This window comes from Urtica dioica, chromosome 2 (assembly GCF_054948205.1).
Source record: "Urtica dioica subsp. dioica isolate 48M chromosome 2, U.dioica_male_clone48M_v1_H2, whole genome shotgun sequence".
Classification (NCBI taxonomy): domain Eukaryota; kingdom Viridiplantae; phylum Streptophyta; class Magnoliopsida; order Rosales; family Urticaceae; genus Urtica; species Urtica dioica.
Window position 1 is genome coordinate 45,150,062 of NC_142757.1, and position 72,089 is coordinate 45,222,150.

General features: G+C 36.6%; 4 protein-coding genes and 4 non-coding genes across 10 annotated transcripts in view; 4 read left to right on the forward strand and 4 right to left on the reverse strand.

The window, feature by feature from the left end:
• The first annotated feature begins 1,968 nt into the window (after positions 1-1,968).
• On the forward strand, positions 1,969-2,161 carry LOC149404961 (U2 spliceosomal RNA). Its single transcript, XR_016295671.1, has one exon. It is a non-coding gene; the product is annotated as a U2 spliceosomal RNA (small nuclear RNA).
• A 926-nt stretch (positions 2,162-3,087) lies between these two features.
• Positions 3,088-3,280, forward strand: LOC149404962 (U2 spliceosomal RNA). Its single transcript, XR_016295674.1, has one exon. It is a non-coding gene; the product is annotated as a U2 spliceosomal RNA (small nuclear RNA).
• A 2,817-nt stretch (positions 3,281-6,097) lies between these two features.
• Positions 6,098-9,281, reverse strand: LOC149404963 (phenylacetaldehyde reductase-like). Its single transcript, XM_089602726.1, has 6 exons — positions 9,066-9,281; positions 8,634-8,803; positions 7,174-7,365; positions 6,834-6,996; positions 6,559-6,748; positions 6,098-6,491 (listed from the first exon to the last, which is right to left on the reverse strand). Exons 1-6 carry the CDS (start codon positions 9,190-9,192, stop codon positions 6,347-6,349), a joined length of 987 nt encoding a protein of 328 aa, XP_089458852.1. The 5' UTR covers positions 9,193-9,281; the 3' UTR covers positions 6,098-6,346.
• Positions 9,282-11,248: 1,967 nt separating this feature from the next.
• LOC149404964 (U2 spliceosomal RNA) lies at positions 11,249-11,446 on the forward strand. The gene has a single exon (XR_016295675.1). It is a non-coding gene; the product is annotated as a U2 spliceosomal RNA (small nuclear RNA).
• An 8,310-nt stretch (positions 11,447-19,756) lies between these two features.
• Positions 19,757-19,949, forward strand: LOC149404965 (U2 spliceosomal RNA). The gene has a single exon (XR_016295669.1). It is a non-coding gene; the product is annotated as a U2 spliceosomal RNA (small nuclear RNA).
• Positions 19,950-24,047: 4,098 nt separating this feature from the next.
• Positions 24,048-30,141, reverse strand: LOC149404966 (glutamate receptor 3.6-like). Of its 3 annotated transcripts, none has more exons than XM_089606704.1 (7): positions 29,943-30,141; positions 29,015-29,299; positions 27,236-28,587; positions 26,883-27,160; positions 26,753-26,784; positions 25,664-26,070; positions 24,048-24,712 (listed from the first exon to the last, which is right to left on the reverse strand). In XM_089606704.1, exons 2-7 carry the CDS (start codon positions 29,280-29,282, stop codon positions 24,221-24,223), a joined length of 2,829 nt encoding a protein of 942 aa, XP_089462830.1. In that variant the 5' UTR covers positions 29,283-29,299; positions 29,943-30,141; the 3' UTR covers positions 24,048-24,220. The 3 variants fall into 3 exon arrangements, with proteins under 3 accessions (XP_089462830.1, XP_089462827.1, XP_089462829.1); XM_089606701.1 differs by having other exon boundaries at positions 29,015-29,403; XM_089606703.1 differs by lacking the exon at positions 29,943-30,141 and having other exon boundaries at positions 29,015-29,577.
• Positions 30,142-61,511: 31,370 nt separating this feature from the next.
• Positions 61,512-63,683, reverse strand: EMB1025 (Pentatricopeptide repeat (PPR) superfamily protein). Its single transcript, XM_089607207.1, has one exon. The coding sequence runs from the start codon at positions 63,620-63,622 to the stop codon at positions 61,619-61,621; it is 2,004 nt and encodes a 667-aa protein (XP_089463333.1). The 5' UTR covers positions 63,623-63,683; the 3' UTR covers positions 61,512-61,618.
• Positions 63,684-68,946: 5,263 nt separating this feature from the next.
• The window catches only part of LOC149404968 (ras-related protein RABH1b), a 3,827-nt gene continuing 684 nt past the window's right edge, over positions 68,947-72,089 (reverse strand). The window contains exons 2-6 of the mRNA XM_089606705.1: positions 71,308-71,378; positions 71,024-71,112; positions 70,575-70,686; positions 70,175-70,265; positions 68,947-69,522 (exon numbers count right to left, since the gene is read on the reverse strand). Coding sequence (XP_089462831.1) covers positions 69,376-69,522; positions 70,175-70,265; positions 70,575-70,686; positions 71,024-71,112; positions 71,308-71,378 — 510 coding nt within the window. The 3' untranslated portion in view covers positions 68,947-69,375. The remainder of the gene's footprint in view (positions 69,523-70,174; positions 70,266-70,574; positions 70,687-71,023; positions 71,113-71,307; positions 71,379-72,089) is intronic.

The window sequence follows — 72,089 nt, forward strand, 5'->3', positions numbered from 1 at the left end:
CCTTTCGATCTTCGACTTTTCTACCCCCATTCTTATTAATGTATCTTTGAAGATAAGATCCACAAAACTCCCTCTGTCGATCAGGACTCTGGCGATTTCACAATTGGACACGTCGATCGTGATAACGAGCACGTCGTCATGTGGGTCAGTTGTTCCGGAGGCTTCGCTTTCTGAGAACGAGATTTGGAAATCTTGTTCTACTCCGACTAATTATTAGTCTCGAGTAGTATACACAACCAAATCAGTCTTGAATACTATCAGATACAATCAAATCAGTCCCAGATGCCAACTATCAGAGACTAAAAATTGGTCTCCTAAGATTTGCGCCATTTTTCATTTTGGAGGGAATACATCTGTGATAGAAAATTAGTCTCTCCTGAAATTATGACCGGTGAAATATATATTTGTGACTAAATATTAGTCTCGAATAGTATACGCATGAAAATCAATCTCCAATAGTATCAGTGACAGCATGATCAATCTTTGATGCCCACTATCAAAGACTAATAAATCAGTCTTTGATACCCTGTTTTCTTGTAGTGTCAATGCGTAGGCGAACCACCAATTCTTAAGACTCATCTCCTTTCACTTATGCTTAAGATAGTTCTTGAAGTCTTTCCAATCTGAAGGTAGTTTCTCGATGAAGGAGTCAACTTGAAAAAACTCGCTAATCAGATTAACTTTCATAGTAAATCAGATGAACTTTAATCAGATTCACGACAAACTTCGAAGCACGTCGTTGCAAGGCATCACCATCGCCGAAAATTGAAGATTCGTTCACTAGCAACATTGTGGATTATGCTGCCGCGGTTCTGATCGACATCTTGCGGATTTGACGCCACCTCCGACACACGTGCCACGTCGACAGTACCGACTCCAACGCACGCGCCATGTAAATGTTGCCTCCAATGCATGCATCGTGGATCGCACTGCAGCGATCATTGGCTTCCTACCACAGAGGACGACGGGAATCTAAATATACTCAGGTCGTTCACGAAGAATCGCCGGAGAAGGATTAACGTTTTTTCTTGGTTGGAATCTTCGTTCGTGGGTTTGGGGGTTTCTGGTGATTTCGTTTAGTGTGAGCTGATAGAGAAAAAAGAAGTGGGAATCTGTATTTGCAGAGTGAGAGAGGGAAATTGTGGAACTCTCATTAGTATTTGGCTATTTCCCTAAATAAGTTTATAATTTGGCTATTATTTTAATCTATCCTCTCTTTACTACCAAATCACTTTTTTTTTTCTTTTTCTTTTCCCATGCAAACCGATGAACTTGAATCACGTGGCTCATGATCTTTGTGCATAGGCTTCGGGCACTCAAGTTTCAGGGAATTTTAACGTCGGGATGTCTCGTCCCTTGTGTGGAGGCTCTTTTGGTTTGAGTTTTGAACGACAGTAATTTAAAAATAAACTTGAGTGACCTTGTTATTTTCCAACTATATCAACATCAATGACAATGTCATTTTTTTCTCAACCAACACGGGAAAATGATCACAGCAGCAGTAGGATCACGAACAAAGAGTCTTTTCTGCCCATTTATAAGCCTTCTGACTCTGAGTAGAAACTCAAACTTAAAAAAAAAAATAAAATAAAAAAAAAAAAAAAACAGTAAAACATGATATTATAAAAAAAAAACATAAATTTTCTTCTTAAGCACCCAAAAGCTTCGGCAATAGTATTCTCTTTGTCACACTTCCATAATAAACACAATGGATCTCTCGCATCAGACTGAATCCAGATTTCCGAGCCTTTCTCTTGATATTTTTTTTCCAGCAGTATAATGCTAATGGAAAGATAAATTCTGTAACATAGTCTTGTGGGGACACAAGCATGATTATTAAAATACTTGAGCATACCCTTAAATACATAGACATATAACGTAAATGAACACAGTCCCACATTGGCTGCAAAGAGAACTAACTTGAGTACTAACAGCTTATAAAACACAACTTACAACACTTAGTAAAGCATACCTTTCTCGGCCTTTTGGCTAAGATCAAGTGTAGTATCTGTTCTTATCAGTTTAATATCTGATATGTGGGTCATAGACTCACACGATATTAAATTAATTTTTTCAGGGGAGTTTCCATAATAATAGCTTGCTATTAGGTTCCTCGGCGTCGCCAATGTTTTGCACTACTGCATTGGTTGGTGCAACCCTACAAATATTAGTGAAAGATTTTTCCATATTCCCAATTAAATGTATACGGAATTTATTTTTTTCCAGAATACTCTAGTATTTGTAGACATTTCATCTCCCTCGGAAAGTGACTTAGTCCCTCGTTCAACTTGACAACTCATGAATGATTCACGGGTCGATCATTGAAAATTTAAATGATATGAATACGACCGGATTCAGATTTTTTTTCTTGACACATCCGTACTAATATATTTCGGTAAGATTCAAATAGTGAAACAGCTCTTATTAATTTTTTTTTTGTATATGTGCAAAATATTTTTATTTCACCTAAAGCCTGAACTACAGAAGAATCTCTAGACATGTGTGTGTTTGCTTTGCGAGCTCAATGGAGCTTAAAAAATGGCAGATTTGTAACAAACAAGATTTCTATACGTCATTCATAGTATTTGCAAGCCAGAAGTCTGTAACAAATTTCCTGTATAGTAATTAATTACAACCTCAACTTTTTTGTTTCCTCTTCTTTAAGCAATGGAGAATTCTGGAATTTGGTCAATTGGAGTCACAAATCTTAGAAAACCCATAGGATAAACATGAAGTAGAAATAAATAGATTATAAACACATTATTGGTGTGATAATTAAAAGATTTATATTTTTTTCTTCTTTCAAAACAGACGTTTTGGTGTAAGAATCTATTTTTATAGTGCACATTTAGAGGGTGATTTAGATCATAGACCATGGTTTATAGTCCATGTTTATATGTCCAAGTACCAACATGATAAAAAAAAATGGTGCTTTTTTTTACTTTTGAATTAATTAATTAAGCTCCCACTTTGTTTAAGAGCAAACCAAATGTGTTAATGACCCATGCCAGTCCCACATTGGCTGCAAATGAAATTATTAGCTTAAGTAACAGCCTATAAAAGACAACTTAAAACACATGATTAGGCATACCTTTCTCGGCCTTTTGGCTAAGATCAAGTGTAGTATCTGTTCTTATCAGTTTAATATCTGATATGTGGGTCATAGATTCACACGATATTAAATTAATTTTTTCAGGGGAGTTTCCATAATAATAGCTTGCTATTAGGTTCCTCGGCGTCGCCAATGCTTTGCACTACAGCATTGGTTGGTGCAACCCTACAACTATTAGTAAAAACTTATTCCATTTTCCCAATAATAACTTGAAACACTTAACAAAGCACACTAGGGGAGGTTCCATAATAATAGCTTGCTATTAGGTTCCTTGGCGTTGCCAATGTTTTGCACTACAGCATTGGTTAGTTGGTGAACCCTACAAAATTTATAGTAAAATCATAAGCAACTGTCACAATTAAATATTGTTGGAATTTATTTTTCTAGGATACACTTGTCTTTTATTTGACAACTTATCTCCCTCCGAAAGTAACATTCATTTCTCAGCGGAGTTAGCCCTTCGTTCCACCTATACATCTCATGAAAAACTTTCAAATTCGATACATTATTTATGGAGGTGAAACCAAATTAGGCTTTTGTAAATGATTTGATACGTGGGCCAATGACTCGCATGATATCAATTTTTTTTAGTAGAGGTTCCAATAATAGCTTGCTATTTAGTTCCTCGGCAGCGCGGCTAATGCTATGTACTTCAATATTGGATCCGCCAAACCCTACATATAATAGCAAATTATCATTTCATTGTCAATTATTATATAAAACTTTGTAATATTCATGGATAATAAATAATAAAAGAAATGACAACATAAATACCTAATATTTTATTTAACATACACTTTAATATCTATTCTTTTTTTTTTTCACGACAAAAATATCTAATGTTGAATTTTAATTACACTGTCAAATAAAATCAGCTTGAAATTATTTAACGTGATTAAGTTGGTTATTCAACAAATGAGTGTAACAACTTGTTGAACAACTGATAGTTTTTAAGCAGTGTTAATCAATGTGATAAACAAGCAAATAATCAAACAAAAGCGAGTAAATGACACAAAACAATTGGACTAAAATCAGTCCACATTAAGGTAAGCCACATCTTTCGCTCCCAGCCCCAACAGGTTTCCATACTTCTGGCTTCTTGCTTGGAGGTGTAAGCCATTACCCTGAGAACCACAAACTTCGGCCTGGAGGAAGTAAAATTAAAGCCCATAAATCTCGCCGGAGCCCTCACCACCCCTCATCCCTCGCCCTCGCCGGCCTCGCTCTCGCCGGTCTCAGCCCTCACTGTAATTTGTAAAAAAAAATTAATTAAAATAATGTATTAGGTGCGACATGTCGCACCTAACACTCGTCTTCCCTCTATTTTCGAGATTTTCTGTAGCCAAATGAGGTGCGACTTTGGGTGCGACATGAATGTCGCACCTAATATCGACACTTTTAGGTGCGACGTGTCGCACCCAAAGCCATTAGCGACGGACTTTTGGGTGCGACAATGTCCCACCTGAACAACTTTCGGGTGCAATATTTTGGCATTAGGTGTGACATTTCGTCGCACCTAATGCCTATGCATGTAGTGGTGAGAGCTTAGGTCAAACCTTTCTCCAACATGGAGGCGGGAGAAGAGCGGAGGAGGTGAGGAATGGCAAGAAAATGGGTCCCAAATCTGAATTAAAACCCACTGAAGTTCCAATTTCATATTTCAAAGATGTTTCTAAAGATTTCCAACTAAACTTCGAAAACAATTCTTGATTAAAAAAACCCAAATTTTGAATTCTTAGCTTTAGGGTAAGTGGTTCAGAGCTCACCGAAAATTTTCTCCGTTCATGGATGAGGTAGGACTCGCCGGTGAAGGAAATGTAGATGAATATGAGGATGGTGTATGAGTTCAAATAGCTCAAATCAAAACTTAGACCCTATAAATTCCTATATGAAATCCGAAGAGAAGAAGAAGATAAGGATTTAATTTCCTTTTCCTCACCTTGGACGAGCGTCGGCCGTCGTCCTCACTTTCTTCTTCTTCTCTGCCAAAATCTGCTCGTGCGCACACCATCTTTTCTCCTTCTTCATCATCTTTTTCTCTGCGGTGTGTGTTTTGAGTGGCACAAATTGCATTTTTGCCAGGCTAGGGTTTCGTCAACTTCTCTCATATAGATTTGTATATTGTGGGATTTGGAGATCTGTATATTTCTAAGTTAAGATTTGGAGGAGTGAGTAACTATTTGAGACGGGGAGGTCAGAGGTGAGGGATTGTAGTTCAGTAGAGCTGGGGTTATACGAAGAGAGATAAGTGAAGAGAGAGAGAGAGAGAGAGAGAGAGAGAGAGAGAGAGAGAGAGAGAAATAAACAAAGATGAAAGAGAGATTATGTATTTTCTATACTTAGTTGATTTTAGAGTTTTCAATATACTGCCTAAAACGAAATCCTTACTGGAAAATTTCCTTCCCATTCTAACGTAGTAAAAATTTTGTTGATTTTTTTATGTTTTTGATATTTACACTACTTTTTTATACTTAATGTAGTGAAAACAAAGCTAATCACTATAATTTTATATTTGAATGGAGTCTAATAAACCCTCATAAATTGATGACCATAGTCTATTTTAACAAACTTTATTTTTGGGCCAAAACGTAATCTTCTTTAAAAAATGACTGTACTTGATAAACAGTTTTATGGTAGTAATTATATATGCCTTGGGCTTCAAAATTGTCTTGCTTTCATCATTGGGTGCATAGATGATTCCACCCAGTAAGTACAGCTCTCCAAGTTTTTTTTTATCGAGAGCTCTCTTCATCCAAGCTTTCTAGTAAAATTAATTTCCACCATCACTGGAGACATCAAAATCATTATACTATGACGAAGAATCAGAGACCTCGACATTCTTTGATTGTTTCGCGGCCTACTCCGCCTATATATGTGCCTCATAGAGAGAGAGAGAGAGAGAGAGAGAGAGAGAGTTATGGGAAAGAAAAATAAAAACTAAATAAAAGGGTAATATAGATATTTCACCCAAGCTTAACTACCACAAGTGCCCCTATACTTTGTTTTATGTTAATAAAGAAGCATCATTTTTACGAGTATTAGTCCAATTCCCTTAACTCCCTCACTCACAAAGTCACAATATTGATTTGAAAAACAACTTCAACACACTAACAAAAATTATCCATACGAAGCCGCTTCACATAATTAAAAATATGCATAATAATGTCTTAGTAGTGATAACATTATCTAGTTTTTATATTTGCATGGCATTCAAAGCTCGCCCAACGGTGTAATCTAGACTCTAAGAAACCCCTTCTCCTTCAAGCTCTCAATGGTGTCCTTCAAAGTCACTTCCAACGGAGTGTAAACGATCCCCAGTCTCTTTGCTTTATCTTTCGACACTTGGTACACCTTTGCAAGTGGCATCTCATCTTCACATCTACAATTCCAAAAAAATTATTCGGGCCATGGTATTCAGTACAAAATAGAAAAATGTGACAACTTACCGTTCGGGGATATTCAAATCGGGATAGAGCTTGTGTAGAAATCTAGCGATGTCACCATAGTGGTGAACAGAACCAACTAAACAATGTCTTCCATTAGCCGACGGAATTTCAAACCCTAGAATATGTGCTAATGCAACGTCTCTAACGTCGACACACGGGTATGCCATATTCATATAAGTACTTTTGGACCCTGCACATACACAAAAGGAAAAACAACATATGAATGAGCGAGTCAATGATTGTTAGTTATATGGTGTTTTAGTGAATTGATTTACCATTCGTTAGATTGAGTATCATCTCGGTAGTGGCATTAAGAGTTGCTTGTAACATAGGACCTATCACGATGCCAGGATTCACAGTAACTAAGTCGATCCCGTTTTCTTTCGCAAATCTCAAACTGACCTCTTCTGCTAAGATTTTCGAAACGCGATACCAAGCCTATAATGAATTAATTAAATTCAATATAGTCTCAAAGAGATAGAAAGAAAAAAAAAATTATAATCAGAAACAACTAAAAATTATTTTGCTGGTAGAATGAAATATTATATTTTTAAGATCAAAGAAGTTGCAATTTGATGAATAAATAAATAAAGAATAAAATAGGTGGAAGCACACATTTGCCTCCAAACATAAATCATGATCGGAAAACCACGTCTCGTCAACCGTTACTTCCGGGGACAAAGGTCTTTGGTTGAAGGAGATCGAAGCCATGGAAGACGTTGTGACCACTCTCTTTAAACAACCGCTCTTCGCACATGACTTCAGAACATTAAGTGTTCCTTTCACCGCCGGGTCTATAAGTTCTGTCTGAAATATATTATAATTATTTACGTTTGTATTAACTTAAGATAAAATTATATAAATAGTTATTTGAAATTAATTGATTAGTAAAATAGCTCAACTTTAAAGTTTTCAGCAAAATTGTCAAAATTATGTTGTCAATATTTTTTTTTACATAGATTTAATTTTTTGACGAATTTATATAAAAAATTAATCACTTTAAAAAAAATTAGGTAACTAACCAACTAAAACGTTTGGGATTGCTATATAGCCTACATTTCATAGATCTTAAATAAATAGCCATAAAAATGACGTGACATTTCTAATGTGCTCTTTCATTGAAATGAAATGGTGTGATATTTACGTCAATTTACGCGTGTAAATACATGAACGTCTCTATGTACTTAAGATTTACGAAACGTTGGTTATATAGCAATATGAAACCGTAAATATATATGACTATATACCTAATGGACCCTTAAAAAGGGAAATGGTCTCAATTAGTAGCAATTTTGATACTTTTGACTAAAATAGTAGTAATTATGTTTTTTGACACTTTTACTAGTAACTGTAGATTTATATCTACAATTGTTGTTAATTGTAAACTTATAAGTCTACAGTTTATGACAACTGTATATTTTCATGTCTACAATTATTAATAAAAGTGTCCAAAAACATAGTTGCTACTATTTTAGTCCAAATTATCAAAATTGTTACTAGTTGAGACCATTTCCCAAAATGCAATCACATGGTCAAAAATATTATTGGAACATGATACTAGCACATTTTAGTTATTTCCCTATTTTAAACAAATCTTGGCTTTCTACAAATTCATTCGTTTCAATTGACTAATCAGCTATAAGAACTATACTTCAATTAATTTTCTATTTTATCAATTAATGTTATATATACTATTTAGTCTTTGTGCACTCTAGTCAACTAGCAATTTTGAAAAGTTGTAATTTCAATATAGCCAACGTTTTGAAAAGTTTTAATCAAATAGCCAATACATGTTAATCTATTACCTAAATGCCTTCAAGTATTTATTTTCATAACTTAAAAAAAAATAATTACAATCCCACAAATTAACGAATCAGCTTGATAAAAGCAATTAAATATTTTCTTAAAAAAAACGCAAAACTCTGAGACGACAATTAAAATAAATCGCAAAAAACCAATTTTTTTTCTAAATATAAAATAATCAAAATGTCTAGTTGGTTAGAGTGCTTTTAGTTTTGGCATATTGCTACGAAAACCACCATAATTTCAACAATAGAGTAAAGTATCGATTGAACCTGTGGGTCGGCGAAGGTTGACAAAAGCGGGGACGCGGTGTGAAAAACACCTTCGCAGCCATCAACAAGAGCGTCAAAAGAACCTTCTTCTAATAAGTTTGCTTTGAACAAACAGAGTCTTTCTTTAGCTCCTTCAAGAGACAGCAAGTGTTGGGTTTGCTTTGGATCGCCTATAATTTTAATACACACAAAACAAACCCAGCTCAGGAAATTCTTTCACTAAACTCTATTGTATATAACACTACTAAGATAAGCAGGATTAATACTGCTTGATTAATATATATACACATACATAACATATGCATATCATATATGGGTTATAGGATTTCGATCCACATAAACAAAAAGTCTTCAAAGAACAAGCTATATATCACCCTATAATAACGTAAAGAGTGATCTTAATAAATAATAATAATAAATAAAAGAACTAACTTAGATCAAGAACTGAGGCTTTAACTGTGTAACCACGCTGAAGCAAAAGCTTGACAATCCATGAGGCAATGAAGCCTGAACCACCGGTCACACACACCAATCGCTGTCCATCTTCACCGCTCATCATCTCCTCTTCGAAATATTCAATTATCTGTCTATTGTGGAATTCGTAAACTTTGATTTTGCGGATCTCGATCGTAGACTTCGTGATATTTTATAATGTTAACATACTATATAAAGTCAACTACCATTGCTTTAACATAAATCGTAAAATAGGGCGGAACTACATGTACCCCACATTTTCACAAATAAGATTCTTTTTACTGATGTAAAATTAAAACTAAATAGTTATTGACTACAAATTATGTGATATATATATATATATATATATATATATATTTATATAAATATATAAAAAAAAATTCTGTTGATTTTTTTTTTCTCCATTTCCTTTTTGTTTTATTTGTGTGGGTTGCTATTGAATATCTCTCACTAAAGTGTAATATAACATTCAGTGCCACCTAACTTCAAGATCAGAATGACCTTTTTTCTTTTAGCTTGTTAGATGTAATCTATCATGTATTTGGAGCATCATTTATATTGATAGTTCTTGTACTTATAAATATATGGAGATTTTTTTTCGGCAAAAAAAATAAAATTTAATGTTTATTATTATGTTGATGTTAATGAGTAATGAAAATAGATATTTAGATACACGCCTTCCCTTTGTCACTCTCACACACACCAATCGCTGGCCATCTTCACTGCTCATTTTCTCCTCTCCGAAGTATTCAATTATCTGTCTTTGGTTTTGTGGATCTCGGTGATACTTTAGAATATATATACACACATATATTAAATTTACTATTCAAAGTCAACGACTAGAAAGGACGTTTTATTTGTATTTTTTTATATATATATAATATGCTTAAACGGACTTTCTAGTCGCCCCCATATTTTCACCTATTTATGATTCTTTTCACTGATATAAAATTAAAATAAATAGTTACAATGCAATATATAGTTAGACTACAGATTATGTAATATATTTTTTGCTTTTGATTTTTTTCTCCATTTCCTTTATGTTTTTTTTTTTTGCCGCTAACTAAACCCACCACGAGTCTTGCCGCCAATCCCACTTACCACAAGACAAAACTCGCGTCCAATCTCTCTTGTCTTTTGAGGAAAAGGGCACGGAATCATTTATTAGAATATGGGTATAACACTCACATATACAACTGTAGACTTTCTTGATCTAAAGAAAAAAAGAGACATAGATCGGAAAAGATCGACCGCTAACGCTAACGCCAAATACAAGTAAAATATAAGATTCAAAGTAAGAATAGTGCGAACATCAAGCTCTTTCAAATATTCTTTTATGGATGATGGAGAGATCCAACCAACTGTAGTCCATTGATTAGGAAGAAGTCAAATCTTCAGTCTGCATAAACAAAAGTCTAACAGAATTCTCCGAGCGGGAAGTTGGAAGATAACTAACCCATCTTCAAACCAAAACGTAATACAACACCAACAGTTATCCAACGATCTAAAAAATCATAAACGAAAAAAACAGAAAAAAAAATGGATATAGTCATTAGTATCACATCTTAATGTGGAGAGAACGAGAGAGGATGACAGGATAATAAAAAATATGACAATTTTCTAAAGCACCCAAAAGCCTCGGCTATAGTATTTGATTAAATCCAGATCTCCCAGTCTTTTTCTTGTTTTCTTTCTGACCAGTATCTACTAAAGAAAAGACAAATTCTGGGACTTGGTCTTTGCGGAGACACAGTTCTTATAAAAATCAAAATTGATATGGCCAGATTTCGATTTTTGCCTTCGATAAGAGTTGTTTATGAAACAATCCTTATGTTTTTGTCTATGTAGCCAAATGTTTCAATTTCAGATAAAGCCTGGATTAATAAACTTCTAAACATGTTTATGGGTTTATGCTTTACAAATTCTGGAACTTGATCTTGTGGGGACACAGTTCTTGTAAATCTCAAAATGGATAATCATGATTTATATATATAGACGTATAAATATGATTATAAAAATACTTAACCATATTTTTTATACATAGTCATATATATAGATGGACACAGAGTCCCACATCGACTGCAAAGAGAATTAGCTCAACTAACAACCTATAAAAGACAGCTTAGAGCACGTGATTAAGCATACCTTTCTCGGCCTTTTGGCTAAGATCAAGTGTAGTATCTGTTCTTATCAGTTTAATATCTGATATGTGGGTCATAGACTCACACGATATTAAATTAATTTTTTCAGGGGAGTTTCCATAATAATAGCTTGCTATTAGGTTACTCGGCGTCGCCAATGTTTTGCACTACAGCATTACAAATATTAGTGAAAGATTGTTCAATATTGACCTAATTATTTATATTTTGAATATAAGATAAGATAATCCATGTGTTCAGACAATTAATCTGCGCTCGTCAAGTGACCCTCGTTTTCGACAGAGTTAGCTGCTCATTTCACTTTGACAACTCATACAACAAGTTTCAAACTTTACAGTAGTCATGGAGGTGAAACCAAAATAATCTTTTGTTAAATTTTTGTTCATACATGACACTACTTTTTTATTCACCAGCTCGGTTTTGTCCAATTTTTTTTATTTATTATTTTCTCTCTTTTTTGTAAACAAATAACTATATACTTCAGCTGTTAGGATTCCCAATAGACCACCACCACATTATTTTTGTATAGTTAAATTTTCGTGTTCAATTTACACCCAAAACATATATAGGAAATTCTAGATGATTTTCATGTTCAATCCCACCGACAGCAAATGTCCTTCAAAACATAAAATTATAGGTGGTAATCCGAACAGAAACATAACAAATAATTTGACTACGGTTTATCAAGACTATTACTGACTAAGGTTATCAAGATAAAATAGTAAGGTTGATCAAGAATAGACTATATTTGTAAAATTATAACTTCTTTTTAATTCTTTTGTGATACAATTATGTTGGCTCCTCTGTGACATGGTTTGATTTGGTAAAACAATTTTGTTAAGTTGTTCGAGCAAAACTGCAAGAAAATGTTCAAGACCCGGGTTACTTGTCTACTTGTCATTCCGCGTGAATAAAATTGGAAACTTCCTAGTTTTCAGTTGAGAATATATTGGATATATATACTATCATATAAATGGTTTCTCTTTCTTTCTTGGAGATCTTCATCGAGAACTACTTATTGGTGCTTGCAATTTTCTGATCACTACCTTGATCTGAATTTGTAAGTGCGTGTGTTTGCATTGACGTGCTTAATAATCTTCGAGAGAAGATTGGGTGAAACATAGAGAGCGAGTCTCGGATCTGGGGAGAGCTCGGATTCTTCATCCACTAGAGAGAGTCAAAGACGAAGGTGTTTGTGGGGGAGTCATCAAACTTAATATTTCTATTCATTTGACTGATTGATATATTGGTTTGGTTTATCCGGACGTATCAGTCCCCCTGAATATGTTGATTTTATCCGAACAGGGTCACCAATTATCTTTTGTCATTTACTTGTTTTTGTTTGATTGTTTGCTTGTTTATCACCATGATTAAAACCGTTTAAAAACAATCAGTTGTTCCAACCACTAGTTGAATAACCATCTTAATCACGTTAAGTAATTTCAATTTGGTATCAGAGCGGGTCACTCTATCTTACTAAGTGTGATCTAACCTGATTATTTATGTGTTTATTGTGTTAAGAGGAACATGAAATAGGGACACAATATAGGTCGACCACCACTCTTGGAAGGTCCGAATCATGGATACTTGAACGCGTGGATGAAGATTTTTCTGAAGGCTTTTGATGAGAAAGCCTAGCTGGCAATTGAAAAAGGATGGAAGGCTCTTTCAGTTACCGACGCTGAAGGAAAGACCACACTTATCTCTGGAGAAAAGTGGAATGGGGAGCAACACAGAGTTGCCAATGGATATTCCAAAGCCATGAACACCATATTCTCTGACGTAGATAAAAATATATTCAAGCTGATTTCGAACTGTGAGATTGCTAAGGAAGATTGGGATATTCTATGAGTGGCACATGAGGGAACTAACAAAGTCAGAACTCAACGTCTTCGGATGCTTACTACCAGGTTTGAGAATATCATGATGAAAGAAGATGAGTCTATTTCTGATTACAGTGCTAGAATCTATGATATCTCTAATGATCCTTTACATTGGGAGAACCTATTGCTAATGCTGAACTAGTAAGCAAAGTCTTGAGAACTCTTCCAGATCGATTTTCCATGAAGGTGCAGATATAGAAGAAACTCATGATCTGGAGGAGATGAGGTGTGATGAGTTTTTAGGATCTCTGAAAACTTTTGAGATGAACCTCAAGGAGAAGGAGACACATAAGAAAATCCAGGGTGTGGGTGTGGCCTTGAAAGTAGAAGCTCCCAGTGAGGCATATGAAGATCAAGACTTTAATGAACAGATAGCCATACTTGCCAAGAACTTTGGCAAATTCATGAGTAAGGTCAATCGAAAAAGTGGAGATCAAGGGCAAAAATCCATTCCTAATGCTCTGTACAAGAGAGGTAACAATTTTCAGAGGAAGAACAGATTTGGTGATAACAATCAAGAGAATCGTGGAGGCAGATCTAAAGAAATCCAATGCAAATAATACGAAGGATTTGGTCATATATATCCAGGCTGAATATGTTAATACTCTGAAGAAGAACAAGTCTTATGTCGCAAACTGGAGTGATGAAGACTCAAATGGCAGTAGACCTGATGAAGAAACCTCCAACTACCTGGCCTTCGATGTTGTGACAAATACTGAGCAAGACTTGGGAACATCTTCCTGATGACTCAAGAAGTGATGAAGAAGCTGAAGTAACTGAAGAAGATATCATCAAGAACTACTCTTTGTTGCATGTCAAGAGCATCATAGTTATTGATAACAACAAAAAACTAAATCAGAATGTTGATGATCTCAAGCTTGAGAAGAACTCCATCGAGAAAAAGGTTGTTGGTCTGATTTCTGAGAAAAACTAAGCTCATGGAGTTTGTTGCTGAGCTGGAGTAGTGGTGAAAAGTGTTAGGCAAGCTTACTTCGAGGCCTCCGATGAATTGAGCCAACTAAAAAAAATGTGAAGATGCTCAACTCAAGCTCCAACAATCTTGACACTATCCTTGCATCACAGAGAAGAAACGGAAGCAACAGAGGGCTATGTTTTCATGGTAAGTCCTCACACAGTCAGACAAGTTTGTGAAAGATAAAGATCACATGAAGAAAGAAGTGTCTAAGAAGATGTTTAAGCAATTTCAACAACACATCACTCCCACAACTGGAAGACAAATAAAGAAGTGGGTGTGTCATTACTGTAGTAAAGTTGGTCACATTAAACCTTGCTGCTTCGAGTATCTTGCAGATCTTAGAATGAATAGAGTTAGGAAGATAACCTGTTAGGAAAGAATAGAAAGTAAAGCGACATAATTTTTTTGTTGCTTACAGCTCCTCTACAGAGGCTCACGAGGGTAGTTGGTACTTTTACAGTGGGTACTCTGGTCGCATGACCGGTGACACAATATGAGAGAGCAGTACTCAGTCTGTTACTTTTGGAGATGGAGTGAAAGGAAGAGTTGTTTGTAAGGGAACTCTCAACACGAAAATGTTCTCCTAGTTAATGGTCTGAAGGCTAATCTTCTGACAAATATCATCATGTGGAGTTCACTCGAGAAGGATGTCAGGTATTTGACAAAGGCAACATGTATGTCATGGAAGGAAGAAGATCTTCAAACAACTGCTACCTGCTAGGAGTTGGTCAACCTACTTCTCGAACTACTTGTATGATAAAAAAAAAGTATGATGAGATGAATCTGTGGCACAAGAGGATGGGTCATCTGAACTTCAAAGCCATGAAGAAAATCACCACCGGTGATCTTGTTAGAGGGATTTCTGAACTCAAAGTGGATCTCAACATTGTGTGTGGTGAGTGTCAGATTGGAAAATAGACGAAGACTGTTCACAAAAACACTTCTCAGATCAACTCTAAGAGCCCTCTCGAGTTACTTCACATGGACACTGATGGGTCACACACAGATATTACTGGGCGGACATACTTTCATCCATGTATAGAAGTACCAATGGATAAGAAAAAGTATTTGAAATTCTCATCATCATCGGTTTCAGTAAGCGTGTATGTTCCTGTTACACGTGGGTAATAACTGTTATTAATACATTAAGATAATAAAAAGTAATAAAAAAAAACAATCATTCAAAACCTTCAGGTAATAAAAAGTAATAACTATTATACCTGGATTTTTCTCCTGAATCATCGATCCCACAGTAGGTAAATGTGAATATGACTTCTCAAAATCACACCGAAGATCATTCAAAATTTTCGCACGCGCCTTCCATGCCTTGAAATAAGTAATCTCCACTTTGAATCGGGTACGCATACGCCACACCCTGTGGTGTAATCATGTCCGTCATACAACCCGAAAAATCAGGTTTGAGACACTTATTGATCAGGGACGCTGAAGCTTGTTTGTGACGATGAATAATGTTCTTCCCAAATCAATAATGCACTTTCACAAAAGTCCCAATAACCCATAATTTAGAATCCGAACAAACAATAGCATTCAACTTCCAAGAATAGTCGGAATTAATATATGTGACACTATACCGTGTCTTGCTCAATCTCCCGACTCTAAACTGAAAATTGTTTCTCATCGCCAACATACTAACCGCCATAACCAAAATATTTTTACTCATAAACAGATTATTGACATTAAAATCAACGTTCATGGGTAAATTTTTTAAAGTCTTGTCATCAACAAAAACAATATCACCGTGAATTTCATCATGATCAGAGGATAATGAATTGGCTTTAGACAAACACTGACGATCAAACATCTTCACTGCAAAAAACATGTAACACAAACAACAAACGTTAATAAAAAAAGCCTTAACTGATATACGTCACAACCGAAAAAATAGGATCACGTAACAAAAAAAAAAACAGACCTGACTCGATAAATGAACTACTTGAACCATCCATCGTGAAAAAAACTTAGATCACCTTACTGTTGTGTTTGGCCTTGATTTTTTTTAACGGAAAAAAGTAAATTTCTGCGCCGAGTTTACGGCTAGTGCTAGTGTGAAATTAACAAAATTAAACATTCAAAATCTAACTTTTGCGATTATAAAGGAAGAATTCAAAAAGGAAACACATAAATAACTTGTTAGCTGAACGTGTGTGTAAAAAAGAAACTGAATCTCTTTTAAAAAAAAAGGAAAAAATCAATCAAATAACCACGTAATACATTTTCATAAAATCTTAAACGCATTTTAAAATCAGTCAAATATACACGTAATACTTTTTCATAAAATCTTAAAACAATTTTCAAAAAATTTCAAATAAAAATCGTTTAAACCAGGAAGGATATAATTGATATTTCAATCTACCAAAATCAATTACACGTCAGCGAAATGGCTATTTTTCAAAAAAAACTCAAACGTGTGATAGTTTGAAATTGATAAGTTTTAACTGGCTTAGTATGTTAGAAATCTCTTATTTTATTTATTTATTTATTTATTTGATGGTCTTTATTTTGTTGTTTATCTAATAAAATTAGAGATTGATCCTTGTAAATATTTTACAATCCAGAAACATACTAAAATTTTACATTAAAAAATAAACTTTTAAAATATGGATTACATTCATCTTTGTCCCGTGAATTATTTTATAGCAGTTGTAACAACTTCTATCTTACCTTTTTTTTTTTCCTGACAATCGTTCCCCTCAAACTTTTTTGCTTGTTTGAAACAAGTCCTCCGTCAAATATTTAACACATTTTAAGGGTAAAATCATTTTTTTATATATATATATCATTATTCCTATTAAAAATAAATATTTGAATCATATTTTCTTTTTTTAATCATTATTCCTATTACAAATAAATATTTGAATCATATTTTCATTTTTTTTAATTATTTTTAATATTAAAAATAAATATTTAACATAATTTACTCTTTTTTTTTAAAACACAAGCTGACAAACATTATAAATTTTAAAAGGTAATTAAAAAAAAGGGAGTCATTAATTCGAAGTGTTAAAGTTGTTTGATTTTTTTTTTTTTTATATACAAATTTTTGTCTTTGTTTGTGTGTGTGAGAGAGAGAGAGAGAGAGAGAGAGAGAGAATATTTTAAATTTTTATTAATCAAGATATATATATAATAATAGCATTTTGATTAAAAAAATGGTATTAATTACATATATTAAGGGTATATTGGTAAATTCTATTTCAAACTCATTTATATGCTGACACGTGTTTAACTATGTTAAAAAAATAGGCAGAATGAGCAAAGTTAAAACGTTTGTAAAGTTCGAGGTAAACGCTTGTAAGAAAAAAAAAAAGTAGAATTGGGATTGTCACATGTGCTATAATTCAGGAGGCAAAAATGAAACTTATCATTAAAATATTTTAAGATCCTTTTTTTCTCTCTCCTATTTCTTATAATTTACAAAAAATTAGCAAAATAGCCAAGGTTTTGTAAATATTAAGTAAATAGCCACTCGGATGACGTGGCCCAATTAGATGTTTTTTCAATTCCGAAATCTGTCCTTTTAGAGTTTTGAATTCTGAAAATATTTGAAATTTGAATTTTTTAGGCTTTCTAGAATTTTAAATTTGAACTGGCCGAATTTATGTGTGTACACGATTTAGATGTTTAATTATTTCCTTATATGTAGCAACTGAATTAATGTGGCTGTGCATTGTTATTTTGTTTCCTTATATATTTGATTTTTATTCCTTATTTACTATTTTGATTATTTCTTTACTTTTTAGTTTGATTTTCCTTAATAGTCGTTATATTGATCTTCCTTATTTACTCTAAATGAATCAGGTCTGTATTTTTTTTTTTTTTGGAATTTTAGGTTATTTTCGCACAGGTTTTCATTAAATTACCATTGTATTTACGTATATTTACTATCACTGTTATGTTACAGTTAAGCCTTTTGAACGTCAATGGGTGGAAAACCATAATCCATTGTCAGGTGATGTAAATACAGAATGTAATCAACATGATTTACAAACTGTTTTCGGTAGACGGCGTTATTGTGATCGTCTTATTTCTTACGGCAATTATTTTTGTTCTCGCCATCGTGGTTGAGTCATATTAACCCTGTTTGCAGTAAATACGCGTTAATATTCCAATTTCATTAGATATAACAAATTCATAACTCGACATATTCAGCAGTAAATACATGGAAATATCTTTGTCACAACTTTTTAATTGACATTTTCGACAGTAAATACACGTTTTAACAAAGAAACAATAACATCTAAAATACCTAGACATCGTATTCTTTTTCAACAACATCACACCTAAGTCATTAACATCTACATGCACACATTTTTTCCTTTTAATTAGACCACAAGCCATGTATAACTCATCCACTAGTAAATACACACAAGTCATTGACATATTATGCAGTAAATATATGAATCTTTATCCCAAAGGAAGATGACTAACACAAAATCCATGTTTTAAAATTGAACCCAAAAACCCAGATTTATCTTTTCATTATGTGTAAATCTTTGTCGGAAATTAGTAAAACCCCTTTATTTCATAACCGCTACAAAAAAATAATGTTTTCCTTATTTTATTGTGTAAATCGATGAAGAAAAATTGTAAATACGAGTTACAATAGGAAGAAATCTATACATGTATAACAGATTGAGATTTAATGGCCGAAATTGCTCGTCGGGGAAGATGAATAGAGTTCGTCGGGGAAGAGTGAAGCGTTTTTGGAAAACTTTTGGGAGAATTTTTTTTTTTTTTTTTATGATCGAGAGATATGCGGTTATGAAGGTGAACGGTTTCAAATAAATGTGATTAATGTCCTCGATTCTCGGAAATCTCGATATCAATTTAATTTTTTTTTTTTAGTAAGCAGGTTTGACGATTGGGCGGGAAAATATTTGGGTATTTCTGTAATTTTGGACATGTAGTTAATGACAAATAGCTATTTACTTAATATTTACAAAACCTTGACTATTTAGCAATTTATAAGGTTTGAGTTGGCTATTTTGCTAAATTACCCTATAATTTATCTACAAATATTCAGTTTTCGGCTTCGCTCCTACCTGGATTTTTTGCCTTGACACATTCGTATTATATGTTTCGATCTCACCTAAAGCCTGCACTAAAGATAAACTTCTGATCATGTGTGCTTGTCTGCTTTGTGGGCTCAATGGAGTACAGAAGTCTACGAGTACAGAAATTCATCATAATTTTCCTTACAGCTAAAGCAGTATATCGAAAACTCAGAAACGTCGACTTTTGGAGATTGATATTGTTGGGACACAACTCTTAGAAAACTCAGAAATGATTATCATGAAAAAATATAGAGAGTATATGTTTTTCCTATTTATTTTGAAAATATGTTTTCGTGTTAGAATCTAATTTCATAGTGTACAACTAGTTAGCTTGATTTAGATCATAGAGCATGATTATTATAATTCATGTTTATTTGTCCAATACCAATATGATAATAGCATAGTGCTTTTATTTTAATTGAATTAAGCTCCCGCTTTGTCTGAAGTTTGAAGAGCAAAGCATATATGGGTAAATATAACCTGTCCCACATTGACTGCAAATGGGATTAGCTCAAGTTCGAACCTATAAAACACAGCTTAAGGCACAAAATTAAGCATACCTTTCTCGGCCTTTTGGCTAAGATCAAGTGTAGTATCTGTTCTTATCAGTTTAATATCTGATATGTGGGTCATAGACTCACACGATATTAAATTAATTTTTTTAGGGGAGGATCCATAATAATAGCTTGCTATTAGGTTCCTCGGTGTCGCCAATGTTTTGCACTACAGCATTGGTTGGTGCAACCCTACAAATATTAGTCAAACATATTTGGACACTTTTACTATAATTAACAATGGTAGATTTGTAATTTTATAGTTTATGATAACTGTACACTTTCATGTCTTACTAGTAAAAGTATCTAAAAATATAGTTATTACTATTTTGATCCAAATTATTAAAATTGCTCCTAATTGAGATTGTTACCTATTTTTTTTAGGTTTATGGACACTCTAGTGGCTAAGTTTGAAATAGGGGCCCGCTAGATCGGGCTTTCCAAGGGCCCTCATAAAGTCAAGGCCCGGATAAAATCGTGGCACAACCTTTATAAAATATTATGAAAAACTTTTCAAATATTATCTTTTATTATATAAAACTCTATATTATATGATAAAATCTTTTCTTCGTACTTAAATTAGTTTTTTTTATATATAAATTTATGCCAATTCTTTTTTGCTTCGTTATCATCATACTATATAAAGTGTATAAATAAATATATATATATATATATATATATATATATATATATATATATATTACACATATAGCATTGTTCAATCGACTCATTTAAAAATATGTTTTTAAAGATATTTTTATTTTTTTAACTTTGTATTTTGTTTTCTAATTTATTCATTAGTCTGCAGAAACAATTTTACAGTTTGCTCTTTAATTTCAAGAACTTTTCTATGTATATTTTGTAGAAATATTGGCTGTGTACACAAATATAAATTTCCATACACGATAAAAACACACACACACACACACACACACACACACACACACACACACACACACACACAAAAAAAACGGACCACCGATGGGCATAGAGAAAATTAAATTGTTTTTATATTTGTTTCCACATTTAAATTTTATTTATTTTTAGTTAAAAATATAATTATCAAAAGCCTTGAATCGAAGAAGAAAAAACAAAGTGAATTCAAGAGTTTGCAAAGTGCTCTCTAGATTTTGAAAGTTATTTTGTGTGATCAATTAGATTTTAGAAGTTAAGCGGAAGAAAAATTATTTGACTTGCTTGCGAAAACCAATCCGAACCAAGGATTGAAATTCCGCTAAAACCGGAAAGAAACGTAACGGAAACCGAAGTTTTGGAGAGTTCCAGCACCGAATTTTACGAAACCGAATTTTTTTTTTTGAATTCTTTGAGAAACCTGGACGGTAACTAGAACGGAAACTGATTCGTGAAAACTGGGTTGGTTCAGTGGTTTTTTCTCAAAAAAAAAAAAAAAAAAACCATGGTATTAAAGAGGAAACTGAGACCAAAATTCGAATTCTTTCTTTTTCCTGCAGTCTGAAGGCGACTCTTTCTTACTCCCGACAAAAAGCGAGCGTAGAGACTAGTAAGTGTTCAAATCTTGACGAACTTCAAAGTTCAAACCTTGATGAAATATAGTGTTTTTTTTTATGAAATTTCTTATGACTTTTTATAATTAATTTCAATTTCTTAGTTTCTAACTTGATTATTGGTATCATCTGAGTTTGTTATCAAATGTTTTCAATTTTGGGTTTTGATTTGAATTTTTTTTTTTTTTTTTTTTTTTTTTTTTTTTAAAAGTAGTTGTGGAATATGAATGTTTATGTATAATTAGTTGGTTCTTAACATGAATATTATCATGATTTTGATTTTGTATTCAAATTTGTTTAATTTGTTTTGTTAAATCCGAATTTAATGTAATTTTAAATAAATGTTGTGTTGTTAATCTTTGGTTCTAGTGTTGTTATTCGATTTATTATTATGTTAAACTATTTGAATTATGGCTTGTAATGTAATGAAGATATTGTCGACTATCCTCATTTTTATCCTATGTTATGTATGATTTTATATAAATATTTGTTCATTGAATTCCCCTCGATAAATACGGTATTTGACGGTATTTTTCAATGGTAACGGTAACTTCAACTTTCTTTTTCTTTATTCCACGGTATAACACTAACCATAGGTATCAGTAAAATTTGAGTCCCGAAACAGTAACAATAACGATATTTTGATCCTTGATCCGAATAAGTTTCTGAAAGCTAATCGACACCGATAAGAGTAAAAAGGGTGTATAAGAAAAAGATGAATGCCAAAGAGGAGAGATAGGTGTAAGGCAACTCTAATCACAAAGGAGTATATAGGCAAAATATGGGAATAGACTATGATGCTGCAAGAATGGAAACAATTCAACTTCTTATATCTCAAGCGGCCCAATTTAATCGGTCGATCTATCAAATGTATGAAAAATTGGCATTTTAAATTGTGCTATTGAAGAGAAAATATATTTTGAGGAATCACATAGGTACATGAAAGTCGACAACAAATTCGCAATTGAGTTGACAAAGAATCCGATCCACCATGAGAGGAGCATGCACATGGATATTCGTTTTCATTTTATTCGAGAATATGCGAAAGAATGTGATGTGTGAATGAGTCATGTCCTATGTCGCGAGTCGTGATCAAGCGGCATATATTTTCACAACAAATAATTGGCTGCGTAAGCCACTCAATGTCTAGCAATTTAAAATTGGCCAACGTTTTGTTAATAATCCGTAAATAGCCTAGATGATGACGTGGCAACTCATTTAATAAGGTTTTTTTACTTATTTGCCCTTGTTTGACCGATTTTGGAAGTTTTTTTTGTAGGCAGTTTTTTTGTTTGAATTTTGAAAATAATTCGGCAAGTTTTAATTATTCAATATTCAAAATGGCAAGTTTTAATTTCAGCAAGGTTTAATTATTCAATATTTCAAAATTTCGGCAAGTTTTTAGGAAGTTTTTTTGTTTGAATTTTGAAAAAAATTTCGGCAAGTTTTAATTATTCAATATTCAAAAATGGCGAAATTATTGAAGAAGTGGATGCAGTTCAATATTCATATTTTCCAGAATTTTCGTGCTCAAAATATTTCCAGAATTTTTATTTCAGTTCAAATATACTGTAAATATACTGTAAATAAGCTTCTTATTTACAATGAATATACTGTAAATATGCTTTGTTTTTACAATGAATATACTGTAAATATGCTTCTTATTTACACGAATATACTGTAAATATGTTTTCTATGAACAGCAACCAAAAAAGAAAAAAACTGTTCTTCTTATTTAATCATGTCTGTCTCTTCCTACGCGGACCTCGGAGGTCACCGGCAGTGATGGTGACGTGACCGCCATCAAAATGGACCGGCGATGGTGACTCGTTCGCGGCTTGGATCTTGGATCGGCTCGTGGTCGCTCAACAACGCTCGTGGACGCTCGGATATGCGCTTCACAGCCGTCGCCGGTCGCGATCTCCTTCGCGCGTCGCTCGCGGCTTGGATCTTGGATCGGCTCGTGGTTGCTCAACAACGCTCCTGGACACTCGGATCTGCGATCCCCAGCCATCGCCGGTCGCGATCTCCTTCGCGCGCGCTCTCCGATGGTCCGACGCGACTCGATCTCGATCCGCCGTCGTCGGTCGCGGCTTCCCTCGCGTGCGTCGCCAGCCACTGCATCTTGACCCGGTTGAGGATCTCCTTCTCAGGCGCGACTCGACATCTTCGAGGTCTGCAGAAATCGCTGCAACAAATCTCTCTTTTTTTTTTTTTTTTTTTCTTTTTTTTTTTTTTTTTTTTTCTGAAGAGCAGTAAAAATAACGTCCAAATATGTGGTTTGGATGTTTAAATTCGTTTGTTAATGCATTTATGGAGTTTTAAATGCTCCCTTGATTTTTGCAAGGTAGTTATGGTCGAATTTTTTCTTTCCATTTTAATTATTTCGCTGAAAATAATGGGCGTGAATAAGAAAGGGCAATCCCGTCCAAATTTGACTGTTAATAAATGACACTGGCTATTTACAGCTTATTTACAGAACGTTGGCTAAAAATAAATTGGCTATTTTCAGGAGGCTACTTAGCTTAATTACCCTTTTCACAAAGGGTAGAAGAGCTTTGAGTTTGAATTTCAGAGAGCAATTTGTTACAATAAACTATGATCGATAAATTAGGCATACAAAATACCGTTTGGAGGTCCTAATGGCTGGCGTAGGTTTCAGACCATTTTTCTACAATAAGTTATAGCCATTTTAGTTTCAGCTTTAAGTTTGTTTATTCCTCTTCCATCAAACACCTTAAAATTCACGGTAATCATTTTCCCGTGGTGAATTTTAGGATTCCTCGTGAATGCATAAAAGACCTAGTAAGATATATATCCCTCCATTGTAAGATTTGACAAGAACCAAGTAATGTAGACACGACGATGACGATAACGAGAATAGTAATAATCAAGATATATGTGGTTTATCTTTTTTTCTATGTGGGTCTAGAAAATGAATCAGACTCGATCAGCTCTCGGAGATGCTTCCGCGTACGCTGCTTCTCGGGAGCCGTTGACGGACTTATTAGAATCCCGAGGCTCGACGCGGTCGAGGCTGGAGTCGGCGGAGTGCCTCCCCCTGGAGCGGCCGGCGGAGGCGGAGGGGGGCTGGCGGTCGTCCCTGTCGTCGACGAAGGAGAGGAACTTCTGGAGGCGGCCGGAGCGGAGGGCGGGGCCCACGGAGGGCTGGAGGGCGTGGAGGCGGGCGAACTGGCGGACGATCTGGACGAGGTAGATGAGGAGCGCGGCGAGGCAGGCGGCACCGCAGATGACGAAGAGGCCCCAGAAGCTCTTGAGCTGGAGCCGGTCCGTCTCCAGCTTCGTGGCCTGGGAAGTGCAGGCGCTCCTCATCAGCCACTTGTCGTGGATCCGCTGCAGGTCGCCCGTCTCCGACAGCTTCAGGATCGCCGTCGACATGTCCACCGCCAGCGGCGAGTCCCGCTGAAACGCCTGACGCGAGGTCGCAAACGAAAGATCGTGCAGTGTAAGTGTTTGGCGGGAAAATAATAAAGGATTAGTCGGAATGATTTTTTTTTTTTTTTTTTATATATATCAAAGACTCTTCGTTCAGAATGTGATCAAGACCCTGAATACTCCATTACCCCCGAAATAAGAAAATACAAGATAGCTACAAGCTTTCGTGAGGCTTGTTAGAAAGGACATTTTTGTTATCGCTTCGGTTCTACATAAATTACTGATTATAGACTTTTTCATTGAGAATGTGATCACAAAGAGTAGTTTAAGAGGCTTGGTTTTGGCGGGAAAATAATTCGTTCGAAAATAATAAAGGTTAGTTTTCTCTTAAACACTGCTTATCTTTTTCCTTTCACTATCCTCTTATTTAAACCAACTAACTAGCTACTTTATCCTAATTACTACACACTACCCACACAATGGGTAAATCCTATTTTCCTTTCCAGTTCACTTGCATTTTATAAAATAAACCATAAAAGTTGTCGGGATGAAATTTTTTCACTTCAATTCTACATATATAAATCACTGAATTAAGACTCTTCATTGAGAATGTTATCACAACGGGTACTACAAAATTCTATTTTCTTCTGCGGTTCACTTAAATTAAAATAAAAGGAAAAAAAAAAAAAAAAAAAAGGCTTTTTAAGCAGTCTTATCTGGGTCCCTAGACCAAGTTTTTGCGCAAAATAATCTGCAAACTTGATTTTATAGAATTTTACTCATTATCTAAGGATATTAATTATTTTCAATGAAATTCAACCCTAAACAGCTTAAACATATTTTACAAATTTAAATAACTTGTTTATCACGTTCCAGGCCTATGTGTCGACTGGTTTAGGTTCAAAGTACACATCCTTATTTTTTTTCCCGTAACGTATGTAAAGTATCTATCTACGTGAGAAAGAGAAATGAAAGGAGAAGACTTACGAATCCCCAGCCGGCCTTGGTGAACTCTTGGCCGACGATGCTGAAGTCGCAGTTGGTGGAGAGGAAGAGCTCGATGTAGGCCCTCTCGTCGACGATGGCGGAGACCCCTCCGTGGTGGGGCCCGGCGCGCAGGGCCTTGGCGTAGTCGGCGGCGGAGATGAGAGGGACGAGCCGCGATTCGGCGATGTCGAGCTCTTCGATGAGGTAGTTTCGGGCGAAGGAGCCTTGCTGGTATCCGATGGGCAAGTCGGAGTTGAGGAGGGACTCGATCCCTTTGATGGGAGACCACAGCTTCTCAACAGTCAGGATCGAAGTCAGGCTCGCCGTGTAGCTCGATGTTATTATCAGCACCACGAATAGCCATATGATCACGACTAGTCGACCCAGAGTGCTCACCGTGTTCTCTCCTGCACCGCCACAAAAAGTCAACTTTTATTCCGTATGGCTAAAGGTGGGACCTTTAACCATTTTTTTTTATTTTATTTTGTAACCATAAACTTTAACAGCTCAAATTAAGGTTGTGATCAAACGTAAGATCTTTCGTATGCTAAAGATGGGATCTTTCACCGTTCTTAATTTTGGAACCGGACACCAAAAAAAAAAAATAGTTACTGGTAATGGCGATTTATGGGACATTGTCGGGGCCACGAGGATATTCTCCCAGTCAATAATGTCAGGGCTTCGTGAATTTTAGTCGGGTCTAACCCGGACACCACGGTTATAAAAAAAACAAAAAAAAAATGAAGGGATTTTAGTTTAAGGTAAAACTTAACCAAAACTTCAAGGTTAAGGTTAACAGAGGCTATTCGAAATCCCATCTGTAGGCGACCTGAGATAATTAAGAAACAACAAAGTCCTTTTATTGAAAAACTTGGTTTGTTGTCCGGGAAGTGAACCATTCCCTCCGGATAGACTACTCTACCACTAAGGAAACTAAAATAATGATAAATTGACAACTCTTCACAGGACACCTTAATTTTTATTTCTATTGGTAGGATCATATGTATCTATTATATCTACACGTAGTATGTAGTGCTATGCTATCATAGGTGTGTATGGATGGGTGTTAAAGATTGTCAATTTACTTACTGTGGGAGAAGAACAAAGTCGAAAAGCTGAACCTGCAGAAATAGAATCAACACAGCAATAATCAATTAAACCACCAAAAGTATCATGAAAATCACCGGAAAAGTGAGCTATTTTTGAGCTATCGTCGTACCAGAGAATGGTGATGAACTGTTTCTTGGGAGGGCCACGGAAATCGTCGTTAAGCCTGTGCTCGAGAATCCAAACAACCGCCCCGATGATTATGAAGAATATGCCGGTGGTGATCCACATCTCCCGACTAAACGGCTTCAGAAACGCCCACGGGTTCGAATTGCTCTTTGTCACGGGCACCACGACAACCAGCCCCGATTCGATGTACGGCTGAGTGAAATCGGCCATTCTCGTCCGGTTCGTGATGATCGCAATGTCCCCTATCGCCGCGTCGTAAAGCTGCAACCGAAAACAAACTGGAATAGCCTAAGAACACCGTAATATGGCGATGGTGATAGTGATAGTGACACTCACTCCCGTGGTGATCAAACGGATGAGCTCGGTGGAGCTTGGGTTCGTGCGACCGTCCCCGAAAGGAATCAGCTTGTACGGCACGGCATAGGGCAACTGGTTGAGCGCGGAAGTGAAGACGTCGATGCAATACCCGGTGAACGAATCAGAATTGGCTTCGTGGGCGATGAACTCTCGGAAGCTCGCCCTCACCGGGACCCCGATCCGCAAATGCTGTCCGTTGTTCGGGAAGACCCACCCGCGGGGCTTCTGGACCGTCATCCCGGGCCAAATCGCATCGTGGAGCTTCTGGTTCGAGCTCGACCGGTTCGGGCTCTTTGAGTAAAATTCCTCCGGGGGCGAAACCGTCAGCCCGGAATAGTTTGACCAGTAACCGAGAAGCCTCATCCCGGTCCCGGCCACGTTGAGGATCTCGTACGCGGGCCGAAAGAGGTCTCTATCTGGAGTGAAACTAAACGGCCCGGTCACACCTGTCATGTTGACCCTCAGTATACTGTCGAGCATGGCATGGCCTTGGTCGAACACGCTCATCGCGTCGAGGTTCATGTTGCTGTCGCGGAGCTGCTTCAACCTCGGGTCGTTCGAGAACGAGATCGTCCCTCCTTGCTCGAAAAACGAGTCGATCGCTCGAGCGACGAGCCACACGGTGTCGTATGCGTTCATGGCGAAAGTAGTCAGACCCAGAGGACCGTCGGCGGTTTTTCCTCTAGTCAAGTTGCTCCAACGGGCCACGAACTCTTTCTTCCGAGCCGTGTTCGGCGTGTAGACCCGAAGCGTGAGAACTCCGTCCATGTCGGCCATGACCTCCGGGGAGAGCGGAGAGTTCACGTCCATGAGAGTCGTGAGCCAATTCGTGGCGATCCAGACGTAACCCGAGCCCATCATCCCCAGATACTTGGCCACGGAGAAGATCTGGGTCCCGAAACCCGGTTGGCCGTGGACCACGATGATCCGAGACTCGGTCAACGCCACTTTGACCAGCACGTCCGTGATCTCGTCCTTGCTCGGCCTGTTGGTCAGAGGTGCCTTGTAGGATATCTTGCAGCGCCTCTCGGCGAGCTTGTCGCCCAAAGCGGTCATTCCGTTCCGGCCGTGATCGTCGTCCACGTAAATCGCGATCACTTCTCTCCAGTCGTAGTACTCGACCGCCTCGGCTATGGCCGCCATCAGGTAGATGTCGTTCTGGGTCGTCCTGAAGAAGTACGGAAACTGGAGAGGTGTCATGGTCGGGTCTGAGACCGTGAACGACAGCATCGGAGTCTTGAGCTCGTTCGCGATGTGAGACACCACGTGGGCCGTTACCGCGCTCTGAGGCCCGATTATCGCCACCGTGTCTTTCTCCATGAAACGTAACGCTGCAAAACACGACGCATTAAAAAAAAACATGTCAAGGACGTTTACAGATCGGCTCAACAAGGTCTATGAGATCACCCGAGTTACTTTATATGGTAACTTGGCAACTAAAAGACATACTCTCTCTCTCTCTCAGTCTCTCCAAACTCTAATCTTTCTTCGTTCTTACGAACAAAGATTGGTCGGAGATAATGGTAATCTATTAGTTAACGCATTAAAACATGTCAAGGACATGACACGTTGGCTCAACAAGGTTTACACACGACTATGGTATCAGAGCCCACAGAGCTCCATTTAGTCCTCAGTCCAAAGTAGTCCGAAAAATTGAATGGCAAATGATATAATTATGATGAAACTCTCAATATTGCACTTTCCATCACTCAATATGATATGATGATGATCAGTACTTGTGGGACAAAAATGAAATACCTTCGACGATGCCGAGAAACCCGCTGTAGTTCGAGTCTTGCATTTGGAGCACGAGGTCTGTTCCGGCGAGGACGGTTGGGTCGGAATTCACATCATCGACCGCAACTTCGACGGCAATTTTGGCGACTTTACCGACAACGGAAGCGAAAGAGAAGATTGACCCAATGTGTACTTGACTTGGCCTTTTGGATTTGGAGTTGACTCCATTCAAGGACAGCCCATAAAAGAGAGCTAATAATAGCACAGCTTGAGATACAAACCTCATCATATGATATTAACACCTTGCTATATACACACACACACCCAAAAAAAGGCCTTGTTTTTAAGCTTTCTTTATAAAGAACAACCCGGAAAATGACAGACACTTTATTTGAATCTCTGAGAAAGACCTGAAATTTAGATTACAACAGAAATGGAATTAATTAAAATATATAAAACTAGTGGTACAACAAAGTCGTGAAGACCCAAAGGCAAACTAGCCATAAATTCCATGTGGGTAAAATTGATGTATCACTAACTTCCAGATGTTATCAATAATAAAGCAGGCAAAGTCTAGGATCATTAAAAGACAGGAAACAATTTTAGAAAAAGTGAAAAAAAAAAAAAAAAATTGAAAAGAACACGTCCTAGTCTATACACTGATAGTGAGAAAACCCATTTCAGTTCCAAAAAGAAATATTTTGCTAAAATTATGCAATACAAAGCATGAACTTTAGTATGCTACTAAACGGGCAAAAAATAAATGCTTCAAGTTTTATACTTTAAAAAATTAAAAAAAAAAAATCTGAGCTGAATACAGCAACATGCGTAGAACATTTCTAAAGTGCGAAGAATGACAGCATGCACTAATACAGGCTTTAATGGAAGCACAAAAAAAAAAAAAAAAAAGGCAGGTATAGAAGACAACTTTTCCATAAAGTAAGCTCACCCGAAAGTTGGATAATGGGAACTGATAATGGGAAGATAATGATTCAAGGATTGAGAAGAAGAAGAAGAAGAAGAAGAAGAAGAAGAGGAAGACAAATATGTGAGGTACAGAGAAAGCGACATGATTGGTTATAACTTATAATTATAAGTAGCTCAATGAAATGGGTGTCTACACGAAGGTAGAAGAAATAGATTGAAAGGAATGAGAAAGTGACAAAAGCAATTTGGGTGTGGCATTATTATATATTTATTACAAAACAATTTTGATTGCTTATTTGTGGTGGACCCAAACCCAAGACAAAGGGGTCGGATTGACGACATCCGCTAATAAACGTGCATAAATTCTTATTTGCTTATTAAAGAAAACACGGCCTTCTATTTGCTAACGGAGCGCCGTTTTAATAGTAATCTCTAATGGTGTTCTAATTAATTAGTGTTCTAACTAACGAGGAAAAAAGAAAACAGAACAATATCTGAGGGGAATAATATATATGTATTTATTGATTATTTAAATAGTAGCTCCACGAGGAAAAAGAGGAAACAGAATAATCTATTGGTGTGAATGTATTTGTTGTTCTATGATCTATCATAAGTGCGGACGAGCTTTTTTGCATTACCGCGCGAAGATTCTATTATATATTTTTATATTATATTGTGATATTATTTCACTTACTTTATTTTAAAGTGATAAATATTTTATAAGAACGGGACCCACGTTTCAGGAGCTAGCATCTAGATGATTGAAAAATGTCTTTAATGCTTAGCTTAAGATTTTAAAGCACATTTGAGATTTTATAATAAAGCAAACTATATTATATGATATTATATAATATAAAGTAGAAAAAAGATTTCCACTCACAAAAAATAGTTAAATGTAAAGTTTTTTTTTAAATAAGAGATTGGAACCTAATCACAAATAATGTTCATTCGTACGGATTTTTTTATCAGAAATATAAAATGTCTTAAAAAAAAACTTTAAATACATTTTTTTCAAACCTAAATATTTTTTGACATATCTCTATATATTTTTTCTTCCAGCAGTGATTTGTGATTTTTTTTTTCAATTTTTTTTTAGAAAAACTTTCTTTTTTTTAGAAAAACTAACAAATTGAACCTTAAACACAATTAATGTTCATTCGTAAAAATATTTTCAGAAAGATAAAAATGTTTTCGAAAACTTTAAATATATTTTTTCAAACCTAAATATTTTTTAACATGTCTCGAAATATTTTTCCTCCAGACTAAAATATATTAATTATTCCGCAGCAATGCGTGGGCATATTGTTTGTTATATATATAAAGTAAAGGAATCTCTTCTACTCACAAAAACATTGTTCAATGAACAGCTTTTTTGTTTTTCTTATTTTATTTTTTTTGCAAAACTCTTTTATTTTTAAGAAAAACTTCTTCATTTTTTTTAGAAAAAATAAAAGATTGGATCCTAAACACAAGTAGTGCTCATTCGTACCGATTTTTTTCAAACCTAAATATTTCTGTACATGTCTCTATTTATTTTTTTCCTCCAAACTAAAATATAATAATTATTTCGTAGCAACGCACGGGGCATACTGCTTGTTGGATAGGTGGCACTACCGTCGGTGTCTGTGAAGTCTCCTCCTGCATGAGAACATAAGTTTAATCCCTCAAGACAGTGATTTATGTTTATTATATAATCTTTACAAGAGTTTTTTGTAATATGAGATGTTTCATGTAGTCCAATATATAAATTGTGTGAATTAAAAATTGTCAAAAAAAAAATAGATATAACTACATTGGCTGAAAAATAGATATTGACAGTAATATTATCATTTGTGAGTCACTTACCAAAACTCAACTCAAAATCAAAATTTGACAAAATTATTGCTAAATGAATGTGAAAAAACTGTAATATCCATAATTAAATTGTAATGAGAATTTCGTGACACCAATCGGTCACGAAATTCAAGATTTTATGATAAATTTGTCACAAAATTTCAAAATTTCGTGATAGATTGGTCACGGAATTGGAGTATTTTGTGACTGATTGGTCTTGAATTTTCAAAAAAAAGAGTCGTCATTGAATTTTTTTAATATTTGTTTTTCATTACTATTATCCTAATGCCGACTCATTGATCTTTAATTAGCAAGAAAAACTAACAATCCTTAACACACATTACCCGCAAGGACAACAACAAGCGGAGTTTCATATTTGTTCAACAACGACAATATGGCAACAAAATCTTTTAAATAACCAACTCTCAAGCCAATAATTCATCAAGCACAATAGATAATAAATATAAACACTTCAACATATCACGTTAAGCTCAAAACAAAAACTTACACAAACTGTTCCATAACATAAACTACAAAAATTAGATCAAATCACCACCAAAGCAACTAAAAAAACACTTCAGTTCAATAGCTCTTCCCATTTAGAAGCTGTGAGTGACCATCACTAATGAATCGTGAACAAGCCAAAATATAATAAAAATAAAAAATAAAAATAAAAAATAAAAAAAAACAGATGTAATTGCACATAATACAAATCCCACAACTTTAGGTTTTTCTCTGAGCTTGTTTGTGTATTTGTTTATTGTTCTTTGTATCAGTTACGACTCCTGAAAATATTTCTGACATCATCAATTCAATTCCTTTGTTGAATGGCTCCAACTTCAAGTCATGGAAGGAGAACTTGCTGATTGTTCTCGAGGTCATGGATCTTGAACTGGAGATACGAACTGAAGCTCCTCCGGTACTTACGGACAAGAGTACCTCTGATGACAAAAAAGAGATGGAAAAGTGGGAGAGATCGAATCGCATGTGCATGATGATCATGAAGAAAGCCATTCCAGAAGCATTCAGGGGCACTATGTTTGATTCTATTACTATGGCTATGGAATTCCTTGCTGATATTGAGAAAATATTTGTGAAGAACGAAAAGTTTGAAATTAGCACGCTCTTGACAAGTCTGATTTCAATGAAATATAATGGTAAAGGCATATTAGGAAATACATATTAGAGATGTCTCATCTTGCTTCAAAGCTGAAATCACTTAAGCTTGAACTCTCTGATGACTTGCTAGTGCATCTAGTTCTGATATCTCTTCCAACACAGTTTAGCCAATTTAAGGTGAGCTACAATTGTCAGAAAGAGACTTGGTCTCTTAATGACATCATCTCATAATGTGTTCATGAAGAGGAAAGGTTGCAGCATGATAAGACAGAAAGTACTCACCTGGCATCAACCTCTAAGAGCGGGGACAAGGGAAAGAAAAGAAAGAATGAAAAAAAAGCTGCAAGTACAGCATCTCAGAAGAAACATCAAAAGCAACCAGATAACCCTGAGGAGATTGGTTATTTCTTATGTCGAGCTGAAGGGCATGTAAAGAAGCATTGTGCTAATTATCACGCTTGGCATGCAAAGAAAGGTATGCTTCTTAATTTGATTTTCTTTGAGGTTAATATAACTTCGGTATATAAGGACACCTGGTGGATGGATTCTGGTGCAAACACTCACATCAGTATGTCTATGCAGGGTTGCCTCCATTGCCGAAAGCCAAATGATGCTAAAAGATACATCTACGTGGGCGATGGCAAGAAGGTTGAAGTTGAAGCAATTGGAAAATTTAGATTATTGTTGAAGACTGGATTTTATTTGGATGTTGATGAAACTTTTGCGGTACCGTATTTTAGGCGGAATTTGATTTATGTTTCTTGTTTGGACAAATGTGGTTATTCTTGTTCATTTGAGAATGGAAAATTTAGTCTGTTTCATAGTTCAAATATAGTTGGTTCTAGCTCTTTATCATGATATTGTTGAGAATTAGACATCCCTATAACTGTTGCGGAAAATAAATAACTACGCTAACAGGCTAATTATTTATACGATTAAATAAAGTAGATCTAGATTTGCATATTTGAATAGAACAGAGCTAGATTTGATAGAGTGATTCAAGCAACCGATTAAAAGACGAGTTTTCATATTACTTATCTGACTGGACTCTCGTCATTTGGAATAAGAAAAAAGTGTAGGCTCACTCGTTATCTCACAACGACTCTGATTTAGAGGTTCAGGTCGTGTTATGTTTTTTGGAATGGAATCACGAATTCTGAGGGAGAGGGAAAGAGAAGAAAATTTGTCCACCTCCAGGATGTGATGGGCGAATTTTTCTTCTTCACTTGTGCGTATTGTGTTCTCCGTGACCCCTATTTATAGTAGTAGAATAGAGATATTCTAAGAAGCTCATAGAGATATTTTATTCTCATTTATCATTTCTTATTTTGTAGTTAAGCATGAGTCATTGGATCTTGACTACACATCCTACTTTTTCTCTCATCCATCATATCAAAATCTAAGATATTCTATTTCCTTATTTCTCTCTTTTATTTAAGTAATCTAGATATTTGAGAATAATGAAGACAATATCTTATTTCCTTATTTAGTGGAGAGAATATCTCTACCATTATTATTCTTCTAGATATTATTAAATTAATTATGAGAGAGAATAAATGACAATATATTATTTCATTATTTAATGGAGAGAGAATATCTCAACAATTATTATTCTCTCTCTTATTTAATTAGTTACCACAAATCTATCAACTAATTAAAGAGAGAATATTAGGTAATTAATACCCATAGTAGGCGCCCAACTTAGTTGTTATTGGACCTAGGGATTACGAATTTTACAGTGTGCAAAAGACCCAACTTAAAATTCAATTAATTATTTACTTGATCCAACAATAAATAATTAATTCCACAATAAATATTCAGTTCGACAAATAGACAAATTTCCGAATGAATGCTGCTAAACAATTTACAGCTGTGAGATTCTAATAATAAATAATCTTCATTATTACTAGAGAGTTCTTATCCATCTTTATTAGAGCCGAATCGGGGACTATGGACCTAGTAAGAGAAGCTCACACAAATTCGATTAAAAAGACGAAATAGTCCTTTTAGATATTTGGTTTCTTAGTTTAATACGGATCTAGTAACAGAAGCTCACACAAATCCGATTAAAAAGATGAAACAACATGTTAGGACTCAACTCCTGACATTGTTCAAGATCCAGTTCAAGACAATATTAGGGAACCCCTTCCTCGACAAATTGTTCTGAAAGAACAAACTCTACCACCTCAAGAACATATGCCATTAAGAAGATCCACTAGAGAAAGAAGAAGTGTAATACCAGATGATTATGTTGTATTTCTTCAAGAACATGAGGATAATATTAGAGTGAAGGAAGATGATCCTATCAACTTTCGTCAAGCCATAAAAAGTTCTGATTCTCAAATGTGGATCGATACCATTAATGAAGAGATGAAGTCGATGAAGGACCATGATGTTTGGGACCTTGTACCATTACCAGAAGGTGTGGAACTCATTGGTTGCAAATGGATATTTAAGACCAAAAAGGATTCAAAAGGTGATATGGAAAGGTACAAAACTCGTCTTGTTGCAAAAGATTTCACATAGAAAGAAGGCATCGACTATAAAGAGACTTTCTCTCCGGTTTCCACGAAACACTCTTTTAGAATTATAATGGCATTAGTGGCGCATTTTGATCTTGAGTTACATCAGATGGATGTGAAGACTGCGTTCCTCAATGGTGACATCGAGGAAACGATCTATATGGTGCAACCAGAAAATTATGTGTCCAAAGACGTAAATGATTTGGTCTGCAAACTTAAAATATTCATCAATGGACTCAAACAAGCATCTCGACAATGGTATTCCAAATTTCACCAAGAGATTATTTCGTTCGGTTTGAATGAACTTGGTGGATGAATGTATATACCATAAGTTCTGTGGGAGTGAGTGTATTTTTCTGATTTTATATGTTAACGACATTTTGCTTGCCTGCGACGATATAGGCTTATTGCACGAAACGATGAGATTTCTAGCTAAGAATTTTGAGATGAAAAATCTTGGTGACGCCTCTTTTGTATTAGGAATCCGGATATTTCAAGATCGCTCTCGGGGGATTCTTGGATTATCACAAAAGAGCTATATTGAAAAGGTTCTAAAAAGATATGGCATGCAGGAATGTAAACCAGGTGATACCCATTTGGCTAAGGGAGACAAATTCAGTCTCAATCAGCGCCTTAAGAATGACTTTGAAGAAAATGAAAGGCAAAAGATTCCATATACTTCGGCTGTAGGATGTCTGATGTATGCTCTGGCTTGTACGTGTCCATACATTGCGTATATTACAGGAATGTTGGGCAGATACTTAAGCAACCCGGGTATGGACCATTGGAAAACAGCTAAACGGGTCATGCGGTACTTACAAAGAACAAAAGACTATATGCCCACAAATCGGAGGTCAGATTAGATCGAGATTGTTGAATATACTGACTCTAATTTTGCTGGATGCCAAGACAATATGAAATCTACATCAGACTATATATATTTGTTGGCTGGAGGTGCTATCTCCTGGAAGAGTGCTAAACAGTCTCTTATAGCATCTTCCACCATGGCAGCGGAATTTGTAGCTTGTTATGAGGCGTCCAATTAGGGGATATGGCTGCAGAGTCGATAACTTGATGTCTCAGTTTGACATTATGTCATTCACTACATTAGACACATAGAGTAACAGTTATTATACTTGTCCTTCTTACCATTATCTTAATCCAATAGGAATGCCATATCCACATGTTAATCCACAAGGACACGTGTGTCGTACCTTTGGTGTACACGTAGATCGATTCGGTTCCGAGTACATTATAGCATGTATACCAAGATGTCCATTCATAAGTGATACCGCGGGATACGATCAAGCCGACTATGACATGCGTGATCAAAACTTTCAACAATCTACGAGGGGCATTTCACATGGTGCCAGCATTGCGAGCTTCAAGAAAATCCATCGAGTTTATCCAACTGGGACGTCCATCAGGATTCTATTGATGCATTTCATTTTCTATTTTAACTATATGTATGCAGAACATCTTTATTTCATGATGGTTTCCAATGTTGTGATGTGGCTTTAACACTTATTATTTCATTCTTTCGAACATGTTGTGGTGTGAATTTAAGTAGGGAAAATATGTGTTTGATATATATGATTTCAAGTGTCTTAAATTTGGAGTATATTTACAAATATATATATATATATATATAAGTTTATTTTGCAATATTATTTCCGTTCGATTTTCCACCGGCACGTCGGTTTTCCATCGAAAACGGCATTTGAAAACGGAATTTTAATTTCCCTCTTTCCACATTTTTTCATTCGATTTTCCGCTGATGTGTCGGTTTTCAGTAAATCAAGAACCTTGAAATGACATCGTTTTAAACCTTGATACAAACAGAGTGCACTAACTTGAAGAAGAATTTAATAGTCAGCCAAATATATTACAGCTAATAGACTTAAATTAAGACCCATTTTCAAGCAATTAGAGAAATCAGCGTTGAAAAACTAACCAAACATCATAATACAAGAGAAATTTCATTTTCTAGACCTAAAAGTTATGAAAATATCTCAATTAGACTCAGTAGTTCAGAAATATCTAAAATTAGACTTTTGTACCAATTTCGGACAAAAATACCCTTTCAAGGTAATATAACCATCTTCACTTCATTCCCTACTTCTTTTCATCTCTCATTCTCTCATTTCCTCTCGTTTTCATCATTTTCGAGTATCCAATTCGTTCAATCCCGTCGAAATGGGTTAGTATGCTCATTCATTCATCTTTTATAGTTATGCTGATATAGTTTGTGTAGAAAAAAAAAGTTGGTAGATTTAGGTCAAAGAACCTGGAATTTAACGTTATTTCCGATGAAATCCGATAATTTAGGATGAAATTTAAGTACTATTTCCGATGAAATTCAAGCTGAAATTCCGACAGGATCCGACCGGATCTGGCAAGGTCCAGAATCCGACAAGATCTGGCAGGATCCGACCGGATCTGACAGTGTCCCAAGAAAATGAAAAAATCTGGTATTTTTTTATTTAATGTATTTATGTGATATTTCTTGCAGTTTTGTTGATGGTTAACGGCACATGGGAGAGAAATAGACACTTATACGTGTTAAAAAATGCAAGAACATTTCCGCTTGAAGTTTCGAAAGAGACGACGTACACGGGGTTAGTCGACAAGGTGTACAATAGAGTCGATATAGACAGATCAAAGTATGACTTAAAGGTAGAAGTTTCATATGAAGCGGGTAATATGCCGATTGAGCCTGCATTGTTGAAGGACGATATTGATGTTAAGTATTATACGAAGTGCAAAAGTCGTAGAAAATATGCACTTTGTGTAACTTTGATATCGAAAGAAATCACAGCGTTTAGTGCAAACAAAGTAGATAAAGGAAAAAATTTTATCAATGAAGAGTTGCCTCGTGTTGAACTCAACAAGAGACGAAAGAATTTGATAATCACCGATCGAGATGATGAAGTATACGTGCATGACAGAGATGATTATCACAACAACGAGGAAGATGATGAAGAACAAAATAACAAAATTGACGAAGATAAAAGTGACAAGGGAGAAGATGGACACAACAGTGATAAAGAAACAAAATTCGATGAGTTTGCGAATCATGAAGAATATAAAGATTTTGTTAAACATTTTGCAGTACCATCAGGACACGGTGAACATCAAAACAAGGTGAACCGTCACGTGACCCTCGTAAAGATGTTTCACAAACGGATTTCGTGCGTTATTCATGGGAAGCCCCTGACTTCACAGCCGATGATGTTGTCAAAGAAGAACGTAATGAAGGTCCAACTCTGTTGTCACATTCTTCCACAGGTAATAAAAATAATGAGATCTACTTATAATATGGAAAATGTTATGTTATATATTTTATAACCATTGATTACATGCAATAGGTAGCACAGAAGATATATACCTTGGGAAAGAGTTTGAGTCAAAGAAACAGATGAAGCAACAGATTCACCAGAAAAAAAAAAAAAAAAAAAAAAAAAAAAAAAAAAAAAAAAAAAAAAAAAAAAAAACCCAAGCTTTTTGGACTCGGCTTCAAACCTTAACGACGAATAAAACGAAACAACATTCAATCTACCGGAAAACGCGAATCATCATTGAACTTCATAAAAAATAAACTTTGATTCAAATATTTAATCTCAAATGAAAGAAAACCCTAACTTTTCCATTGGATTTTCGAGCATAAAGAAGAGGTACTCATGAGAACTATGCTAAGTTAATTCATCCAGAAGTTGAGCTCTATTCTCGGTCAAAGGGTTCGTCGCTTCGTAAAGAAATGATTGATAGTTGTTTAAGGTCGTTTCAGAAGCGGCACTCAAGAGCACATGTAGCAATAAAAATATTATCAATGTTGTATATCCGTAAAAACTCAAGAGAACTGTGAATATAAATAGACGATCCCGAAATAACACAATCTCTGATGATTCATTGAAAAGACAACAAGAATAATTGGTCAATTAACTCTGTAGTAATTTTCTTCACCGAGAAAACGATTTATGGACCTTCGTTCGATATTTTCATTTTCAAGGCTTAGTTTTCATCTTGCGTTCATGAAAACATCACAAGAAGTTGACAATAATCAAACGATATATTATAAAAGTTGTGCGGTTTATTAAAAATACATTATTAAGATGTGTTAAATCACAAGACACCCTACTGGTGATCAAGTAGGGTGTGAGTATCTACATCCACACTAATTTGAGGTCGTTAATTCGAGTAATAATTTGGACAATGTCCCACGAAAAAAAAAAGAAACTGTGATTTATCTGAATAATTAAAGAGAAAATTTTGCAAAACTTTAAAATAAAAAAAGAGGAGAGCAATTACTCATGCAACAATTTGATTTGGATATAAATATATTTCGATCAATTAGAACAAAATGATCATAATCATGCCCATTTCCTAAGGTTCAGTTTGTTGGGTCTCTGATTTATTTATTTACTTATTTATTTTTTAGGACAACTTCGCTAACGGTAGCTATTTTAAGGCTATGCTAAGTACTACGGATCTTTGATTTTTCCTATCAGCTTTTATTTTATTTTCAAGATAAAAAATGTGGGGCTTTAGATATTTCCAAACCAAATCTGAACAAGACAATCTATTAACCTTTTGAGTTGTGACAATAGCTACGGATGCGAATGAGCGACCCTGTGTGGGTCCCGTGATGTCGCAATAGTAGCTCAGATTTTGTTCCTTTCTTAGGGGACTATTTGTGAATAATGAATATTTTAGAGCTTTTGAAGTTCATTATTTTGTTACTTGTAGTTCTAAAAGGTCAAGATCTGTTAGAGACAACTCTATGAGGATAGTGAATTTTCGCTCGTGGTCACTGCTGTTTCGTAATTTTCAGAAATTTATTTACTTTGTGTCCACTTGATATCTTCTTTATGGGCCACTCTGGTAATGCGGTGCTGTTTTTTTTTTTTTTTTTTTTTTTTTTTTTTTTTTAATTCAATGCTGAAACACCAGATGTAGTATAAGAACAAACTTAGGCTTTTGGTTAAATAAATATGTTAAATAAATATGACTTATAAGGCAAGGTTTAAAATATCAATTATCGTTATCGCGCCGTGTCTTAGAATTCGATGGTTAATCACTTATTTTCTGTGGTATACCGTGATATCTGTCGAAGTACATAAGTTATTGTTACTACAGATTAAATCGTTAGCGTTGAGATAAACCGCTAAAAAAAAATTTACGTGGAATATTTAGTAAACAAATTAATTTAGGAAAAAATGCATTTACACAAACATAGATATTTTAAAACGTCTCAATCCATACCTAATAAAAATATAAAGTTCACAACTTCACATACATAATAGAATTCACATAACACAATATAGTTCATGAACACACACACACACAGATATATATATATATATATATATATATATATATATATTACAAAATAGAGCTCACACCATATTAAATAGAGTCCATTACAATTCCATGTGATATTTAAATAAATTTAAAATCAAACAAATTAACTTAGTATCAACCAATATCAACTTAAAATTATTTAGATCTACCGAAACACAACCAATATAAACAAAATCAACAAAATAACCCTCTATAATTCAGATTAAATTCTAATTATATGTAAAATCAAAATTAAACAAATCATCTCAAAATCAGAAAAATCAGACTACATTGATGATATGTGGACTAAAATTCCTCAAAATCCACTAAAAATAAAATATAAAAAAGCATAAGAAAAACACTAACTTCGAAGGAGAACTAAACCACATCTGACATCGACGATTTCGCTGTAAGTTGAGGTATCAGAGAAGAATCGCGGACGGCGCAGACGGTAAGAAGCGAGCCCGCGCGGTATACCATGGTAAGGTGGAGGAATTGTATAGGGGCTGGTCAAGAATCGCATGTCCCCTTTCTCGCCTAATTGAGCGTGTCATGTGCGAAAGGGGGCGGAAAGTGAGGTTTTCATATAACTATTGTGCCGGGTCGGATAGGTAAATGGGTCGCAAGATTCGACTCAAATACCGCTTGGAATTTGCAAAATATGAAGATTTTAGTGGAATATTATCAAACCCCTACCGTAGACGTTCGGTATATAAGCAGTTTTGCTCGGTATCCACGCGGTAAATGAAAAAGTATTACTTATGGCCATGCAAATTTTAAACAAAAAATTGGCTACGTAAGCCACCTAAACTATAGAAATTGTAAATTAGCCAACATTTGGTAAATACTTTGTAAATAATCAACTTGCATACGTGGCAGCTTATTAACTACTTTTTTTACATGTTTGACTGAATTAAATAAGTCTTTTACAAATCTGTTAATAAGTTAACTTGGCTATTTACAAGAAATTAACGAAAGGTAGGCTATATCTCAATTCACTATAACCGGGTGGCTATATAACTTAATAACCCAATTTTAAATGGCTAAAATAAGCATATAATTATAGCTACTGTTTTGAATAACTAACAAAGTTATTAATAGTGTAAAAATGGCACAATATACATTCTTTTTCTAAAAATATAGGGAAAATATCACTTGTCTCTCCCGAGTTTAAGTAAAATGTAACGTTTAACAGTTTTTAGAAATATCTGAAGTTCCCTTCACATCACTATTAATATCAATTATATACCATAAAACGCATTTACCTATCAATACCCTCTCTTTTTAAAAGATTTTATTAAAAATATTTTTAAAATAAGGAGGTGAACAAACCATTTTAACCTGAATTTCTGATAATGAATTAGAACATTAATAATAAGTAAACTAAACTAAACAAAATTTGTCAAACACATTTCTTCGTCATCTCTGCATCGTCCATAGCTCTCTAAAGCTCTAATTATTTTTCCTCATCATTCTAAAACTTAGATTTTACTATAATATTTCGTATTATATCCTATGATTTAAGAATTGGGGAAACACACTAATTCATTTTCTTATATTAAAGTATAAATGTGATAATGGAGGGAAATGTTTTTTGAGAAGATCTCATGCCCAATAACACCATCATCACTATTTCGATACGGTCGTCGTCGATGGAGGCGATAATCTTTAGGGTTTCAGTGATAAATCGAAAGTGAATTCGGCGGCGTGGTCGGAGATTCCTTTTTTCTTTTTCTTTTTAATTATTTTTTATTTTTTATTTTTTTAAATATTAGAGTATATTTTAGATTCTTTTTTGAAATGCATAAATCACTACTACAAATACTGTCATGCATGACACAGTTTGCACGACAGTTCCCAAAAGATTGCCGTGCAAGCCACTTTGCCGCAGCAAAAATTGTTTTGGCTGCGGCGTGGAGGGTCATTATTACAGTTGGCATGACAGTTTTTCTTTGTGTCGTACAAGCTATTGAGTACTGTTCAAATTGCACGACGATTAACAACTATCGTACAAGCTTTTTTACCCCGAGCCGCGGTGAGAATAAATTCAGCCGCGGCTAGGAACGACTTGTATGACAGTAAAATTAAATGTCGTGCAATCCTGCAGTAGAAATATTATTGAGCTTCGGCAGGAAGTAGCCGAGCCGCGGCGAGTGTCACTTCTTGTACGAAAGTAAAATAAAATGTTGTGCAATCAGAAGAATGTATAGGTAAAATCTTTGTTTATCATTTTTTTAATGATTTTTCATTTTGCCCTGGCCGCAACTTTAACTCTTCGTCTTCACCATCGACCTCGATACTATGTATCTTGTTCCTCATCCGCGCGCGACTTGTCCGACTATGTATCTTGCACTGCGACAAGTCTTCATCATGCGTGCGATACTTCTTCTTTCTCAATTTCTTTGTCTAAAGTCCGACTTTTACATGATTAGGGTTCGATAAATCACTCTCATGTACACGTACACGCCCCTTCATTCACATTCAAACTCGATTTTTCATCTCATTGTCTCTTCCACCCATTTAGGGTTTCAGTTTTTTTTTCTTGCATCAAGGTCTCAACTTGCTTCGAGAACCTATCGAAAGTTGCGTCAAGAGTGGTAACCATACCAACCTGATCAGGTCAACGTTCCAAAGGAGTTCAATCGTAAATGTCCTCTTAACGAACGTGTTGATGTGAAATCTCAAGGACTTGACACATCGTCAAAGGCTCATTTAATGTAGTATTTGAGTTATCGTACGTTAAGGGCGAACCTCGACCTCAAAGCCACATTTTACCTCAGCTAGAAGCCCCATCGCCTACGCTCAGATCAACAAGACGATTGACCCACCCATTTTGACTCACTCGAAGGGATCTACATTACATTACTTTGATCTTAAATTAAAGAAATTCGTGACAATACGCTGCTTCTTCGCGAATATTTGTACATATAGATCATTCAATACATCGGTTATCAAAATGGGCAAGCCTTTCATTTACCTGCGGTAGTTTTCGTCCATCGCCTATATAAGCCCCGAATAAGGTAGTTGAAAGGGGATTCCCCCTACTAAATTTTTTTGAACCCTTGAGTGAGAAAAAGGATCTCATTAAGGCATAACTCTCGGACTAACACATGATTTTTTTTTTTCTTTCAAATAATTAAAGGCCAAAGCTCACCAAATCTTCATCGCCTCAGACCCATTTTGGTGAAGAAAAGAAGTAGGGTGAAAAAAAATGGAGATATCGTTTCCTAGTATTAGGAACTCATACAATTTCTAATGACAAAAACAGTTTCCTTCACAATTTTATCAATCCTAAAGCTGATATGTTATTTACTTTCTAAATTTTAAAACTTAAAAACTAAAACGAAGGTAACAATGTTAAAAATATTTTTGATAAGAGAAAGAAGCAGTAACAAAATCTAGGCGGTGTAATATTTTTGTTCTTATCAGAAAAATAATGTATACTGATTAGCTCCTTGATATTTCTATTTTGATCTTGTCTAAAGTAGAGAAGTAGTTATGTTTAATATATATTATATGAGTTACATTTTAATTTGAGTAAAATTATTTTACAGTATACCCGTCGATAACTGGTATTTCAATAAATTTTTATTGACGATGTCAGCATTTATATTTCAATTAACTATGAAATACTCGTCGGCCATAGCTAAATTTGTAGGTAGTTTTAATTCTTCGGTGAAACATCATATCCCGTGGCCTTAAAAAATGGAATAAAATAAATGGTTCATTAGGAAAATAGTCAACTTACACTTTTGACATTGCTAAATAGCAAACGTTTTTTTAGTAAATATTATGTAAATAACAACTGTCTTTTATTTACAGGTGCAAATTGACGAAAATACCCCGGGAAATCATTCCTGCCTGTTGTTACGGTGTTTTGTTGGCTTTATTTTTTAGTGCAAGTGGTATGGAAAGATGTCGGGTAGTATGTTTCATCTTCTGGATTGACATCTTTCCTCGTGTGTGCAGACAGTATTTCATGCAAGTTTCCAGTTTCGTCAGTTTGCTTCGCTGGCGTCTTTCTGCAGAGTTATTGCCTCGCTGCTGTCTTCATTACAAGATATCTGCCTCGCTGGAGCCTTCATTGCAAGATATCCTTAGCTGCTATCTTCATTGCACGAATATTCACTTTGATGGAGTCTTTACTTTGTGATATTCGTTTGAGGCCGGGTAAGGAAACCCGAGATATCTTCCAGGATTGTCCAGCTGCTATAAAAGCCTTGCGCTCTCCCTTAGCAGCCTTGACACTTTTTGATCAAACACTCAGAGCTCTTAGACGTGCAAGACCGGCGGACTGGGAGGATGTGTGTTTTGGTTTTAAGTGGTGTATTCTCTCAAACACTTTTCCACAGATTGAGTGTATGTGAGAGTTGGGTCCTTGTGCTTTTCGTGATTGAAGGTTCACGTACTACTGAAGACTGAAGGTCATCCGAGCCAGGAGGTTGCTCGAAGGGTGGAATTGAGACGGAGCTCAAATTCAGGGGGAGTCCCTGTCTAGGTGATCACTGGTAGTAATAGTCTCTAGGTTTTATTGATTTGTTGATTGTAATCAGATATAACCTTGTGTGTACTATTGTCTACAAGATAGTGAAAATCCTTTCCACTGGCAGCGTGCCCGCAGATGTACGTGTGATTCACCGAACTGGGTAACCATATCCTGTGTACTTTGTTTACTGCACTTTTGTTGTTTATCCATATCTGTGTTCAAGCAAGTTGTCGGACACGTTGTCAACACATTGTGTGCGACATCTTGCCTTTGCAACTAATCAGAATTTCAATTGGTATCAGAGCGGGCACCTTGATCTCCTAGGTGGTTTCCTGTATTTTCTTTCTGATTGCCTATTATGGATAGTTCCCGAGAAGGAGGTTCTGTCAATCGTCCTCCAGTACTCGACGGAACCAACTATGGATATTGGAAGGCACGCATGACCGCCTTCTTGAGGTCCCTGGATAGTCGAACATGGAAAGCTGTGATACATGGGTGGGAAGCTCCTGTGACTACTGATGACAAAGGAGCCCATACTGGCACAAAGCCCGAAAAGGACTGGACCCCCACTGAGGATGAGGCGGCCCTTGGTAACTCACGTGCTCTTAATGCTATATTTAACGGTGTCGATAAAGATGTTTTCAGGTCGATAAATACTTGCACTACTGCCAAAGAGGCCTGGGAAATCCTCGCTGTTGCCTATGAGGGAACTACAAAGGTCCGTGAACAAAAACTTCAGTATCTCACAACCAATTTTGAAGCCCTCACGATGCTCGAGGATGAAACGGTCGCTGAGTTCAACGTTCGCATTCGTGATCTCGCCAATGAATCATATTCCCTCGGAAAACCAATGACAGATGAAGATCTTGTTCGAAAAACCCTGAGAGCTTTGAGCTCTAGGTTCAAGATGAAAATCACGGCCATTGAGGAAGTTCATGACCTAAAAACATTGAAGTTCGACGAGCTTATGGGATCTCTCATGACGTTTGAGCTCTCCCTTCCCAAGGTGGAAAAGAAACAAAGAGGGATGGCCCTCAAAAGTTCTGTTCATGAACCAAGGGATCAGGTATATTCAGACTTTGACAATGATATTGACGATACTATTGCTATGCTTGCAAAAAACTATGGCAGGGTCATGAAAAGACTCAACCAGATGAATGGGAAAAATGTCTCTCAAGATGTCAAGGACAATTTCCAACAACGTTTCCAGAAAAACACTTATCCTCACAGGAATAGTAAAAGTGGAGAACGATCTGGGAAAGGCAAAGGCATTCAGTGCCACGAGTGTGAAGGTTTTGGTCATATTCAGAAGGAGTGTCCCAACTTTCTCAAGAAGTAGAAAAAGGGATACAACGCTACCCTTTCGGATGAAGAAGATGAAGAGAGCGACTCAGATCAGATAAGTAATTTTGTAGCCTTTACTGCCTCTGTCCATACTCATGAGTCTACTAATGAATTTGGTGAATGCTCTCAGAAATATGTTGTTGATGATGAACTATCTGACGATGCTATGAATGAAGCCTACAATACCCTTCACACCAAATGGGTTGAGGAATCCCAGATTCTAGACAAACAGAGTGCTCTCATCCTTACCCTGACTGAAGATAAGGCAAGGCTTCTGGAGACTATTGTGGATCTGAAGAAGGAAGTCAGTCGTCTGAATGGCGAACTCGAGCACATGACTAAAACTGTTAGAATGCTGAATTCTGGAACTGACAGTCTTGACAAAATCCTCACCATCGGCAAACCCGCGAAGAACATGAAGGGACTTGGATATACCCATGGAGCTTCATCTTCCCAGACTACGTTCGTTCCTCAAAAGCAGACTAGCCAGATGTCGCGAAACTTGCCCCAACCATCTGGTAACAATAAGTCTCATAACATTTCTCGATATCATCAGTTTGGACCAAACAGGTCTCCTGTCAACAGACCTCGTTGGGTATGCCATTATTGTGGTAGGAAGGGACATATCCGTCCTTTTTGCTATCGTTTGTATGGGAGGAATGTCCGTCAGCACAGATCCATCCACAGGAACGTCTCTTCTCACCAACAACCTGCTACTCGGCTGGAATGGAGAGTGAAAAATGCCTCCTATCGTGCCAATATTGCCTACACATCTCTGAGTGCTTCCACCGGGAATGACTGGTATTTCGACAGTGGCTGCTCTCGTCACATGACTGGGGATCACACTTTCCTGACCAATGTGAAACCCTACTCCAACTGCCATGTTACCTTTGGAGATGGAGTAAAAGCCAAAATTGTGGGTAAAGGTCAATTAAACTATCCTGGTATGTCTTGTCTGACTGAGGCTTTGTTGGTAGAAGGACTTACTGCTAATCTTATTAGTATTAGTCAGCTTTGTGATCTGAATTTACATGTCAACTTTACTCGTGATAAGTGTGTGGTGATTAATGAAAATCAGGATGAACTTATGCGAGGAAACAGATCTCGTGACAACTGATATATGTGGTCCCCTGTACCAACCAGCAACTGTTTCTTGACCAAAGTTAACGAAACCAAGCTGTGGCATCAAAAGCTTGGTCATCTAAATCTCAGAAGTATGCAGAAAATTGTCTCTGAGAATGCCATCATCGGTGTCCCAAACCTGAAGATTGTCGAAGGGAAAATTTGTGGTGAGTGCCAGATTGGGAAACAGGTCAAGAAGTCCCCCAAGATGGTGCAACATCTTACCACATCTCGTGTTCTGGAACTCCTCCACATGGACCTGATGGGACCGATGCAGGTCGAGAGCCTTGGAGGGAAGAGATATGTGTTCGTCTGTGTGGATGACTACTCCAGGTTCACTTGGGTTGATTTTATTCGTGAGAAATCTGACACTTTTGCTGTTTTTGAAGCTCTATGTAAGAAAGTTCAGAGAGAAAAAAGAGAGAGCATAGGCAAAGTGATCGGAATCCGGAGTGACCATGGGAGGGAATTTGAGAACATGAGCTTTGCTAAGTTCTGTACTGAAGAAGGGATAGCACATGAGTTCTCTGCTCCTATCACACCTCAACAAAATGGAATTGTTGAAAGGAAAAATCGAACCCTCCAAGAGATGGCTCGAGTGATGATGTTGGCCAGGAATATTCCATCACACTTCTGGGCTGAAGCTCTCAATACTGCCTGCCATATTCACAATCGAGTTACTATTCGTCCAGGTACTTCCAGCACTCATTATGAAATATGGAGGGGGAGAAAGCCAAATGTGAAATACTTTCATATCTTTGGTTATGTTTGTTATATTCTTGCTGACAGAGATCCACGGCGTAAATTTGACCCAAAAAGTGATGAAGGTATATTTCTTGGATACTCTAGAAATAGTCGTGCATACCGTGTTTTTAACAAACGCACTAAGACTATAATGGAATCGATAAATGTGGTGATAAATGATGATCATGATGTTACTAACAGTCCTAATGATGAGGATGAAGTTTTTCCTAGTAACCCAGATGTCAGGACAAATGCTGATAACCCCTTGGACGACATCTCCACTGGAAATCCAAATGTCAGGACTGATGCTGATGACAAAGTTAGCGACATTGTACCAGATGAAGGATCCCCTCCTGAGACTGAACAGAGAATTCCTTCTCGAAGAACTCAGAAAAATCATCCTGCTCATGAGGTGATTGGCGAAATCAGTGAAGGAATAAAGACTCGTCCAAAACCTCATGTTAACTACCGGGAAATGATTGGTAATCTCTGCTTTGTCTCTAAGATTGAACCAAAAAATGTTAATGAGGCTATTGATGATGAATAGTGGGTTAATGCTATGCAAGAAGAACTGGTCCAGTTTGAAAGAAACGAAGTCTGGGAGCTGGTTCCCAAACCTAACAATGTGAATGTCATTAGAACTAAGTGGATTTTTAAGAATAAATCTGATGAACATGGTAATATAACTCGGAACAAAGCTAGACTTGTGGCGCAGGGCTATTCTCAGGTGGAAGGCATAGATTTTGATGAAACCTTTGCCCCTGTTGCAAGACTTGAAGCTATCAGACTCTTGCTTGGCATCTCATGTCACCTGCAATTCAAGCTCTATCAGATGGATGTTAAGAGTGTTTTCCTCAATGGGTACCTGAATGAGGAAGTTTATGTTGCACAACCAAAAGGGTTTATAGATCCCAGCTCTCCACAACATGTCTACAAACTCAGAAAAGCTCTCTATGGCCTTAAGCAGGCTCCTCGTGCGTGGTATGAAAGACTGACCCAATTTCTTGTGCAGAATGGTTATACCCGAGGTGGCGTTGACAAGACTTTGTTCGTAAAAAAGGAGAATGGCAATCTCATGATAGCTCAGATTTATGTTGACGACATCGTCTTTGGAGGAATGTCAAACAAGATGGTGGATCTTTTTGTTCGACAAATGCAGTCAGAGTTTGAGATGAGTATGGTTGGCGAGTTAAACTATTTTGTGGGCTTTCAGATCAAACAAATGAGTGATGGCATCTTCATTTCCCAAAGTAAGTATGCCAAAAACTTGGTGAAGAAGTTTGGCCTGGAGAAATCTTCTCACAAGCGGACCCCTGCCGCTACTCACATCAAACTCACTAAGGATGAGCATGGAGAATCTGTTGATCAAAGCCTCTACAGGAGTATTATTGGCAGTCTTCTTTATCTCACTGCCAGCCGACCAGACATAGCCTACTCAGTAGGTGTATGTGCGCGCTATCAAGCCAACCCCAAAGCTAGCCATCTGGCTCAAGCTAAGCGAATCATAAGGTACATCTCAGGAACTACTGATTTTGGTTTACTGTATACCTATGATACCTCTTCTACGCTTGTGGGATACTGTGATGCTGACTGGGCAGGTAGCACGGTTGATAGAAAGAGTACTTCTGGTGGGTGTTTCTATCTTGGAAACAATCTCATCTCCTGGTTCAGTAAGAAGCAAAACTGTGTTTCCTTGTCCACAGCTGAGGCTGAATACATCGCTGCTGGGAGTAGTTGCACTCAGCTCCTCTGGATGAAGCAGATGCTCGCTGAGTATGATGTTGGACAAGATGTCATGACATTATTCTGCGACAACATTAGCGCCATCAACATCTCAAAGAATCCTGTTCAACACAGTAAGACCAAGCATATTGAGATCAGACATCATTTTATTCGAGATCTTGTGGAAGAAAATAAGATCAAACTCGAATACATTCACACCGAGAAACAGCTTGCAGATATTTTCACCAAGGCATTGGATGCTAACCGGTTCGAAAATTTAAGATCTTCCCTTGGGTTATGTGTTATTGATCAATAGCAATTACTGTTTATCGGAGGATTTTTTGGTCTTAATTCTTGTGTTAATCCTGCGCTGATTCTTGTTCGTGTTACTGTTGTGTTTTTCTCTCATGGGCCCATGTTTCTGGTTGGCCCATTCGACTGGTGTGCCGGGCTAAAATGCCGAGTGTTGACTCTCTGGGCCTAGAAACGATCAAAGCCCACTTGAAGTCGCGACGTCGTTTTTCTCCTTGCCATGTTCTCACTCATGCAGACGGTTACTCTTCCGAGAAAGAAGGGGAAGTTATTTCCTGTTTGAATTTCGAAATTTCCTATTCTTCTTCGGCGCCCTTAAGATTTGTTTCCCAAATTTGCTTACTTACCCATTTTGACAGTTATCTGTGTGGCAGTTTCCCTAAAATCTTATACAAAATGGTTGGGACAAGAAGTGGGATCAGTACTACCACTCCTTCAGAGAAAGCCACGATGAAGAAGAAACATGTTGCCACAAAGAAACCTGGGGCTGAGAGTAACATGCATGGTGTCCGGGTTCGAGGTCTGAAACCCAGCATACGCGCCGATGGTCAGGCCGGAGGTGCGAACGCTGGGTCATCGGTTCCTCCAGAGAACCCATCTCTCTCTACCGCCAGAAGCGCAATTCTGAAGAAAGCTGCCCTTTCCATCGCCGACATCACAGGAGAAGCAAGCTCCAGCAGTTCCTCCTCAGAAAAGAGACAAGATAAAGCTGATCGCGAAGAAGAAGTTAGGTCTGGAGAGTCCCCTATCGAGAGTCCTCACAAGATTGTTCGAGGTAACCCTAAAGGCTCTATTATTCCTGATGATAGTTCTAGGGATAGGATTTCGCGCCCTGATGTTCATGAGCCTACTCCTGAGGATTCCATTGGAGGCATGATGGGTTTGAACAAAGATGTCACGAAAGATGTGCCCACATCTTCCTTGGGGCAAAAGAGGAAGGGAGATCATGCTCAGGTGGATGCAGAGGACATTCTCGGTTCTCTGAAGAAGAAGATTCAGAGAGATGATGATGTTTGCTTAGCCACTCTTCTGTCAGAGAAGAGGAAAAAGAAGAAGTCTCCAGAAGAAAGTCCTTCGGCTGTCCCCATCCCGGCCCAGAAAAAGAAAAAGAAAAAGATGGGCATGATTAAGAAACGGGTGAAGAAGACGGCTCAGACTCCTCTGTCTCCTGTTGTTGAGGATCAGGTGGTTGAAGAAGAAGATTCTGTTATCCCTCTTGGTCTGGGAAACAAGAGGTCTGTAGGAGGGCAAAAGCTGCCGAAGAATATCCCTGCTGCTCCCATGGATAATGTCTCCTTCCACAAAGAAGATGGTGTTCTCAAGTGGAGATTTGTCTATCATCGTGCCATTTTTCCTGAAAAGGAATTGTCCACAGAGGCGCTGAAAATTGATGCCATTATGGAGCTTCTTCACGACGCCGAGATGCTAAGGACTGTCACTGGCATTGGAGTGCTCTATCCGGCACTGGTTAAAGAGTTCATTGTTAATCTCTCATCTTCCTTTGATTCTCCAGAAGACCCAGAGTTCAGGAAGGTCTTTGTCAGAGGTCACTGTTTTGAGATCTCTCCTGATGTGATCAACAAGTTTTTGGGCCGAGGGAAGATCATCACAGCTGATCGAGTTCCTTCTCTAGACATCATCGTGCAAGAAATTACTGGTAATGAGACCAAGGTCTGGCCCTCAAAGGGAACTTTGCCCTCAGCCGAGCTCACTGTCAAGTACTCTGTCCTATATCGCATCGGCATCGCCAACTGGGCTCCCTCCTCTCATGGGTCCAGCATCACCGCAGATCTTGCTCGGCTCATATTTCAGATAGGTACTCGCTCCTCTTTCGACTTTGGTGATTTTGTTTTTGATCACTTGGCAAAACATGCCAAGTCTTTTGCAGTAAAGCTTCCCATCGGCTTTCCCTCTCTTATCTCTGGGATTCTGCTTGATCAAAACAAGAACATCTTGAGGAGTTCTGATGTGGTGGGTAAGCGTCCTAGTGCCCTTTCCTTCAGTCCCAAATTATTTGAAGGGAAACATGTTCAGGATCTTGTCAGACCTTCTGGCGAGACATCTGACGCTCCTGCAAGCAATCTACACCTGAGTTCCATGTCTGAAGATGTTCAGAGAAACGTGGTGAAGGAACTCCTTGAAGAAGTTGAGATTCTGAAAAAGACCATCGAGACTCTCTCATCCAGGAAAGTCAAGTGTGAAGCTCTTCTCAAAGACCTTATTGCCCCGAGCTCTGCCACCTCTTCTCAGCCAGGTCCTGCCGCTGGGTCTCATGTCTCTGAAGCCACTGAAGACTCTGTTTCTGAAGATGATGTGTATGTCTCTGAGAATGATCAGGATACTGTTGGTTGATTCGTTTCTGGTCTATAATATTCTCTTTTCTAGACATCTTTTGCTTCTATTCCTTTGTGCTTCAGACTGATGTGTTTCGTTTTGGATGCTTTGTAAGACAGCTTTATCGTACTTTTGTCTATTGAATGATATGCTGTTTCCCTAGTTCTCATTCCCTTTTCAGGCTGTTGTTCCTCCCTCTGTGTTGGTCGATCCTTGCCTTTGGTATCTTTTTGAGGCAATCAGGGGGAGATGCGTCATGAGGTCATTTATTTTGACTCTCTTTCTGGGTATGACGCTTGTATGAGAACTGGTCCTGGAAGTGCTTGCCTAAAAAATAGCCAAAGGGGGAGATTGTTGTTACGGTGTTTTGTTGGCTTTATTTTTTAGTGCAAGTGGTATGGAAAGATGTCGGGTAGTATGTTTCATCTTCTGGATTGACATCTTTCCTCGTGTGTGCAGACAGTATTTCAGGCAAGTTTCCAGTTTCGTCAGTTTGCTTCGCTGGCGTCTTTCTGCAGAGTTATTGCCTCGCTGCTGTCTTCATTACAAGATATCTGCCTCGCTGGAGCCTTCATTGCAAGATATCCTTAGCTGCTATCTTCATTGCACGAATATTCACTTTGATGGAGTCTTTACTTTGTGATATTCGTTTGAGGCCGGGTAAGGAAACCCGAGATATCTTCCAGGATTGTCCAGCTGCTATAAAAGCCTTGCGCTCTCCCTTAGCAGCCTTGACACTTTTTGATCAAACACTCAGAGCTCTTAGACGTGCAAGACCGGCGGACTGGGAGGCTGTGTGTTTTGGTTTTAAGTGGTGTATTCTCTCAAACATTTTTCCACGGATTGAGTGTATGTGAGAGTTGGGTCCTTGTGCTTTTCGTGATTGAAGGTTCACGTACTACTGAAGACTGAAGGTCATCCGAGCCAGGAGGTTGCTCGAAGAGTGGAATTGAGGCGGAGCTCAAATTCAGGGGGAGTCCCTGTCTAGGTGATCACTGGTAGTAATAGTCTCTAGGTTTTATTGATTTGTTGATTGTAATCAGATATAACCTTGTGTGTACTATTGTCTACAAGATAGTGAAAATCCTTTCCACTGGCAGCGTGCCCCCAGATGTAGGTGTGATTCACCGAACTGGGTAACCATATCCTGTGTACTTTGTTTACTGCACTTTTGTTGTTTATCCATATCTGTGTTCAAGCAAGTTGTCGGACACGTTGTCAACACATTGTGTGCGACATCTTGCCTTTGCAACTAATCAGAATTTCACTGCCCAAACCTTATTATGTTCTTTTTTTAATTTTAAAAAAAATTGATAACAAATCAGGGAGTTAATATTGCGCATATCGAGGAAATAAAGAGGACTAAATCAAACCACACGCAATTACCTCACTCGACTTCATTTGCATTTAAATAAAAATAAGAGAGAAAATAGAAGACGAAGAAGAACTCACCACCGACTAGAAAATAGGAGAAATCAAACGTTTGAATTTTTCAATCGCCGAGAAGATTCAACACAGGTAATCAATTACAATTTTTTTCTCTTTTTCGCAACTAATTTTTTTTTTAAACCTTGTAGCTTTGTAAATCGGTAAAATAGGATATAGAGTTATTGATATTTTTTTAATGTGGAATATTTTATCGGTCAAATATTATTGTTTATCGCTTCCATTTTTGTTAATCGCTAGAGAAAATATTATTGCTTTATCCATATTTTCATTAAACCGATTATTATTTATTTCAAATGTTTAGAACGATTTATAATTTTGGGGTTTTTTTAAATCTGATTTAAGAGTTCATGGTGAGGGTTTATGACCTAAGATTTGGAATATGTGTTAATATTGTTGTGTAGAACAGTTGAAATCTGAAAAATGTTTAGAGCTAGTCAGAAATTTGAATCTGGTAAAACCAGTTTGTGTGATTGTGGTATTTGAGTTTCGTGGATATTTGTTTTTGAGTATTTTCATTTCCGGGCGCTAATTTGAGGTATTTTTAACAATAAATTGAATTGGTATTTACTACTATTAACATTGAACTGTTTTTTGTGTAAATCTGATTTGAGAGTTAATAGGTAAGTGTTTATAACCGACTGCCTTTAGTTCTTTTTGAGTTTTTTGTGTAAATATTTGGTGTGTAATATTAATATAGTTTGAATCTGAAAAAGTTCGGGACTAGTAAAAAAAATTCAATGAATGTGAATAAGTTAGTGTAAATGTAAGAACATATGTAAATCAGTTTTATGATTTTTTTTTCTAAAGAAAGATTGAATGAGCTTCATGAATATTTGGTACTTTTTTGTTTTCATTTTTGTCTCTATACGTCCTATGTATGTACATTTTCAACCAAAGTATTGTAAATTGGATCGGTATTTACGTGTATTCACAAATCGTACTAGTGTTTGTTTTGGATGAATAGGTTTCAATACGATGGCCAAAACCAAGACTAAAGCGGTAAAAAATAAATTACTATAAAAAACCGTACCTGAAGAGAAAAATGTATTGTACTTGTTATGTTAGTTCAAAACAGTTTCTAGTTGGTTGTGAAATATTTAGTTAAAATGTTAGAACCTAAAACTAACATTTACAATTATTGACATGATTTAACTATGAATATAATTACATAGGACGCCACCGTCGTGACACGAAAGACATGTAAGATCGCAAAAGGAAAAAGGATCAAGTTCTAAAAATACACCAAGAATTCAGAAGGTAATGTTTTTTTTTAAACAGCTGTTTAGAATGTGATATCTACATATTCAACTCCTATTTACAGTTATTTACTATTGCTACATTGTCAATGCAGTTTGGTGAGCTACGTATACCAAAGAGTCTGTGGGATAATGCCCAAACAATCATTGTGCATTCACAGTTTTGTATAATGTATTTGTTAAAAAAAAGGGCTTGAAACGGATGCTCAAAAAGAATTGTTCAATAAGGGACCATTCGCAAAGTTTCAACACTTACAAGCTCGACGGACCCAAAAAAATGAGACATCACCTTTGTTTTGTCACAAACACACTCTGATGACCCGAATGAACTCCTATTCAATATCAGGGGAAAGGTTTTGGCATTCAACATATATGATTTTGAACTGTTTTCAGGTAAATAACTTCAATTGTATAAGTTTATTTACATATATTTACACATACTTACAAAGTTTGGTTGAACATGTTTCAAGATTAAAGTGCGGCCCAATCCCAATATTGATGACAAACTTTGTGCGGACAACCCACTCAAAGATGAATATTTCGTGGTTAGCAGAACTCAAAAACCGAGATACCTGCTAGGAATGTTGACAAGAAGTTTTGGCAAAAGTGACGAGGACAGGATTGCACTGATGAATATCTACATCGTGGAATGATGATTTTACCAAAAGAAGTCAAGGCAACGAGAAGCACTTCCGTATGGCAACCGATCCAGCGCTCTTTACAAATTATCCATAGGGACAGGTCAGCTACAATGCACTATGCGCGTCGCTAAAGAAACTGCAAACTAGCTATGCCGAAACAAAATGGTTCAACATCGAAGGGTTTCTACAACCTTTGGTTGCATGGTCATTCGATATTATTCTGGAATTCGCAGCTCATAGTTTCACAATAACAGATCACAACTTACCTCGAATGTTAAAGTGGGAATTCAATTGAACCCCCACTTATGATGAGCTGAAATTGGCCATATTTGAAAATCCAAAGATAATATACTTACTTGTAAATTCTTGTAAATAATCAAATTTTTAAATAAATGATATGTTTTTTGGTATATATTAACAGATTGGAATAAATCCCATAAATGCAACCGAGGAAGAATTGGCATTCGGGTTGAAATTACGTGAAGAAGGAAAACCAACGGTCCGATGTCCTCCAAATCAACAAAAGGGAAAATCAAAAGCTAGTTCCTCGGACGCTCCTAGTGAAGAACTTGCAAAAGTATACGAAGAAATCCAAGATCTTAAAGATGATCAAGATTACACAAATTGAAGATGTATAAACTGCAAAGAGAAGTGGACAACGTCAACGAGAAGTACGATCATTTGATGAGTGTTGTAAACAAGTTGATCGGGCGAGAAAACAGATCACCAAATCCAACAACTATGAGTCCTAATCTGGTTAGTGCTTTGCTAATTTAATATTTACATTTGTAGCATACATTTTCATATAAATTGAACATGTATTTACATGTATATACATGTATTTTTTATATAGGTTTCCAGGTCATCCCTACGAGAAAGATGACACCTCTCTCATGAACGACATGGACACCAATAACACTCTTGATCCAACCTGTGGGACCTGTGTCGCAGTCAGGATTTCAACGTTATCGATTGCATAACTCCAATCATCTTGCATTTTCTTCAATGATTCATGTGAATATTAATTAATATACTTTTCTTTAAAATACATGCTAAGTCGTTTTGGATATTTCACATTTATCGGACTGTAATTTACAACCTTCTCAGGTCCCAGCAAAGAAGATATGCCATGCTCTACAATTTCTTGAAAAATACGCGCAAAGATCTTGTGAATTATACCATATTTACATATATCAACATAGTTTAGTAACTCAATTTATACTTACCGTGCACGTGTTGACCACATCTATTGTAATGCTTTCGATAGGTTGTTCGAAAGATTGTCCTACTTCACTTTATGGATTGTTCACTATGTTTTTCTTTTTCCTCGGCTTCATCTGAAGTAGGATAGATATATAAGATTATTACAAGATTTATGTCAGATTTACAAACACAACAGTAAATATTAATGTTAGGATTTACCAATTTTGTCAACGTCAATCGATGGGTCTCGATGGAATTTTCTAGTTCTATCTGAAACAAAGACCAAATCTTCTCTAACACCATACTCATGTCTCATTTGTTCCATGAACCAATTCCAAGATATGTCGTTTTCATGGTCAACTATACCGAAAACTAAAGGGAACAAATGATTGTCCTTGTCCTGAGCAATAAACAAGAGTAACGTACCGTGCGATTTCCCTTTAAGAAAAGTGTCATCAATATAAATAACAGGCCTACATAACTGAAATCTATGGACCAAAGCACCAAGCGTCAAGAAAAAATACTTGAAAGATTTATCCTCATTGACTTCAGTATACGAATCTGAAACAACAGTAAATATATGCAAATACAAAGATTAATATTGAAATGAAACGGTTTACAAATATTTACTCATAATTTACGTGAAAATATGTCAAATCAAACAATAACTTGAGTTCATCTCTATTATCAGATCACTAATAATGCATTAATGACTATATGAATTTTCAAAATCACCACGCAAATCCTCCAACGCATCCGCACGCCCTTTCCATGCCTAATAATAACTGGTATCAACTTTGTAACGAGTCTTCATAATTTCAACAACAACCGCTGCAAAAAAATTATCCGTCATTGAACCCTTAAAATCATCTTTAATGCATTTACTGATTATCAACGATGATGCCTGCTTATGCTTGTGAACAATGGATGTTCCATAGCAAATATGTTCCTTTACAAATGACTTTATGACCCAAAAATTGGATTTCGAACAAACAGATGATTTTATCATCCAACATTCAAGCAAGCAAGGCCTGTAACCCGAACCCGTCAACCCGAGAAAACCTGTCGTCCAATCGGCCCAACTGACCCGGCGGTGCCAACCCGAATAGACCACACCCCGAACCAAACTTCCGATCCTCGTCAGACGGTTTCGATTATCCTTGACAGAACAGCGGGTCGCACCGACCCAACCCGTGATCAAGAAGCCCTAAAATATTTTGTTTCTCTTTCCGTTTCATCCCATTGCTTTACTATACGATATTTTTCTTCCCCTGTTTCTCTGATTTTGGACGCCAAAATTTCATCGCGCTTTCTCTTTGCTATCGTAAGTTAATCATCTATATTTTTTTTTCAAGAGGTTTGATGTTAAATGATGTATTTCTTGTGTTGTGCTCATTGTAGATACGTCGTCTATAACTTCAGCCGACCAAAATCCATCGACGACTCTCTCTGTAAGTCTTTTTCATGTTCTGTTTTTGAAGATGATTTTTTTTCCTTTACTGAGACGATTCTTCTATCCAAAGAAATTGAGCACTATGTGTTCAATGTATTGACTTTGAATTTTTTTTTTTAATGATTTTGACGATTCTTCATGTTGCTCATCATCAAAAGCACGTTCTCCAGAACATTGAATTTTGTATGAATTAATGAACTCTAAGAGATGATGATTTTCCTAGGTTGTTACTTTGTTCCGACTTCACTTGACTTCAGCTCCAAAGGACTAAATATTTGCTGCAAACCCATCATCTGAAGCCCTTGTAAGTGACAGCTCCACACTGTAATCGTATAGGCACTTCATGTTTTTTCGTTTTAATTTGCTATATGAACTTGATCAAGAGCTGTGCTAAAAATGCTATTTAAATTTGATCAAATTAACATGATTCAAATTAAAGATGTTATTGTGTTGCAATTTGAAATGATAAAGTTCATCAAGACTTGAGTTTTTCATGACCAACAAAAAAAAAACAAAACAAAAAACAAAACAAAACAGCAACAACAACTATTTATTTATTTTAGATTATGATGATTTTATAATCTCTATGATTTTTTTTCTTTTTGATTTTTTTATAGATTTCCTTTAAATATTTCTTTTGATTTTTGCTGAATTTTTACACTTATTTACTTTACTAAATTACAGTGAACTCGAACAAGCAGACTCGAACTACATACACTTATTTACTTTACTAAATTATAGTGAACTCGAACTGCCCCAAACAAACCAATCCAAACCAACCCGATCATTTTGTATTCGGGTTGGTTTGGTTCACATACCATAAGTGATTTGGTTTGGGTTTTCAAAATGACAAACTGAATACATCGGGTCGGGTCTGTCAAAAGTATAAAATCAAATAACCCAACCCGATGTACATGCCTAAAGCAAACAATACTATATCGTGTTTTGCTTGATCTTTGAGCCCTGAATTCGAAATTATTGCGAAGTGCAATCATACTCATAGCATAAACAAGAACATCCTTCCACATAAATACATTGTTGACATTAACATCAAAATTCGTAGGAAAATTCTTCAAATCTAAGTCATCAATAATAAGAGCATGTAAATCGGATTGATTACAATCTGTATTTACATTTGATGACGATGAACAATGATTTTCCAGCCATTGGCGTTCAAATAGCTTAACTACAACATACCAAAATAAAAAAGACGACGATAAATATATGTAAATCCCATAATCATACTAAAACGAATAGAACAGAGACAAAACGAAGAACACACCCGATTCCATTAGAGAAAACCTAGCCATTGTGAAACTGCATCAAAGAAATATTAAAGCTATACTAAAAGAAATTCAAATCCTAAAATGGTGCTAAAAAAACAACGTACCTCAAAAAACAGCACTTGAAATTTGAAAAAGATACAAAAATAAACCGATACAAATAAGAATTTTGTTGGGCATATAATATTTTGTTATTAATGAATCACTTAATTCCCTATTTTGTTGCAATAAAATAGGGATTTTATTTGAAATTTAAAAAACGGAATCAACATTGAATTTTTTTAAATAGAGCGATATTAAAATTTGAAATTTAAATTAATATTCCAAAAATAAAAAGAGGGGCAAATCATGAATGCATATAATACCCTAATTAGTCCACGTCATCTAATTCGTTATTTACGTAAAATTTACAAAACGTTGGTTATTTAACAATGTCAAACATTTAAATTTGACTATTTTCCTAATTTTATGTAAAATAAAAGTCGGTAATTCAGCACTATAGAAAACATAAACAAAACTTCAGAAGCAGTTTGTTCTTCTCAAGTTCATAGATATTAAACATGCATTATTCTAATGTCAAACACTCGCAAAAGAACTCAAAACTACACTAGATTCTCCTCGAGGTTGTTTCTTCAAAAAAACCAACAATCACCATTTCAAGATCTATTGGCAAAATATAGACTTTTCAAACTAGCAATGAATTCAAATTAAAAAAAAAAAAAAAAAAAAAAAAAAAAAAAAAAAAGGAAGAAAGAAAGAAGAGGAAGAAACTCAAAAGCTAGGAAAACTTTATCCATCTCTAGAACCATGTAAGACTACAGCCATTGGCAATATCACATGACACGAGTGATTATCGACAAATACAAAGCTTGATGATGATCCAGAAGAAAAACGCTGCAAGGAAATATTCCAAGTTAAATTGGTTCAGATGAGAATCATTTGAATGATGATATTAATTGTTGATAAATGCCAAAGAAATAAATTATTAAAATCACGAATTAAGAAAAGGGTTCATTAGGAAAATAACCAATTTAAACGTTTGATATTACTAAATAGCCAACGTTTGGTAAATCTTAAATAAATAATCATTTTCATGTATTTATAGACGTAAATCTTAGATAAATAACCACCTCCATATATTACACCACGTCATTATTTACGGTTATTTACCTAAGATTTACCAAACGTTGCCTATTTAGCAACGTCAAACGATTAAGTGGACTATTTTTCTAATTTTCTGTTAAGAAAAAGAGTACCTTATCCAACTCTGTCCAAAGAATTTGATGGTATTATTTTAATACCATCACCAACCGACATTCGTGGCCGCTGAGACTCCGAACCTCTTTGATGATTATAGTCTTCGGGTTCGGGTTTTGAGAATAGAGGATTGAATCAATTCCCCCAAAAAAAAATCTTAAATAATTCAAGAAAAAAAATCGGAAATGCCCCGAAAATTTCATTTATTTCCTCACCAAATCACGAGTTCATAACAATGCTACGCTACAACTACATTTTCATTATATAGCTTCAACAAGCTAGCAATACAGGTTTAGCCGGCACTTATCGATCGATCTCCGAACCTTTTCCGGACTGCAAAGCCTCTCGACCAGCCGTGCCCACGTGGAGGGCTTCGGAGGCAAGAGCCTACTCAACATGAATTCCACGACCGTCGAAGCGCCCGAGACCGAGACCCGATCGCGCCTCAGAAGCCGAGCCGCGAGCTCGTCCAAAAAGTCCCTCCCGTCCCGAGGAGGCTCGAGCTTCTCTCCCAAGGCTCTCAGGAACACGTCGCACGTCGCCGAGTTGGGATCGCAGCCTCGGTCGATCATCCCGTTCAAGAGATCGACGGCCCGAGAAACGCTCCCGATCTTGCAAAAGGCGTCCATGAGAACGTGGTAGGTTATAACGTCGGGTCGAGATTCGGGCCCGAGGCAGAGCATCTCGTGGAAAAGCTTCACTCCCGGCTCGACCAGCCCGGATCGACAGAGGCCGTGGATCATCGAAGTGTAAGCCACGACGTCGGGTTTTATCCCTCTCCCGAGCATCTGCCGCCACATCATCATCGCCTCTCTGAGCTTCCCGTCGTCGCACAAACCGCGGATCAAAACGCTGTAACAAACCTCGTTGCAAGGGACTTTCTTCGCCGCCATGTCTTTCCACACGAGAATCGCTCTGTGACCCTCTCCGGCCTCGAAGAAACCTTTCATCAACGAGCTGTAAGCGTAAGCGTTCGGTTCGATACCCTTACTCACCATCTCCGAGAGAAGTTCCTCGGCTTTACCCGGATTCCCCGATCGACATAACCCATCTAAAAACGCACTGTACACGACTACATTCGGTTTGTGTCCTTTGCTAATCATGTCGTTCCAAAGCTCCATCGCCTCTTCGTGCTTTCTCTCCTTGAAAAGCCCGCTAATAACCGAAGAATAAAAATACCCATTCAATCGACGCCCTCTTTCCTCCATGGAAGCCAACAATCTCGCCCCGTCGGACGATTTTCCCTGCTTCACGAACCCGTCGACGATTGTCCCGTACGTGATATCGTTAGGAACGCAATTATCGATCACCATCCGATCCACGAGGCTGAGAGCTTTCTCCAATTTTCCCTTGAGACACAGCCCGTGGACGAGCGTGTTGTAGGTCGACTCGTTCGGGACACAGCCCTTGATGATCATGTCGTCGACGAGCTTCGCGGCTCGGCCCAAGTCTTTCTTCCTGCACAAGGCACCTATCAGGACGTTGAACGTCACCGAGCTCGGAGAACAACCGTCGATCTGCATCTCGTCCAGCAGAGAGACCGCCTCGTCGATTCTCTCGTCTTTGCACAGCCCGTCCATCAGCGTCGAGTACGTGTACGCATCGGGGCTCAAATTCTTCTGAGGGATTTCTCTGAACACTTCGATTGCTCTGTCCACTAATCCCAGCCTACACAGGACTTTGATGATCAGATTGTAAGAGAGGACGTTCGGGGTGATACCTGAGAACTTGGAATCGACGATTACGTCCGAATAGAACTCCAACGCGCGAGAAAACTGGCGTTCTTGGACGATGACGTTGAGAACCGAATTGAAAGAACGAACCGTTCGCGTGCACTCGAATCTTTCCGACATAGATTGAAACAACTCGACGGCTTTTCCAGGCAAATGAGCTCTACCATAAGCTTTGAACACGACGATGAAATTGCTCTCCACGACGATCCTTTTCTCGTGGCTGATTCGGTCGAACAGCTTCTCCAGCGAATCGAAATCGCCCAAATTGGCATAGTTCTGAATGAGGGAATAGAAAGTCAGGTCTCCGGTCGTGTAGGAACCCGATTTTGGAGCCTCCTTGAATATCTCTGCACAGAAAGGTTGATCCTTTTCGCCACTTTCTTCGTGCTCGTTGTCACTCTGAAGGACTTTGTTTTCGGGGTCTGCGCTGGAATGAATCAGAGGCTTGTTGTGTGACTTACATGGGATTGAAGAAATCCTTGGCTTAACTAGACCTTCTCTGAGCGAATATCTCCGCCGCATCGAGTAGCCGAGTGAGCATTTTAACATCGAGAGTTTGGAAGAACCTCTTCAACTCCAATTTTTCTTTTTTTGAAAATTTTCTGTCTGGCAATCTAACAGACAATGTAATGTAAATGTAAGTTTATAATCCACAAAAAGGGCAGAAAAATTATAAACAGTCATGCCATGTAAAAAAAACTAGTTTGAAAAATTTTGACCTCGAGGCGCGTCTAGCTATACGCTGCGCTATTGGGGACGCTCCGGCGATAAGAGAAATTCGCGGCGGCGATAGCCGACCGGAAATCGGAGAGAGAAAGAGAGAACTCTTTAGCGGCGGCGAACGGATTTGAAGAGGCTGTTGGGCGGGGCGGCGGGGAACGGAATGGGTTGCGCTCGAGCTGTTTTTTTTTTTTTTTTTTTTGAACTATGTAAGCACAAATGGTATATTTAAAACTCGGAAAAAGCTGCCAATTTGTGGAGGTTATTCTCGCTTTTGCACACTCACTTAAAATTTCGTTCAAACTAGTCCCTGTAAAATTAAGTCGAGTTCTGTACACTTTTTGAAAGAAAATACTACGGGTGAATTGGTGAAACATGAGGCTAATGTTTGTGCAAACCTTTTTTTAAATAGAAATTACAACTTGTAAATGAATCACATAAAAAGTGGGCTAATCTATAATAATTATAAAGCTTGGTTAACTTATTAAAATAACATTAGAGTTGCTAATTAGAAAGAGCTTTGGGGCTAATTTGACACCCTCGTGGCTCCTTTTAACTATCTTACAAGGTGATGGAGAGACTGAATATGACCATCTAGCATCCCATGTAATAATATTAAAAAAAAAATTAATTTTAAGAGTAATTGATAAAAATGCACATAATTTGAAAATATTTTAAATTTTGCATACATATATAGTTTCATAAAAAAAATTAAAAAAAAAAATAAATAACTTCTAGTTATTTTCATGAGTTTCATAATTTGTTGGGGTTAGACTTCATCCTCTTAAAAGGTATATTGATTAAGGCCTCATATCAAAAGCCCAAACAAAAATATGTGAAGAAACGAAGCAAACCTGGTTAGCTCGATGACGAGCTGATCATAAAATTAGCTTAATAATTTATTAGTGATGGCTACGTAATTGATGTAATAAATAGGAAGAGGTTTCATATCAAGAATTTAATGTAGATATGGACGTTAATATTCATAATTGTTGTTACATTGAAGTTAGCGTTTTGGTTCAGACAACTCTTCTGTTTCTAGTGTTGTCTTTGGCATTACACGTAACATCTTTCGCCCCTTTTTGCCAGAACTCGACGTGGCCTTCCTGACAGCTTTTTGTCTGTCATTGTCCTGATGTGTGCCATCTGTCCTGGTGTCCGTTTTCAGGACATTCTCTTTTGTTGTCTCTTATAAAAGGAGAATGTTTTACCCTAGGTAGGGCAACACATGACTTTACACGCCGAAATCATCCTTTCAAAAGAAAGAATGTGGGTTTTTATGTGAGGTTTTGATTGTTATCGGCGAAGACAAATCTTACCTTTTATTGTTGTTGTTGTTGTTGTTGGTGTTATTGTAATGAAGTGAAACACTGTGAGAGTGTAAGTGTGAAAAGTGAGGGGAGCTCAAATCTAGGGGGAGCCTAGGTTAGTAACTTCATAGAAATAGCTTGGAGTTAAGAATAGTGGAAGGTGATCATCCATTGTATTCTCATCTGTACTCATTCTATTATCTAGTGGAGGTATTCTTTTCACTGGGATTCAAATCCCCCCAGAGTAGGTAGTTGAGGCCGAACTTGGTTACCACTCTTGATGTTCTTACTTGCTTATATTATTTGTGATCAGTTGTTCTTTTAGTTGTTCCTAACAACATCTAACTAGACAGGTTAAACAGTGCATCTGGACTTTCAATAATTATGATTATAACAGTTGTATTTTTTTTATATAAATACATGTAAAGAAGACCCAAAAAAAAAGGACCTAGCTCATTCAGATTATACTCATTTGACTATCCTAACCCTCCACGTAACCTATTGTTGAGAATCCAAGACAAGAATTTAGCCCATTTCACTTTTAAAATATGAAATTGAAAGAAACAAAAGTTTAAATACAATGATAATCATACCATGGTTCAAAACGCCGATGAAATTCGGCGAAATTCTCCGGCATCGGCCATTGCCAGTGGATTGACGGTTGACGAACACATATTTTCTTATTTTGTTGTCGTATGTCGTTCTGCTGTCGGAGAAACAACCTATCGTTCGGCTTTCGGAGAAACGACATGTCGTACGGCTTAAAAGCGACCAAAAGTTTTCGTTTCGTTTCGAGAGCAGAACCTCATTTTTGTCGCACGTCGTGGAAACCCGGAGACAAGGGAACGCTCCAGACACAGTGGAGATCATTCGAATGTCGGAGAGTTTTGGCAAAAATCGTCCTCGTCGTTTTCGTTTCACCGCGCTTTTGTTGGTAAACGTGATAAAAGGCGGAGACAATCGAAGATTTTCGGCGAGTTCGACTTCGATTTTATAAATTAAAACCTATATTTATAAAATGGTGGTTTTAATGGCTTTGGACTATGGAGAAGGAAGGAGTTTTAGAGGAGAGAGACGAAGACGATGGGAAGAAGTATGTCCTAAGAAGATAAAAGAGATTGGTCTAGTTAGGGGTGTAGATAGATAGGTAGGACGTTGATTAATGAATGCTTTCTTGAAAAAAGCAATGGCCAAAAAGTACATAGAAAAAAACAATATGATTTATTATGATTCAAAATCAAGATTCGCCCTACAGTTACCGTTACTGTACCGGGAACTTCAATTTTAGAGGTAAACCGCTTACGAGGAGAAACCGAGGGTTATTCAGACAAATATTTTAAAAAAAGAAACATACTTTTCATATTTTTCAAACTTCAAATGTTCATACCAAACATAAATTGAGTTGTAAAACAAAAAGTGTCATAAGTAGAGTATAAATTTATTACAACAAGTACGACAAAATACATTGATTATAAGTGGAGTGTCTCAAGGGTTGAGATCTGTGCGGCCTAGATGTGCGCCGTGGTTGATAATTCACCATCATGTTATATTGATACCACGTCATGGAACTAGAATATGTGTCCATCCACGTATGGAAGTTATAATCGTAGGTCTCCTGACTAAGACTAATAGGCCGTGAGTACGGACAATATCCGGCCTCCCAACGTGTGAAAGGGGTTTGACTGTAGTCACTGTACGTCTCATGTGTGTCCTCCACTGAGATTACGGGTATTACGGGGACGGGGACAGGGATGGGGACGTAAGGGTAAGAAGAGTAAGACTGGTTCTCGTAAAGGTCGTATGACGCCATTTGCAGTGGATAATTAGTCTCAGACCCGCCGGGTGTAAGAGAGAACAATCCAAATTCATAAGTCAACATATCAACGTCATTACTACCCGACATTGACATCGCATCGTTCATACCTATTTGGTTCCCGTCGTGATTTCCTCCACTTCCCGGAGCAAAAAGGAACGGATTAAAGGGCCCATCCCCGTAATGTTCCTCGCCGCCACCGTATTGAGATCCTCAGTCCCTTGATTACTCCCCGCCGCTACCACCCACATATTGAAACTCACCACCCCCGTGTGGTGACCTGCTGCCCCCTGTGACGACCCACCACTTCTATATTGATAGCCTCCACATCCACATGCCCCTGTCACACACAATTGTTCGAACCATAAGTATTGAAACAGTAAAGACGAGAGTAAATGCAGTCATTACCACTATCACTGGAATCATGATCACGGGTATCAACTCCGACTTCCTCACTCAAAATTTGCTTGACGTTTATTACTTTTGCCCGAGCATGAGATTCTGCCCAAAGGATCGGGCAAGTTGCCAGCACCATCCATGTGGACCAGATTGATCCAACACCTGGCCTATCAAAAGCCCTTTCAATGATATCAAGAGGATCGAGAGGTTCTATTTCCTCCGCATACCTCGTTATTTCGTCTCTCAAGCTCAACTTCATGTTGTAGCTTGCAAAAACAAGCTTGTCGAGCGTTGAGTGCGTCAAACGGTTCCTTTGCTTTGTGTGGATCAAAGCAAACGTACTCCAGTTCCTCTCCCCTTCAACGGGGTCGCAATACTTCTGTGTCGGGTCGGACGCCATACTTCATCATGATAATCATTTCAATTCCACATATTCACCATCACAATCATCAATTCATCATCAAATTAATTTTAATTCAGCATAATGATCACAATCATCAATTCATCATCAAATTAATTTTAATTCAACATAATCACCATCACAATCATCAATTCATCCCTAAATTAATTTAAATTCAACATAATTATGACTATAATCATCAATTCATCATTATAATAATCAATTCATCATCATATTCTAGGATTAAAACACAAAATTATGAAAAAATTGAAAAAAAATCCCCAAATTTCAGAAATCCTCGTCAGTACCTCTCGAAAACCCCAGAAAATGAACAAACTTAGCCTGTGAAGAACGGGATCCGGCGGGAAGCACTGTGATGACGAGATGACGGAAATCGCAAAACTAGAGCGGGATATGAGCAAACTTACGCTAGAGGACACGAAAATCTGAGGGTCTCAGACTCGGGAAGCTAGGTTTCCCTGAAATGAAGAACAAATCCTTTATATTAATCTCGGGAACCGGTTCAAAGGAACCCGGTCCGGTTCGACTTGGTTCTAGACACGAAAACGGTGTATGTCCTTATCCTCCCGGTCTTCTCCGGTTCGCCGGTTCCCGTCCGGTTCCTCCGAAAAGTCAATCATTATTCCAAATATATAACTATATAAACCGTACTAGTAATCTAGTATACCATTATAGGATAGTAAAAACAAGTATATTATAGGTTACGTATATTTTATAGAGATAATATATACATACAATATGTATGTATATATATGTTGCTATATATATATATATATATATATATATATATATATGTATACATACAATTATTTCATAATTAAAAGTTATATACCCAATGTATTTTCTTTATATATATATATATAAATTGAAAAATATATGCGATATAAAAATTGAAAAATATATGCGTGTATATATCATATGTATATTTTTTTTTTAATATATTCTGTAATATTATTTACATTCGGTTTTTAATCGACGTATTGATTTTTCATAGAAAATGATATTTCAATTACCTTTTTTCTCATTTTTTAAGTTCGATTTTTCGATTTTGCGTAAATCAAGAAGTTCAAATGTATACCAAAATATGACAGACTTCTTTTTTATGCAATGGTATCTCGATTTACTTTGTATATGCATTCATTCTCCCAGTCATAAATGAGAACAAATATTAGAAAAACAATATAATAATAATAATAATAATTTCACCTGATTGTGAACGATTACTTTTATAAATTTTATTATACAATCTCTATAAATGTCTACGATATCAGATGTCTAGCCAATAATAGATGATAAGAATCCTAATAAAATACACTTCAAGCGAAATAGAAACCCCCACTCATAATTTCATCACAAAGGTTCAAAAAGACCAAACCTATTTTATAAAATAAAACAAAACAAAACAAAAGAAAAATAAATTATCAAGACGAGACTATCCCTGATATTAATTCTCTGTCTCTCTCTCTCGCTCCCTCTATTCCTAGCTCCTCTCCAATCAATCAGTTGTGTGTTGCTTTCTTCACTCTCCCAACAGAAAATGTAGTAAAAAACGCTTTACAGATCCGACGCGAACAAGGTTGAAAAGCCGAGCGAGAACGAGAGATTGGAGCAAAAACTTTGCAAAGACGGCAATGGCTCATCAGCAAGAACACCCACCGGCCTGAGGTTGGGATTGAGATCCACTGCCACTTGTCGACTTCAGGTTCACATCGACCATGTCCTCTTGCTTTGTAGACGAAAGGGTTTCCATTCCAGGCAAAGCAGCAGCGATTTTCCGAAACAGTGCCTACATGTAAAGATGAACTCTTGTTAAACATTTCTTTATTTTTTTTCAGCTGTTTTTCAAATGATCAAAATTATCCTCAATTAATTTTTAAATAAAAATTTTCCGAATCAACTGAATTAAAAAAAGAGAAACAATTTTTTTTTGTTTCTTTTGGGTTATAAATAATAATAGAATATAAATCTGTTAATTTCAATTTAAATTTTTGGTTTACAAAAAAATTAATTGGATAGGTTAACCGAAATTAACCTAAACCACACAGCTTTACCTAGGTACACATATGTTAAAGCAGAAAAAATCACTGCCAACAGAAAAAAGCAAGAGTCTAAAAAACAAAAAACAAAAAAACAAAACAAAAAAAAAAGAAGCCTTTTACTTGCAGTGAAAAAAAAATAGGAATAAAAATTAACCGTTGATGGGCATTTGAGTTAGAGCCAAAGTTCTGTGCATTTTACCTTCTCAGAAACATTACAAACGAAAGCTAAGAGAAGAGTGAAACAAGTACGAAGTACAAGGAAATTTCCAAGAGGTTGTTTCTCCAGTAATCTAATCATTTAGGCTGATTGACGAATGTTTACCAATCAACTACAATATGCTAAATCGCTCGCTAAGGACGTGGAAGTAGAGAATATGGACTACGGAAGTGAAAATTTACCTTTATGTTAAATCCTGCCTTGGCACTAGTTTCAATGAACATGACATTAAGCTCTCGAGCTTTGGCTTCTCCTTCCTCGATTGACACTTGCCTGTTACATCATGGTCATATAATTATCACAAAAAAAAATGTTGAATCTCCTGGACGAAATCAAGGGCAATAATATTTTGGGATTTATTTTCTGCGTAGAGTAAACTTGAATTTATTTTAACACCTCAAAGCTATTAGATGCAATAACAGTGAAGCATTCATAAAAATTGAACAGGAGAGAATTCAAATATATGTTTTCAATCCTCACAAACTGAGATGAAAATCAAAGCGCTCGCGTTGAACCCACACAGGAGATTATCAAATAAGTCGGTCAATCTTCCACCATCAATTCATATAGATCAGTATTTACCTCTTTTCAACAAGGTCGGTCTTGTTTCCGACAAGCACGATAATGACATCACTACCCCTCTCACTGCGAACCTCTTCTATCCACTTTGAAGTGTTCAAAAACGATTGGCGGCCTGTGAAACCAAAAGAATGAAGAGAAAATATGTAAGAATGGCTAGATAAAAAAGAAGCAAAATAAGGGACCCCAATGAATAAGAAGTCCTCGAATTTAACAAATCGGTATTTCTCTTTTATTTTATTTTTAAAAAAATTTGTTTTTTAACGGAAAGTCGGAATTAGAACATAACCAGACTGACAACATGAAATCTATTCAATTCATAATTGTTTCTACAAAATGGGGTATACAATTTTAAGTGCAGGGGACAATTATTAGTCTCACATGATAACAATAAAATTATTATTATTATTATTATTATTATATATATATATATATATTCAGAGTTGCCTTACTTGCGACATCATAAACAATGACCGCAACGGACGAATCTCTAATGTAGCTCGGAATGAGACTTCTGAATCTTTCCTGACCAGCTGTATCCCTGAAGTCAAATCATGTAAAAGCGATGGAACATATGAAGATAACCCAGTAATAAATAGGACAATATGACTAAAATTGTATAAGCTTAAAAACTCCATAGTATTTCTTAAAATAATCAAGTTGGCATTGCGGGGAAGAAAATTTCCTACAAAGTAATTTCTTCACAAGACAAATCATTGATTGCCAACAATCTTACCATAGTTGAAGTCGAACAGTTCGGTCTTCAAGGTACATGGTTTTTGACAGAAAGTCTATTCCAATCGTAGCCTGGTCAATCACAAGGAAAATAAACGAAAATCAATTCATGAGAATAGCTTAAAGCTCGTATTCTAAATTACAGAAACTTTCACTTTATATTTCATACAGCAAGAGAAAATAAATAACATTTTCCGCTACTCTATCCCATATTAACTGATTTTTTTTATGTTCGGATCACGTTTTTAAAAGGTGGGTTACATTACATGATGGATTGAAATTGCTTCATAAGTTCTAGCTCAAATCGTCACTAGATTCCATGCTATTGTCAGAAAATGTTGACAAAAATTCTTAATCTTTCCAACTTTAAACCACAGCATAAATGTCATTTCGAGCCTCTGGATGGTAAATCAGTATAATACAATTGGCGATAATACATCTCCGAAACTCTCATCACTACAATCCCAACGCTTGAGCAGGTATGTGTTATCTAGTATTTCACATCTATCATTTCGCGTTAGAGTGATGATCTTAACTATCAAACCCAATTTTAAACCGCACGTGAGACTGTTTCTTCTTAATTGAAGTTGCTTCACCAAGATTGATTATTCATTTATTTATTTATTTATGCAAGTTAGCTATGTATCTGAAGAACACCTTGCTACTGGTCCATAAACAAGATCAAGGTCTCAACTCCTTGATGATCCGATTCATAATACTTTTTTTTATTTTTTTCCCTGCAAATCATGTTGGGAAAGCCTATAAAACACCAATATTTAGTTG

Bases quoted from the DNA above. Each gene is read 5' to 3' on its own strand.
- LOC149404963 (XM_089602726.1), bottom strand. From the start codon at position 9,192: ATGATGAGCGGTGAAGATGGACAGCGATTGGTGTGTGTGACCGGTGGT. The intron at 7,366-8,633 runs GTTCAATCGATA...AATATATTTCAG, and splicing joins CAACCTTCGCCGACCCACAG to ACAGAACTTATAGACCCGGC. The intron at 6,749-6,833 runs GTAAATCAATTC...GTGTATGTGCAG, and splicing joins GATACTCAATCTAACGAATG to GGTCCAAAAGTACTTATATG.
- LOC149404966 (XM_089606704.1), bottom strand. From the start codon at position 29,282: ATGATGAGGTTTGTATCTCAAGCTGTGCTATTATTAGCTCTCTTTTAT. The intron at 26,071-26,752 runs GTAAGTAAATTG...GTGGCGGTGCAG, and splicing joins GACTTTGTTCTTCTCCCACA to GAGAGAACACGGTGAGCACT. The intron at 24,713-25,663 runs GTAAGTCTTCTC...ACCTCGCGTCAG, and splicing joins CCAAGGCCGGCTGGGGATTC to GCGTTTCAGCGGGACTCGCC.
- EMB1025 (XM_089607207.1), bottom strand. From the start codon at position 63,622: ATGTTAAAATGCTCACTCGGCTACTCGATGCGGCGGAGATATTCGCTC.